The 72,089-nt window shown below is 31.6% G+C and overlaps 2 protein-coding genes and 1 pseudogene across 2 annotated transcripts in view; all 3 read left to right on the forward strand.

Moving 5' to 3' along the window:
- The first annotated feature begins 11,727 nt into the window (after positions 1–11,727).
- On the forward strand, positions 11,728–25,266 carry LOC134727532 (hemicentin-1-like). Its single transcript, XM_063591912.1, has 12 exons — positions 11,728–11,752; positions 14,313–14,498; positions 14,755–14,922; positions 15,485–15,775; positions 16,523–16,807; positions 17,468–17,749; positions 19,008–19,286; positions 20,724–21,014; positions 22,525–22,632; positions 23,137–23,436; positions 24,207–24,329; positions 25,235–25,266. The coding sequence occupies exons 1-12, from the start codon at positions 11,728–11,730 to the stop codon at positions 25,264–25,266; spliced, it is 2,370 nt and encodes a 789-aa protein (XP_063447982.1).
- A 21,632-nt stretch (positions 25,267–46,898) lies between these two features.
- On the forward strand, positions 46,899–53,610 carry LOC134681797 (metalloproteinase inhibitor 3-like; annotated as a pseudogene).
- An 11,510-nt stretch (positions 53,611–65,120) lies between these two features.
- Positions 65,121–72,089, forward strand: part of LOC134727533 (uncharacterized) — a 7,102-nt gene continuing 133 nt past the window's right edge. The window contains exons 1-4 of the mRNA XM_063591913.1: positions 65,121–65,195; positions 68,682–68,784; positions 69,409–69,548; positions 72,049–72,089. The exon at positions 72,049–72,089 is cut by the window's right edge and continues 133 nt beyond it. Coding sequence (XP_063447983.1) covers positions 65,121–65,195; positions 68,682–68,784; positions 69,409–69,548; positions 72,049–72,089 — 359 coding nt within the window. The remainder of the gene's footprint in view (positions 65,196–68,681; positions 68,785–69,408; positions 69,549–72,048) is intronic.

Below are 72,089 nucleotides of genomic sequence, written 5' to 3' on the forward strand. Positions count from 1 at the left end.
TCTTCATTTATACCCATTACTACACTCTTTTTATTACATGATAGTTTTCAATTTATGAATACTCGTGTATATGTAATCAATCGATATTTAAACCATCACCACTTCTCCGTCGTGAATTTAAGATTTATGAGTCCTTCTGTAGCCATGTGTATTACGAAAATGTGTAATAAAATCAAAACAGCAATGACACAATAGAGATTTGCCATATTGTGCATATATAATACAAAGGAAACATCGTTCAGAAGATCGGGACTTTGTGGCAAATATATTAAAATCTACAGACTGGAATAAAGAGATTTTTAATATAAAATTTTAAACATAGTTTACACACTTTTTAATGTGCTAGCGTTTATTGTTAACAAAAAGTCATTAACAACTACAAGGGGTACAATCAAAATCGCGTGATGGATATACACACATCGGAAGTAACAGGCGAGCAGACCGCTAGAAAGGTAAGTAGTCGTATTAACTCGTTTATAGATATAGGAAGATGTGGTGTGAGTGCCAATGAGACAACTCTCCGTCCAAATAACAATTTAAAAATTAAACCATTATAGGTTAAAGTACGGCCTTCAACACGGAGCCTTGGCTCACACCGAACAACAAGCTATAAAGGGCCCCAAAATTACTAGTGTAAAACCATTCAAACGGGAAAACCAACGGTCTAATCTATATAAACAAAACGAGAAACGAGAAACACGTATATATTACATAAACAAACGACAACTACTGTACATCAGATTCCTGACTTAGGACAGGTGCAAACATTTGCAGCGGGATTAAACGTTTTAATGGGCCCAAACCTTCTCCCTTTTTCTGAAACAATAGCATAACATCACAACATATAAAAACATACGATAAAATATCAATTAGCAGACTTAACTCAATCAAAAAACGTATGATTACACAAAGAATTATGTCAATAAAATTTAATAAATAAGGTAGTGCACCGAATGTCGGATACTATCTAGTTTTGAAATACACCATTATCCTTGCTAGGAAGCGTGCAGTTAATGCTAACACTTCGACACAGTTCCAAAATTTCACTAGATATCTGTGTCGAAGTGTTTGCAATAGGTGCACGCTTTCTAGCAAAAACAATAGTGTATTTTAAAACTACATACTATCCGATACTCGGTGGGCCAGCTTATTAATCAAAATTTAATTGATATAAACAAGAAAATGCAACTACTAGCCTTTCAAGCGGCGAGTTCGACTGTAACTTCCGGTGTGTGTATATCCATCACGTGATTTTGATTGTACCCCTTGAACTATTCAAAAACAAAACTTGTATTAAGTCCGAGATTAAGTCACTAAAGTCGAGCGCACCCTAGAATATGTACTTTACTACATATTTGAAAAAAGGATTGCCTGCTACATTTTAATTTCTAAGTTTAGTTTAATGGTATTAGTAATCAATTCGACTCATATGATGTTGATGATTCAATTCCATTTTATTAGCAAATCTAAAGTAAGTGTATAAATATTATTAACGTTACCTTTATTTGTTTTAAATTTCAACTTCACGCCTGGGTAGTTCTAGTGATTTAAATATCAAATTTCAAAACATATACAAGTATATAGATTGACACGGAAATCACGTGATTGTTATGTGTGTGATAATGTCAACTTCTGTTGTCGTCCGTGCAATGATTATGTTTTCATAATTGTATAATAAGTACTGAAATGAATAGAAACATCACCTTTAGCGCAATAAATATAATTAAGTCCAGATTTTGACATACAATACAAGAAGCAAGTATATGTTAACAGAACTAATACATAAATTCAACAATAATTCAACATACATTATTTATACATCAGAAATGAAAGAGATAAAAAATATACATTGCAGTTTCCTTCTCTCCCAATCTCTTTTCCCGTTTCCTTTTCTCCCAATCTCTTTTCCCGTTTCCTTTTCTCCAAATCTCTTTTCCCGTTTCTCGATTACTAGTACTATTTTTACAGCACGTAAATAATTACTTGAATAATAACCCATATCTACGTTTGGATACGTCAGCGTATCAGATACGGATACGATACGTCTTTAAATGTCCCTCTTCTATTTGGACGTGTATTACATGAACACTTTTTGTTTATAGTATCAATCGGGCATTGCAATTTGGTGAGTTGATAGGGATTTTATCTTTTGATATTAGATTTGATTTTTAATTACTTATTTCCTGTCTTACTTTTATTGAAAAATACACGTCAGTATCATCCTTTCTTTACTTTAGCAAATACTATTCACGTCCATATATTGAAGAAAACATTTTTTGACCGAATATTTTGCTTCATAAAGGGTGCGGTGTGTTCTATGTTTGAGTATATTAACTATTTACTTTTCAACGCCATCCCCCAAATGTTTTCATTGGCGGATCGAGGGGGTCCGGGGGTTGGACCCTCCCTTTTTTGGCCGATCAATGAATTTGAAAGGGGACATATAGCTGGAAACCCCGTCCCCCCGGCCCTGTCCTGTGTAAGGAACACCCCTTAAAAAATGGCTGTATCCGCCCCTGGTTTTTGTGTAAATAAGCACTATTAACGGTATTCGGAAAATCAGGAATCTTGCAAAACATTAATTTGTCATCAGCTTGACCTGATAACTGTTTTCTCATACAATTTGGGATCAAAATATTTATTTTAGGAGAAAACCCTCCACTATTGGAGTTAAATGTCCAATCCCTTAGTATTCTGATATGAATAGTATTTACCTGGAAATGTTTGAAAATCGATATTGATGGTATCGTAAATATTTTGTTCATACAAAAGACAGGAAATAAGTCGGTGAATCTAAAGGTTCAAATTTAATTGAAAGTTAAAGTGTTCATGAACTCACTGATCATGCACGAGTGATTCTATTCATAAAAAGTGTCCGTGTAACAACTAAAAAGCGTTCTTGTCTAAAAAGTGTCCGTGTAAAACCCGTTAATATACTATTTTTCTATATAGCTCTGCGAGGGGCAAAGTCGTACAATACGTTTTGTAACTGTAGGAATTTAGTAAATTTGATACATTTAGTGTAACTAAGTCTTCAGTTTTTTATATAGTGTAGATTTAAGTTGTGAACTTTGGTTGTCTTTTTGTCATCTTTCTATTGGTTTTCTTTTGTAATTGTCAGTTTTTCATCGGCATATTAGCTGGCGTATCACCTTGGTATCCACAGTTTGTCTTTTGTGCTTTTTATTTATGAATTTCAAAAAAAATATGTTTTTTGTGTGAGTGTGTTAATGTGAATCTCCACTTGTTTTCGGTTGTTTATATTTGTTTTGGCTTTTAGAATAAAAAAGAATGTTTTTAATTTCTAGAATTACAGGACTTATTAAGGTCATGATAAATAGGATAGAATATAAGAGTTTAGAATAGAATAAAATAAAATAGAATAAAAGAATAGAATAGAATAGAATAGAATGGAATTGAATAGAATATAATGGAATAGAATGGGTTCCAATCTGCTCCATCACCCTCTCAGCTATGTGTTATTTAATTTATTATACTGAATGTCCTATCATTATTGGCTTTTACAGATTACTTTTATTTTAAAAGTATTTTCTATGACGTCACGTTCTTAACAACGTTACAGGCATTAGAAAAAAAAAGTCAAGAAAGACGTTTTATTTTATCTATTTTAACAGTCGATAATAATAGCATCTGAGCCAAAACATAGAACTTAAGCATTGTATTTAATTCTTGATGTAAATTCAATTCATTGTTCTTTGAATTATCGATTTCTGATTTGTCTAGACAAGAGGATAACATTAAAAAAAAATTGTCACCCGCTCAGCCATGTGATAGAGTAAGTTGACACCCTCGTTTTAGCCAATCAAAATATTGCATTTTAACGTAAAGTATAATAAAATAGAATAGAATGGAATAGAATGAAATATAATGGAATAGAATGTAATAGAATGGAATAGAATGGAATGGTATGAATGGAATAGAATATAATGGTATGAATGTAATAGAATGGAATGGAATGGAATGTGATGGAATAGAATACAATGAAATAAAATGAAATAAAAAGAAATAATATATAATAGAATGGAATAGAAAAGAGAAGAGAAGAGAAGATAAGAATAGAATAGTATACATGTATATCTATATACCAGTACTGGTCAGAATAAGAGCCATTGAAACAAATGATAAAACTACTATAGATGCATTCGCTATTAAATTGTTTATATTTATATATTATCAGACCAGAACTCTTTAATTCAAAGTATTTGCCAATATAACATTCTTTTTCTAAGAAAAAACAATACATATTCTTGCGTCAAGAACCATACAAATCTGTTATATGTGCATATGCTTGCGGCGGTAAATAATTCGAAAGTTTACATTCTATGACTTTTTTTTCAGCCGCAGCAACAACAAATAAGAAGGTAAACGTTTTGCTATTCTTATATTTTTGCATTTGATTCAAATTCGATGTGAATTATTGATTTTACAAGATATTGATTGATGAAAACAGAAGTTAACTGCCATCGAAATAACATCAAAACACAGATAGCATGTTAAATTATAATACAAGAACTAATAACCAAAATGATATATGACCTACATGTGTATGAAATACGACGTCAAACACAGGCTATAATTGTATACTATTATCATAACTTCTTGTGTAGAATTTAAAGTTTAGTTTGATGGCCATTATCACTGTACTAGTATACATATTTTTAGGGGCCAGCTGAAGGAGACTACGTGTGAATTATCGCTACATTGAAGTTTTGTTGGTGGCCTTCGTCTGCTCTATGATCGGGTTGTTGTCGCTTTGACATATTCACCATTTCCTTTCTCAATTTTATTCAATAGTGGTACAAACACCTAAACGAAATTTTATTCTGATCAGATGACAATTCAATTGATTGATTATTGAAATACCATATATATCTAGCGTCAGCGTCCTGATTTTGTTCTTTGTCTTAATATTATGTTTGATGAAAAAACACATTTCAGCCTATAAAATGCAATACCTCAAAAGAATGTGGATTCAACCAATGCTGTGCCGAACGTCAAACACTAAAAGGAAGGAAAAAGAGATCCACGGACTATATCGGGACTTGTAAACCTTTTGGCATAGAGAAATCAGGTACATGGACAACTTTCACACTCCCTCTCTCTCTCTCTCTCTCTCTCTCTCTCTCTCTCTCTCTCTCTCTCTCTCTCTCTCTCTCTCTCTCTCTCTCTCTCTCTCTCTCTCTCTCTCTCTCTCTCTCAGTTCATAAAAAAAGTAAACAATAAGAAAATCATTTTTTCGAGACATCAAGTATTTTCTTAATCCAGCCATAATTACCTTAGCCGTATTTGACATATTTTCTTGGAATTTTGAGTCCTCAATACTCTTCTTCTTTGTACTTCTTTTGTTTTATACCTATTTTGTTCTGAGCGTCACTGATAAGTCTTATGTAGACGACACGTGTGTCTGGCGTATTAAACATCATAAGTCTGTTACATTAGATTAACATGATAGACTACTTTCCAAAACTAAATCTACTCATTTATATATTATCAAGGACGTTATATTTTGTAGAATGTCTCGTGAGAAATCAAAATGCCACTTTTAGAGCCGGGTTCCTTATTTGGTGTCCATGTAGCAAACCATTTGATTGTATTGGATTAGGGTTTAATAATCCACCGTATGGTGAAGTGGGTAAGCAATTTTGGAACATTTTTATATTGGGACAAGTTATGTTTATGTTCCATTTGGTTGAAAATGTGAAATATTCTTGTGATACTTTCCTGTATTTTAGAAGTTGAATGTTAGATGATTGGATTAATACCTCAAAACTGCTTTTCTGCTTTCAACGATATACATTTATATGACGAGACCAAATTAAAACACGTGAGACTTCTTTCGATTTCCAGTCAGGATATACAGTCAGGATCAACCAAACATGATGAAGAGACCACTTGTATGAACAAGCTGCTGTGTTATACAATTAAAACCATTGGTTTAAGAACATGCATTGAAATATCACCTGTCTGTTTAGATCTAGTTTTCCGTATAGTGGTCCCGTTATGTAGATTGTACTATGACTCGGTGTAATACAACTTTTAGCACTTTTGTACTAAGTTTGAATGACGTAATACAATATGGGTTTTTTTTAAGGAAAAGACAATGGTGAGCGTAAACATATTCTTCAATATTAACCCAAATAGATGAAATAGTCTTACACAAACGATATGTTGTAATCTGTATCTCAATTTGTACCTAAATAAGGGTAAAAACGGTCAAATTCACACACATTTCATCAGCATTTGTCTTTTTCACTTTTTTAAAGAAGATACACTCAATCCTATCAAACTTAATTGGCCGTATGGTGATTTATAGTTGTTAATGTTTGTGTCATTTTGGTCTTTTGTGGAATGTTGTCTCATTGGCAATCATACCACATCTTCTTTTTTATATTCAATATAATTATATTATAATTTAACAGGTGCAAGATCTTGCTAGTACTTATGCTTGCCAAACAAAAGCAACATACACACTACATGAATATAATTAAAAACACACAAGAACAAAGTTTTCAACACAAAGAAATAACAAAATGCTACACGGGCATTTCTTGGACCTATTACAGGATGCATTGATGTTATAATGACAGAATTTATAGTTAGTTTGGTGAGAAAAGAAAACAGAATTCTGAATATCTTTGGTTTAATATGCATTTAGTCCAACGTCAGTGATACAGACTATTTAGAGCCTCTACTGGTATATAGATTAGACTGTTGGTTTTCCCGTTAAAATGGTTTTACAGTAGTAAATTGTGTGCCCCTTTATAGCTTGTTGTTCGATGTGAGCCAAGGCTCCGTGTTGAAGGCCGTACCTTGACTTATAATGGTTTACTTTTATACATTGTCAATTTGGGGAAGAGTTGTCACATTGGCACTCATATCCCATCTTATTTTATATAAAAACGCATTATCAAAACAACATCTTGATTTCTTATTAAATGTGAATAGATTTATTCAACAAAATAGCCTGAATAACAAGCCGGTACTCCATGACTGTGAATTAATTAAGTAAGTATCTTTTAATCGAACAATGGTCTTCATGCAATCCATTTCCACAAATTATATTGCAATATTGTTTTAAGCTGACCAAAGTCATGCGTACAACCAGACCGTATTTGTTTTATTTCTATTAAAGAGATATTTCAGATAACATGGACGCTGTACAAAGACAAACAACGATCTTATTTGAATCAATCATATTAACTATACACTATAATACTACGCTCAATTTTGAAGGCAGAACGGTGACCTATAGTTGTTTTATATTGTGTGATTTGGTTTCTTGTTGAGAGATGTCTCATTTGTAATCATACCACATCTTATTTATATAATTATGCATGATTGGCGTTTCAGTGGTGTATGCTATATTGTGTTGCTAAATCTTGATTATGTTTTTATATTGTAGGGGTATGCAGATATAGATTTAAAGATAGGCTGAATGATCGTCTTTGTTTAAAAGATGGTCAATGCTAATGAACATTACTTATTAAATAACTTATTACGTATTTAATTATTTCGTTAAAATGTTTTTCGTGCACAGTATATAGTGCATGCTGTTAATACAATGGTTTGTCGTATTCCTATACTTTTGTTGCACTTTGCATCAATTTTTATCAACATATCAATTTAGTATTGCACCTGTTAAATACCTTTATATTTTTGGTCATTTCCAAAAACAATTATATGTATTTCTGTCCAATCAAATTGTCCAAATTCTTTAAAAAATAAACTACGAATGAAAGAATAAATCGAAAGAAAAGTTGAATAGCCGTGTAATCGTCTGTTTACTTTTAAACATAAAGCTTGACGATACACCATCCTTTTGATCTTTTGAGATCATTTTGTAACTAAGCAAAATTATGAATCATTGACGCACTAACATACAGTTAAACATTCAAATATATAGGTTTAAAACAAACTGACAACGCTATGGCTAAAAAAGAAAAAAGACAAATGAGTTACTTTTATAATTCGTGACTTGGAATTCTCTAATTGGCACTCGTACAATATCTTGTATATCTAAATAATAGTTCACAAGACACAACGTAGAAAACTGAAAGCAAAACAACACAAACCCCATTAAAAACTGAGGGATTGTCACAGGTGTTCTGGAAGGGTTAGCAGATCCTTCTCCACATCTGCTTCATTTTTTAACTGTTTGATAGTTGTCTCAATTGCAATCATGCCTTTTATGTATTTCCTTATTTTACATTATTTGATGTATGGTTTACATTTGTCCCCTTGTAAAATTAAAAATGTGAAACGGAGTTTGAATTCAGGGTAATCAGGTTTCACTAGCATCTATTTTTTAGAGTCATGCTGCAGTTAAGTCTGCTTGTAACTGTGAAGAATTTTAAAATAACCAGCCTAATCAGGTCATGTCAACACATGAATGCGGAGCTTATGAATTTCTTTTGGTTTCAGAATTACCCTGTTTGAACACACAATGTCAACTCTTTCAAACAAACTTTTCTTTTTATCAGGAGTCATATATACTTGACCTCGTAACCGTTTGACCACTCGGCAGATTGATATTAATTTTACTTCTTGAATTGGCATGTAATACCATCACAATACGTTAAGTAAACAATAATCAATCACCCATACTGGTTAATTCACATTCGTAATACCGATTTTGGATTATATTTTCCTATGTTTATCGTTCTAAATAGTTTACCATAGAAGTCTAGATAACTGTGATTTTGATTGTATTAGCTATTACATTTACATTTTCTGAGTAAACACCTACGTAGCAAATATATCCTTTTCTTTTATTGGTCACGGTCTGCACTGTTTTCCTCGTTTATGACTTAGTTTGTAACGTTTGGAATATATATACTATTTTATGAATATTTCACTCATATTTCCTCCTACGTGACACAAAAAACAATACAGGCATATCATGTACCGGAAAATTCACATATGAAAGATAGGTTTAAGTTGGTATTTTTTTTAAGGTTAGTTCATTTATATGTTTCGAGGTTATGTGTTACGACCATTTTTAGTAACTAGTATACATTGTTATTTTGAAGTCAGCTGACGCCCGTTTACAAGTGCAGGATTGTCTCACTGTGTTGAAGTCCAATTGGTGTAGTTGGGCATGTTTACATTTTTTGTCAGGTTTATGTCTCTATTTACCGTTTCCATATTCCTTTTTTTGTGCCTAGTATGCAAATAACGAAAACCAAGGTTAAAAAAAAGTAAATAGCTCCTGAATGGAAGTTTAAAAAAACAGAAAGATAAAGACAAATACATTATTTAACAGACTACACATATAACGAAAATAAGAACCTGCAATTATTCCACATCTCTTTAATCATGTTCATGTTTCTTCTCATTTATATTAAGTGCTTCACTAGGTTTATCCATCTCAGGTCAATCAATGACACACTTGCATTACGAAGCATTCAACATCTTAAACATAACACTATAAGTAGAGTTACAAAAAGGACAATTATTCAAAATCTACCATTTTATATCAAAACATTTGACTTGTAATTGCTGAATTTGTTTGATATACCTTCATGCAAAGATATGAAATTGAAGAATAACTTGCACCCTTTTTCTACACAAGAAAATGCCTGTACCAAGTGAGGAATATGACGGTTGTTGTCCATTAGTTTGATATGTTTATCTTTTGGTTTTGTCATTTGATAAGGGACTTTCCGTTTGAATTTTCCTCGGAGTTCAGTTTTTTATGAGATTTTACTTTTTGCCGATGATATCGATTGATGAAAATAAATCTTAGATATGAAACCACAGAATAGGGTGGTCGAGTTGACAGAGTGAGAAGAGATTGGTTAACAGAATATCATGTATAACAAGTTAATCTTCTGATGAATAAAAGTATTCGTCCTATATCTTAAAAGATCAAAAGGATGATGTATCGTCAAACTTTATGTTTAAAAGTAAACAGCCAATTACACTTTTCTTTCGATTTATTCTTTCATTTGAAGTTTTTATCTTTAAAGTATTCGGACAATTTGATTGGGCAGAAATACATAAAATTGTTTTTGAAAATGACAAAAAAATATCAAGGTATTTGACAGGTGCAATACTTAAATGAACTATAAACAAATATTACGTTCAACGGTTGAGCTTGTGCAAAAATTGTGATGTTCAATTCAATTTTTCAAGAATTATTTGTGTCCCGTGTTATTTTTTTTACAGAGCAAACCAATGTGCCAGACAATTATTAGTAAAATAAACGTAAACTTTAAGATGTTTCGTTTTGATTAAGACTGCTATGTTTTACATTGCGGTGTGTTTAATTTATTATCAGTTGGTTTATTGTCATTGAGATTTGTTTATTTGTTCGTGTCTTGTCTAGTTTGTTGAACAGATATTAGTTATTCAATAAAAATGTTAACCACAAAAAGAAACAAAATTTTGCCCGCCTCAATTTATTGAAAAAAGTTTTTATTCACCTATACGATCATCAGAAAACAAATATACTAAAAGAATATGATTGGTTTAAAGTAAAATGGGTATATACCACAAGTTAAATGGATGTTTAAGAAAGTGTGATTGAATCCAGATCCAAGTTATAACTCTTTCAACCTCAATAGGTCAATACAAGTCACAAGATTTTCTATAACTTTCAAGTTGAATGGAAAAAAAGTGAAATCAGAAAAATACTGACTATTCTTTTCGACCCTTTTCTGTATTTAACCAGATGTGAAGCATTGTGATTTGTTGGTATAACACCTACAATGTATATACATTCTTTAATTATATTACTGACTAAAAAACATAATTACAGATTCCCCATTTATGATCAGCATGGTCATAAATTACACATTCAGAAAGTAGTAACAGTACATAAACTTAAGGGGATATTTTAATATAATTTTATATAAAAAAAAATGATCATGCTGATCACCAATTGAGAAACTTTAAGTGTGTTGTTCTAGCCATATGTAGTTAGTTATACAAGTAAAGAATTTATACCAAATTATAGTGTGTCACATACGAAAAACTTTAAAAAAAATATTCCATTGAAATGAAATTGTAGGAAAGTTAACATTTATGTCATTACTAAAACAAAATATGAGTCATCAAGAAACACATCGGATGTTTAAATGCACAATTTTATTTATTTATTTGTTATGACATGGTTACGTTCGCTTTTTAAACAGGTGAAAATCTGATCTGTTGACCTTCAATGATGGTTATTATTTTATATGCATTAAATGTTAAGTAAATCAAACCTTTATGTTCATGAAATGCTGTGACCAGTGCATAAAAGATTATGACTTTATTCCTAGACCATGAAGACAAATAAATAAAAAAATTAAACAATAAAACAAAAAATACAATGGACAAAATGTTAACAGGTTAAAAAAATCAAATTTAAATCTGTTTAAAATCTTATATCTATAAAAAATTAATTATAATTCTAGTTTAAATACTCTTTTTGTTGTTTTTTTTTTGTTTTTTTTTTTTCTTCTTACCAGGAAACATAAGAATATCGTAATACATGCAAGTATGCGACCGTGAATTGCGTCACAATTAATATAAATGTGGCCAACTATGCAAATACGATACTCAATATTTTTTAACAAGTATTTTATTGTTATTTTCGGTGAAATATAAACGTCCTCGTATTCTATTTAAACAACACACGTAAGTGTAAATTCCAGGTTTCGATATAAAAAAAATCAACGGGAGAAATCAGAAATGAATATTTTTAAACAAATATCAGTAATAATGTGTTTTTACTACAGCATAACAGGTAAGTGTGTGACATATACATCATCGGGTTTTTATATAATTATAGAATACGAAAAAAATTATCAAATCCTTATTTGAATTCGGTGAGTACAAAATGTAAATTTGAACATGCACCTCTCAATTTTTATAGTTCTACACTTCCCTATTTTATATTATAAAAAAAGAACTACATGTAAAAATACAACTTTATACTTGCAATATCTACAATGTCTATTTTCATACTTATGCGATATAAATTTTAGACAAAAACTGTTTAGTGTTGTCATATGTCAGCTGTATATAGTACGAGGCTATAAAAAAAGGGGAAATGCTGTTCATGTATGATTAATAGGACACCCTATTGAATAATACATATCTTTACTTTTCACATCAAATTAATCCTTGTTACTATATTACAACCCCCGCCCCCGGATTACTGGGGAACAGAAATATGGTCACTTGGTCTTCTCCCGACCGGCAGTAAAACGCTTGCTGATGTGGGGCGTCCGTTTGGGTTGCGGGATGTATCAAGTTTGCAGTCACGTCCGGTCAGAATGTGGACGTTTAATCCGATGCCTCGTGCAACGCTCTTTGCATGTTAAGAATCCTTGCAACAACTCTTTGAGGGGTCTGTTGGTGGCCTGTTGCAAGACACAATTTCTGTCCCTATTCAATATAATCTCATTTTCCACTGGCAGTTCTAATTTCCCCGAACATCATCCTGAATGGCCTCTTTAACGACTAGACCTACCTATTGTATTTATTGTGAACTTGTTCTCGTCCTGAATATGCATGACATGTTTGCAACTGGACGTTTAGTAACTAGCAATCAATCAATGATGGCCAAAAAGATATATGTCTATGATTGTTGATTATAGATGTTGTTAAAACGTTTTCTGTTTCATTGGTGTTTTTTTTTGTTTTGTAATTTGTACAACTTTATATGAAATTATTTAAAAATGAAAAAGACAAATGTTTCTATTGGTATTATATTCATGCGTCCAAAATCATATTTTATTGCCGCCAAAATAGTTTATGTAAAATTTTAAGTTTTTATTACTTTCTTAATTCTTAAATTGTATATCTTTCGTTGAAAGTTGAATATTTATGTTGTCACTTCATTCGTCAAAAATGAATTGTTCATATTTTATGATTGATTAAGGCAATAATAGTATACCGCTGTTCAAAAGTCATGAATCGAATGAAATAAAAACAAATAAAGGTTCCACATTAAAACTGATAGCAACACATCAACTATAAAAGGAATGCAACGGAACAAACAGACACACTGACAAACATAGAAACGATATAATTGATATTAACTGTGATATTCTTGACATGGTACAGGACATTAAATGAAAAAATGTAAGCATGACACGGGTTTCTGATTAGTTAACCTCTCGCTTATATGGCAATGTTAAAGACATATTGCGACGGGAAAACATCACAAACAAACAAAAGAACATTTAGCACAGAAAAAAATACAATAAATAGCAAAATCATAATATACGTTACAATATGTTAATCACAAAATAACAACGATCATTTTCCTTTAACAACAGCTCAAGACACAGTGACGTCATTTTTGTGACGGATATATAATCTTCAATTTAACACAATTATTTTCACAACACTAGTCCATTCTAACGGCAAACACGCGATTAACAACTATAGTTGATGTGAACCTTGTAATACATTCACAGGACTTCAAATATTTGAGTTGATTTAAAAAAAAAACATTTATAAGTAAGCAATGCCTGTTGTTTTCAAATTTTATGTATCCTTATTTGTGCTTCTTTGATAAATATTTGTTTCTTTTTTGTTCTGGTCGATATTGTCACACAGTGATGATTGCGGTATCCCTATTTTAACGGTTTGACCTGTTGAGTCTGTTTTTGTCGCGCATCGTTTTAGATATGTCGGAGTTTGATGCAGCCTAAAACTAACGGCACTAATGGACACCGAATTTCTATTAAATAGTTCAGATACAATTTCGAACGAAGAAAACATTAGTTTATTTCTTATGGTACAAAGGTTCATTATCAAAACTAAAAGGTTTACAAACTAATGACTCACACAATAAACCTGTAAGCATTTCGTCTTATCAGTTGCATTTTTTCTTTACTTTTCAGTTCATTATGTAACTCAACTGACAATATCAATATTCTTATTATGTAACAGAGCATGTAGTTTTGATTTATTTGTGTATAATGTATTTAATTTACCAAGGAAACATATTAATATAAGCAATTGTTGCTTGTTTCTGGATCCTTATTGTGTATGTGTTTATAATTTATACTTGTATTTACCATAATAAAAATATTGTTTACACTAAATTGGTGCAATTTAAATATAATTTTGTAAAGTAAATGACGTTTACATGTTTTATCAACAAATGAAATGCGCTCAGCTAAATAAATAATTTAGTTCATTTAATATTCATACTTTCTTATTAGTATCCTTCTTTATACAAACACAGGTACAAACAAATTAAAGAATTTTAAATAATATTTTTATGAAAGCACATTTAGATTTTCTCCAACACCCCAATATTCAGACATTTATTTTTATCTCAATTGCAGAAAATTTCACTGAAAGTGCTGATGTTGTTATGTACCCACCTTCACCAGCATACGCTGATCTCGGTCAACCTCTAACATTGATGTGCAAGACAAATATAACTGATCTATGGAAAAGTACTTCAATTTACGACGAAACAAATTCTAATGGAGTCCCTAATGTCTTATATTTTGAAAAAGCGGTTGATGGTACATGCCGCATATCAATTTCAAATCCAAATGTATACAATACTACTTGTGATTTAGCTATCGGAGAATTTAATTTGACTTTACTGTCCGTAGAGCAAAAATACCATATGATGTTCATAAGATGTAGTGTAAAATTTTCCAACGGAGCATCAAAGGTATTTGAGAATGCAACCACAGTGATATCCATTATAGGTCAGTTTTTTTTACTGAGTTAAGTATTATCTATGTCTATCAACATTAAATCTTCTTTTTGAAGATTGGTTACTAGCTGAGAAAGAAAGGAAAGTGAGACATAAAGATAGATTTTGTGTGCATGCAAGAGAGAGAGAGGGAGATAGAAAGAATGGATATTTTACATACAAATCTGTATTATTTAAGTCATCACTCTTTATATACAATTTAACATATATTGTAGAAAAAAATGGTATAATTGTACCCTTTGATAAACTGTAATTGATACATTTGTTATCCATTACATTTGAAGAGGTGTCTTAGCCATGTGATATTACTTTCGTTATCAACTGCTCCCGGGTATTATCACATGTTTTTTTTTTCTGGAGCGTAATGATATTTTGACGTTATGTCTCGGGAAACTTTGTTACATACACTTCAATTGACGTTTGGAGGGGGAAAACTAGTAAAGAAGGATTAATAAAAACGATATAAAGAGACAGGAAAATATTATTAAAAAAAGGACAAAACAAATATTCCAATAAATATATATTTTTTAAATCTTGAAAAAGGTTCACATGTTTATATCTTTTGGTTCAAACAAATTATGTTGATTATTAATTATAAAAGTACATTCTATATATACATTCACAAAATGGATTCAGAAACAAGTGCTTATATGTTAATCTATCATCTGCCTTTTGTCAAGTTCACATCATAATTCAGATTTGTCAGGATGATAAGTATTATTTATCTCATCAGGCAGTTTATTTCATTCAAAGCTACTACAAATCAATTGAAAGTGTCTTTTTCAGAGGTTCCGTCGTCTAATACAATTCTTATCACGGCGAATCCTACAGGACCAATTAATTCTGGAGATACATTACATGTGACTTGCTCTTTATCTGGTGGGAATCCATTAGCAATTCTTACTTGGAATTGTAGTGGGACTGCTATCAACAAATCTTCAGAAAAATCCGCTTTTCTGGATATCGCATTAACAGTTGGACAACAGGACGATGGAACAATCTGTACATGTTTTGCCAGCCATCGTATTGCGTCGTACAACGCTACAGCGGAAAAGGTTATTAGCCTAAAAGTGTATTGTAAGTTAATTAAACAGAAATTGAACAGTTTGACTATGGCTTAATCCTTTACCCTTCTTAATTTGAATAGTTAAACCAAATTAAGCATTGAAAAAAGCACTTTTGATCTGATTGAATACAGGAAGAAATATCGATTTACTCTACAATTTGACTACCTGTCTACACCAAAATTTGAATATACATGACAGAGTTTACTGTTTTCAATCAGCATACATTGTACTTTACAGTCTAATTCTATAAAAATTAAAAGAAGATATGGGATATTATTTAAAAATGAGACATCAATTAAGCGATGACAAAAACGACAAAAACATTTTCACAGCTAATATAAGGTTTCGACACATGTTCGTATATGTTCATACTTCGTAAAAGGGTTGATGTATCCCCATGTCAAAAGTGTTTAATCCTCCTTTACTTATTGGAGATCATGTGTTGTTCATCAGTAGTTTTCGTTTCTGTATATCGATGTTCTGGGAAAAGTTGAGTTCTGATGGTTGGTGAAGTCAGTCGTGCTATCTAATATGTAACGCCGTTCTATTGTTTTTAATTTTATATACAATTCCACAATAGAAAGGTTCTATACAAATGTTAAGGCTCGTAATTGTTCCTCGTCTAATTATATAATAAATTGAGCGACTCTTTTGGATTGTTTAAAGCATCACAAACATGTACAATATAATATATTTGATCAACATAAAATATGAATTAACATATGCATGTTTGTCTGAAAACAAATATATATTCTAGTTCATCCCGAGGTTACACCGACAATTACACAAGTTCCAGAGGGAAATATCGATACTGGAGACCTTGTTCTTCTGAATTGTACTCTGAACGGAGGAAACCCTGTTGTCACTTTATCATGGAACTGTAGTGGTAACAATCACGTGACAATTTCAGGGAACACCGTAGTTAATACAATTGAATTCAATGTTAACAGCTCTTACCATAATACAGTATGTACTTGTCTAGCGTCACAAGATACAATCGATAGTTATTCTGATAGTGCCAGTCATATGTTGAACGTTATCTGTGAGTATAATATACATAATAAATCGTTCCTACATTATTAAAAAGATTATTTTAATGCACAGTAAACCTATTGCAAATTCGGTAAAACAAACCTGTTTTAGAACCTTAATTATACGAAAGTAAAACTCCGCAAGGAGATATATTACACATGTAGAAAATCTTTGAAATAAACAGGAAGAATATTATCGGTAAAAATACATCCGCTAAACTGGGGAAAATGTGCTTTATTTAAATGAAAAATCTTTAAATAACATTATTGACCGTAACATCTTCCTGTTAACCTTTTTGAATAGTTTTCATAAGTATGTAGTTCACTGATGCAAACATGTATTTTTCTGGAGATCAGGAAAACGCACTCTAATTTTTGAGGATGAATTCGCACTTCAGATACTTCAATTTTTTTATTTTTTTTTAGGAAAAGAAAAACCGCAATAAAACTCTATTCTTGACAAATGAGAATCACTAAAGATTAAAACAATGCTTTGCTTTTTTTCATTGGCAGGCTATGCGTCTCATGATACTAATTGCTTTACCATCAAACCTATCCATTCTAATTCGAAATGTCAAAACATGGTTATTGAAAACAATCGGTAAATATATAAATCAAAACTTATCACCAGATAACATGATTATTTTTCAACGCGTCAATTTTTTTTTAAGATCCACCAGAAAGTAATCCTACAATACATCAAGCGACACCTGGTCCAGTTGATTCAGGGAGCTCCGTATCACTGATCTACTCACTTTCCGGAGGCAATCCCTTGGCTTCCCTTACCTGGGATTGTAAAGGGATTACACAAAATTCATCTTCTAACACTAAAACGGAGTATATTGTCACATTCACAGTCAACAAAACCTTTAATGGAAGAGTTTGCACCTGCTTTGCTACACATCCTATTGATTCGTACAGACCGAATGTACAACATCAGTTGGCTGTGTATTGTAAGTAAAGAAACCTTATATAAATATTATTTGAGTGTAATTATTTCATTTTATAATTTATGTCATGTATCCTGCTGACTTAATGGTCTAAAAATCCATCTGAGTATTTTGTCAATTTCTAGATGAAAGTCAATTATAAATTAGACCAAGGTGTATGTGTTGTATTTTTTGTCTTAACATCGATGAGATAGATGCGACCATCATATTAACTTAACTAATTATTAAGTGAGAAAACAAATAAAGTTGAGGAATACTGATAAGCTTCTTATTTGTCTTCATACGAAGTTCTTGTATGAAGTCAATCTCATATGAATTAATAAAAGAAAAGGGTCACAGTCGGTACCCATTGGAATGTCCATTGTTTTCTGAAAAACACGTCCTCCAAAGTTAACGTAACACAAAAGAATGTTGTCAATTAAGTAATCGATCATCTTGATAATGTCAGTTTTAGAGTTATTTTTTGTTTAAGGCAGCAAAGTAAGATTTATCGCTCCCATAGACATGATACTTGTATCTTTGTTGGTCCTTCTTATTTATTATTCAAGCATGACCAACTCTTTGGATATGTCTTTAGGTTTGGAAATTGGAATTCCTGTGTAAAGTGTATAAAAGTCAAATGTTGTAATACTATTGCAAGAAGAAAAAGTATTGTGTTATATGTAGTTTAAAATATTTTTATTTTATAGTATCAATACCTTAATTAGTCAAGCAACCTCTAGTAACGGTTCTAAATAATTTGTACTAATTTAATACCTATTTTGATAACATACATCTACCAGCCCTTTAACTCTCTTACCCAGACTGTGCACACCGAAAGACTAGATTTGTTACCCCCGCCAGTAGGGGAAACCGATTTTTGGAATGACCCGAATCACTAAGGTTACAAATTTATCCCTGTTTACACTTTACTCTGTTTTCAATTATTTATTTAAGAGATTTGTTAAATCGTTTCCACCTGTTGTTATTATAAGAAAAAGAACAAACAATCATATTCTGATAAATGCATAAAACATGCTGTACGAAAACTACAGATAACAATAAGTGATTCACGCCAGTGAATTATCGATCTTGAAGTATTCAACTAAATAATGGTATTTTTAAAAGAACAAAAATGAAATACAAACAGATGATCACATGAATTATTTTCGCGTTGTTTTAGTGGCATGATGTCGTATCTCCAAAATGACCTACTTTTCGAAACAATTAGCAAACTACACTTTACTCCATTTTCTTTTATTTTCACTATTGTCTTTTCCAGATGCGCCTGGTGAACCAGCTTTACGTTTAGGAGAAGAATTTCCGTGGTTTGAAGGGAACACAGTAATAGTTAATTGTTTAGCTGATGTTGGGAACCCGGAGCCAGTTTACAAATGGATGATAGGCAAACAGACACAGATGCAAAACAATTCCCGTCTACAAATCGAACCACTGTCTAAGACACACAATGACCAGGAAATTAAGTGCTCTGTCAATAACGATTTCACGTTAAGAAACAACATCATATTGCAACCAGCATTTTTGAAACTTAACGTTGAATGTAAGTAGAACCATTGTGTATCACGGTCTTTACAGTTTCTGGAGTCTGGAGTATTCAACAAAAAATACAGACAACACTACCAACAGTACTCTATACATAGTTCTTAGAGTTTTGTTATATGAACAAAAAACTTTAGACCAGTTAAATTCAATACTGACTTTCAAGTCATGATCAAGCATGATATCCGCGAAGTTTCATTGTAAATGTTGCTCTCGTCTTCTGAAACTATTTAATTGTAATAACAAGTAAAATGCCTTTCAATCCTTTATTTTGCTCATTAAACAACTCATCACACGCAACAAACATATCACAATAATTGTAGATTATCCGGAGATTGAATTCGACAGGTTTCCAGTATATGTAGTCGAAGGCGAAAATACAACAATTATCTGTAACACACGTGGCAATCCGATACCATATGCTCAATGGGTTATAAATGGTATAGAAATGACCCAGCTACAGCAAAACCAGTCGGTATTATATCTAACCGATATCGATCGACTGGATCAGAAAAGAAATTATTCTTGCAAAGCCACGTCCAACAGTATAAAATATGACATATTGACATCAAAAAGAGATTTGAGTATAGTTGTGTTCTGTGAGTATGCAATATATTTTTGTTAATTATTACAATAGGTTTACTTTGAATTACCGGGTGTGAAATATGTGCTGAATATCTCGTATGCAATGTGTATATGGATATGGTGAAAATGAATGTATTTGTCGATCGTAAGAGCTTACCATTATTGTGGTTTGGTTATGTAATATTACCTCTTGAAACAAAGTTCTGGATTTTTAATTGATTCGACAAATTCAAATATTAAATAATGATTCGACCACATTACATTAGCATAAATTTAAAAATAAAAATAAACCAACGAGCACCATCTTTTTTGTTTCTTTAGTCTACAGGTTACTGTTTGATGGTCTACGTGAAGCAACGATTTTCACCTCAAAAATTAAAATCCTCAAGCATTTATTAGCTGACTTCTTTACTATATGGCAACTATTTCAGATCTGTGAGTTGAAAATTCAAATTAGCAAAACCATTAATTTGTATTCATTGCAAGACCTTTGAATATATATTTACTTAATTTTGGCAATTGGTTATGGTTATTTGTTCTAAAAAATGTACGCATACAATCAAAATTAAATTGGTCAAAAGAAGATTAAAGCCCTACACATTTGAAAAATAAGATTGGTTATGATTGCTAACGAGACAAATATTCATCAGAGTAAAAATCGAACTCACGACAGACCCTCTCACACTTGTATTCCATAACTATTCAATATAACGACGTTCAAGAAACCTGCACGAAACATGGTTTTTACGGGGTTTTTATTATTAAACTATGACAATGTATAAGTCAGACTTTGCAACAATCGACCAGTAAAACAGTTTATACAGTAGAAACAAGCAGTTGTGCAATTTTTCAGATAACACCAGTGTAACTGAAGTGGATATTTTAAATGGTTTAACATTTCCTGAAAATGTAACAGCTATATTGCGATGTCAGGTAACTGGAAATCCACTACCGAATGTTACTTGGTATTTCATATCAGATGAAACAAAACAAATTCTGCAGAGAGAAGACCGGATTGTCGTAAGCAGTTATATTATTAACACAACTAGTTGTCTGCATACAGGAACATACGAATGTGCAACTGAAAATACAGTAAATGGATTGAAAATAACCGATAGTAAACAGACTGACCTGAAAGTTACTTGTAAGTACATTAAGACTTTAATGTTATACTTAATATGGTATCCGGTGACACACATAATTTAAGATACTATATATTTATAGTAAAAAAATAAAAAAAATGTGGATTATTTTACAGTTATCCTTCATTGATGATTTCATTCAGACAAGTATTTGACATCCTAAATTTTACGTTAAAATTGTACTTAACGCGCGGAAATCACTATGTGATCTGTGTTAACTCATCGAACCTTTAAACAAACTTATAAGTAAGGGTTATCGTACCAAAGCGGGATGTATAGAGACACACTCAACGTTATTGTTATCTCTAAAGAAGTCACTCCTCATTATCCTACTACCAGTCGATACATTTATTGTTGGCATTGCACAAGTCATGTCTTCTCTGACTGATCATGACGTTTAAATACTAAATCCCTGGGATGTGTTTTAGTTGATTTAAGTCTCTGATGAATGATTTTTTATCATTATTGTTTTGACTTTTAACTAGCTGTCAGTAACTGCGAGTACTCTCAAATCGTACTTTCTTGTTAATTAGACCTGTTGATACTATTTGTTTTGTTTTTTTCTTATATGATATTAATATGGATCTTGTCTATATACACCAGCTTTGATTATTTTTAGTATCTACTAATTTTCACTTCTTCGTTCTAAGAACATAAAAATTATCCTCCTTAAATCTGTATCTAGCTCTAATTGTATAGATTTAGTGTTGATATTCACTCCATATGTCTTGTATCAAGTGTTAAATTATGTTATTTATATTACAGGACTTTCTTTGTAGTCCTTATTGGGTTGTATATACACAGAAGTAGTATACATAAATGACAAAGTTATTTTTCATTTACCTGTATATATCATGTATATTATAAAGCCATTTTTTTCAAAAGTGGTGATATTCTATGGGTAGGTTAATATTTCGCGGTGGTGTCTTGTCATGGCTTTGTTTGGACAGGTGTGTTTGCTTTTGGCCTTGAATGTGTGTCCCTAATAATTCTATTAACTATGCATTTGCTTTCAGGTATCGCAGATCAAATTTATGCGTTCATAGTGTGTTAATTAAGTCTTCCAATTGTTGTAATGTTATACTATTGTTGTAGAAAAAGAGAGAAGGTGTTGTATCATTAACAAGTCTAATCCCGCTGCAAATGTTTGCACCGGTCCTAAGTAAGGAATCTGATGTACATTAGTTATCGTTTGTTTATGTAATTTATACATGTTTCTCGGTTCACGTTTTTTTTATATAGATTAGACCGTTTGTTTTCCTGTTTGGATTGCACGTACCGGTCTTACACTAGTAGTTTTTGGCCCCGTTATAGCTTGTTGTTCGGTGTGATAAAAGGCTTCGTGATTCAGACTGTATATTGATCTATAATGGTTTACTTTAATAGATTGTTATTTGAACGGAGAGTTGTCTCATTGGCACTCATACCACATCTTCCTATATCTTAGTAGTAGAAATTGAATATTTTATAACACGTTATATAAGCAAAAATGTTATGCTGATTTTATTTCAGGTTCGCCACGTTTAGATAATCGGTACAGAGAAATTCCAGCAACAGTTACCACTGAAATTGGCAATGATTTGAATCTAACCGTATTTCTTGTTGCTAATCCACCACCCAGTATTCGTTGGGTCTTTGGCAAAACCATTAGCTCAACAAACGTCACACGGACAGTCAGCGCTTTCACTTCGACCATGTACATTTCAAATATCAAAAGCTCGGATTTTGGCATATATACAATGCACGCCAATAATGCCAATGGGGATTTATTCATTCAGGTATCCGTGATCGAAAAAGGTAACACCATTTATTCATGTTGCAATAGATCTTCCAATATACTCTATGTTCCTTTCATTTTTCAATGTATGTGGGTTTTATTTTTTTATTTTTATTCGGCAAGCAAAAAAAGAAAACTATTGACAAAACTAATTGTAATGTGGGTTTCTGTACATATTAATCAAAGAAAATATGTGAAATGATTGCAAATAAAACAAGCGAGAAAAACAGTTAATTCAAATTAATCAAAATTGGTTTATATAGAATAGTCTTGTATACAAAAATGTCTTAAACATGTCTAGGTTATTTGTTATATTTTGGATATAATTTGTTTTATTCATGTTTAAGGAATTCCAACACCGCCTGTACATATTAATATTATTTGTAAGACAAAGTCTCTACACGTGTTATGGGTGTCTGAATTCAATGGAGGACGGGAACAAACATTCTTTGTTGAGTATTGGATATCATTACAGCTAAACAACAAATCTAGATCGGGAGCAGTAATGGATTTAGGTGAATCAACGACTATCAAATATGACGTTAAAGGATTATTGCCAAGAACAAATTACAGCGTTCGCATCTTAGCATCGAATGCAAATGGTATATCTGTATCAGAAAAGGTTGAGTGCATAACTGATTTGGAAAGTAAGTTGGTCTTAGATATGTTAATACTATTGGTCTTAGGATCAGAGACGTGTAATTGAATTGCTACAGTTTTCGATGCTAGGACCAACGAATTTGAAATAGTTTTTTAAAGACGTAAAGCTTTTTATGTATTACTTTGAATCAAATTTTGCCAAAAACCATGCTCGAAAAAAAACTGGTAAAGAAATAGGTTAAACAACTTGCTCATCATTTCTTGAGAAAAGATTTCGTCTAAGCTCCGTTCACTCTCAAAAGTGGCGCTAGAGATTACAGCTATTGAATTCGTTCGTTTAAAGAATAGTGCATGTTAGCATGTACGTGTGCTATAATTAACTGCAAAATTACGGTAGTTGACCGAAAACAAGATCACTACCACATTTCATAAAACTGAAAAAAAAGATTATACTGATTACACAATAATATAAATAATCTGTAGAGTTTAATGTATACATTGTAGTGCTATTTGTTTTTTGTTGTTGTTGTTAATGTTGTTCATTTAACATGGTATACGCTTTTACTTATAGAATACCGAGAGAATGTAAATAGATATGTGTGGGTTCCATTGATTTGAAAATGAAATAGACTAAATACTATATGGTCGTAATACTAGTACTCATATGTTCTGACTCATTAATTACCAAACGTTAACGTATGGTTCAAATATATATGCATATGGTCCACATTTTGATATGGTCTGAAACTTACACTCAAGTAAGTATGCAATGTTTTGGTTACATCAATTCGTTTAAATGAATTTTATTCTACTATAGTATTTACAGTAAAGATCAACACCATACAACTGGAAGGAAACAATGATACAGTGTATGCTGGTATTGCAATGCTTACAGGAGGAGTAATTTTAAGTGTAGTTATCGCTTTAGCATTCCTTATCCGTAGGTATTATTGGATAACTTGGAAAAGTTATCAGATCATATTGCAATGTTATATGTCGTTACTTGGATAATTTGGTAATTATTTCAAATCCTAGTTATGGTTTGTGTTAATGATAAAAAATTGTCTGACAATTGAAAAATTAAAATCATAGTATTAAAAAATAAATGAGATTTATCAATTAAATAATCTAATGTACACGTATGTACATGTTCTCTAGAATTTCAATTTGCGAGACTTGCTTTACCTTCAACAGGTGTACTATGATATCTAGTGAATAAGGGGTATCAAAAGCTTTTCGAGTTTAAATGTCATCTTCAGAAGATATCAAAAGGCTTATAAAAAATGCCAGTCCTGCAATTGCCGACACCTGTCTTGCGTTTTTTACTACAAATGACCTACCAATGACGTTTGACTCTTTAAGTTAATAGGATGATTGTGGAACAATGTATTGAAAAAATAAAATCTTACAGATATGCAAAAAATGTTACTGCTTTACATGCATTTATAGGCCATGTCATTCCAATCTAGGCCAAAATGTCAAAATCGCAAATGGCACACAATCTAAATTATTTAGATAAAACGATTAGTAGTGTTATCGTCAGACCAAGACAAGTTATGAGTCTCAAGTGTTTTAACACGCAGACACATCGTATTCGTTATTTTGTCCGTAATAAGACAGATGTTCTTATGATAACTCAAGCAGAGCATTTTTTGAATGTTTGGGCTCAATCAGTTAATGGGTTAGAACGGATTAATCGTACACTGTTTCCCATTAACTGGCCAATAAAAATGTGTTGTGTTAAAATTATCTGATGATTAGTAACACTTAATAACTTTTCTTCACAAATAATTTACGGGAGAAAGATATTTATTTGCAGTTCTTATTATTTTGATATTTTTTCAGGTTTTAGAAGAAACTCAAAACAATCTGTGTAAGTATTTAAGATGTATATACTTATTGTAAACATTTGACATGTCTGGTTTTCAGTTTATATTCTCGTTTCATTAAACAAAATGTCTTTAATAATTAATTTTAAATTAACGCTTCTCACTGAACTGCTTTCATCAGGAAGGCTCGAATACAAAACAAAATAAAAAAGAAAGTTGAGAATATGTTTTACGTGTTTTACTTACTGAATTATTCGTGTTCATCGATTTTAGTATTAATCACTGTGTCTAAACCACACCGGCAAAATTCGTTCGGACTCGATGGTATCTAAAATCCGGCCCAATGACGGAACATTAATAGACAGAAGAAAGATAGGATTCTCCTTATTTTCTTATTTTTTTTATGAAATCGAAGAATATAAATACATATACAACTATTTTCTATTGTGATATGCAATATTTTATACAACCGTTTTATATTAACGGAAAAATAAGTCAAAATGCACGTCAAAATGACGAATTGAGTGAACCTTGCCTCGAAATTATTTAATTTCTCGTTAAATTGTTCACATTGTACGGAAAGAAAGGTACGGGAAGATAGATATTGACACGGAGATTGCAAATTTAGTTATTATGAGCATCTCAATAATTGTAACTCTGTGTATGGAACGAAAGAAATGGGTCATGTCAAAATGGAACTGGCCGGTTTCGTCAATGTATACAACCCGGTTTCGTCATAGATTTCAAAATGCATAACCCGGTTTGGTCAAATAAAAAAAAATCATAATCGCATTACATTATAATTGATTATTTAACTTCAGCGTTCAAAAGGAGTTTTTTGAGTCGTTCGAAAACAAGTTCGTTCACCGGACAGCGGCTTATTATTTATATGAGTCTCAGATTCAAATAAATAATAAGCAAATTCCTACTCTTATAGAACACAAATATTTTAATTTTTACTTTGCATTCCGAAATTTTTTAACAGCATATTGAGATTAAAGCTCTCTAAATATGCGTTTTCTATATGAGTTATGGGAAAATATGTTGAACATGTTTAAACTTGAAATTAAGGTTTACGGTTTTAAAAATCGAAACACACAATTGATATGTGATTTTCTCGCACAAAAGAATGGACACCTTTGTAAATAATCTAATCATTCCATGTATGTAATCTTTTCTACCATCGTTAAAAGTAAGTCTTCTTAAAGATAAACGTTGATAATAAGACAAAGGCCGTTAGTTTTCTCGTTTGAATTGTTTTACAAATGTCTTAGCGGGGCCTTTTATAGCTGACTATGCGGTATGGGCTTTGCTCATTGTTGAAGACCGTACGGTGACCTATAGTTGTTAATGTTTGTGTCATTTTGGTCTTTTGTGGATAGCTGTCTCATTGGCAATCATACTACATATTCTTTTTTATATATAAATGTATATGCATGCATAATCGACATAGAAAATGAATGCAGGATTACAACTACCATGCATTAAAATAAAATTTATTTATCACTAATTGTAACTATACTGCTATGTACAAATTAGTATAATAGTCTCAGGTCATCGATAAAATTCAATAATCATGAATTATTTTGTTAACATTATTAAAAAAACGAGTCTGTACTGTCGCCATTCTGTTATGATGATCGTACACTGACGTGGGCGTATTTCGAACAACTTTTACATACCGCCGAGCGTAGCGAGTCGAACAATATTTTGATTATTTTTTGGTTTACAAAATCGTTAAAAATAGGAATCAATATAGTTTTGGCAACCAAAGGTGGGGTCGTGGCGTGCAACCTATACGTCATCTAGATTCGCCACTTATCTTGTAAAGTGTATACCGAATTAAAATATTGTAAGAAATGAGAAAACAGGGACACCCGGGAAATCGGATTATGTGATTGGATTATGTTTATTTTAATAAATGCCGAATATCAAGTTCTTTTTATCGATTTCTATACATTTTTCTCAAATATATATAAAATTTATATAGGAAGATGATAAGGCAGACACATATGCAAATAAATCGACTTGGCCGATTTCCTAATAAAACTTATTGACCTTTAATTACGATTTTTTTTTTCATTTCTTTGCGTTTTTACACGCCCGTCCCAATTTTGACAGGATGTAATATTGTATACACCCGTCTGTCCGTCCGTCCTTCCATCGTCCGTTCCTCCATCTATCAGTCATTCGGTCCGTCCGTCCGTCCGTTCGTCCGTCTAGCTATCCGTCTATCTTTCTGTCCAGCGTAAACATGTCGCACAGTAACTTGAGAACAGCTTATCTAGTTTTCATGAAACTTAACAAAGTTATTTCTTGAAATGGTCAAACGATTTGTAAACCTTTTAGTGAAAATCAAATTAAATCTTTTTGAGTTACAGAACTTTGTAAGTAAAACAGGAGTGTGGTTTTTTTTAACATGTCGCGCCATATCTCAAAATGATTTATCATTATTGCATCAAACTTTACACACTTCTTAGTAATATAAATCTTAACTTCTGCATACTTTAAGGTGATGTTTTATATTTTGTTTTTAAGCGTTAATTAGGGTTTCTTTGTAAAAACAAAAAAGAGGGGTCACATACTGCGATGTATCTCAAAACCTATATAAAAAATATCATAATGTTAATGTTAAAAAAATAATTAGATATCAGTGTTTGCTATTGAGTATTTATATTCCATTTAAAATTAGTTTAAAGATCAGTGAAAAAACGGATACGACTTTCATTAGGAAAATGTGTAGTACTATAATTACCTATGTAAATAAATGTAAACACGCCAAGTTTACTTTATAATACATATATATTTAAATTCTTTCGAAAGACAATGTTCGGATCCGTGTTAACGTTGCTTTTCATAAATTGTTGGTTTTAAAAAAATATAAAAAAACCGGGTGATATATAAAGACGAAACCGGGTGATTGTGTAGAAACAACAAAGACGAAACCGGTGTATTTTAATTTGACATGACCCATTTCTTTCGTTCCATACACAGAAATACAAGTATTGAGATGTTCATAATGACTAGTTTTGCCATCTCTGTGTCAGTATCTATCTTCCCGTACCTTTCTTTCCGTACAATGTGAACAATTTAACGAGAAATTAAACAATTTCGAGGCAAGGTTCACTCAATTCGTCATTTTGACATGCATTTTGACTTATTTCTCCGTTAATATAGAACGGTTGTAGAAAATATTGCATCATACAATAGAAAATAGTTGTATGTGTATATGTATTCTTCGATATCATTAAAAAAATAAGAAAATAAGGAGAAACCTATCTTTCTTCTTTCTATTGATGTTCCGTCATTGTGCCGGATGTTAGATACCATCGAGTCCGATCAAATATTGCCGGTGTGGTTTAGACACAGTGTTAATGTGTCAGTCGACAATTTCATTTACATGTGTTCATCGAAAACAAAATGTAAGTTTATAATAACAAAATAAAACAAAAATACTGAACTCCGAGGAAATTCAAAACGGAGAGTCCCTAATCAAATGAAAAAAACAAAAGCATAAACACATCAAACGAATAAATAACAACTTTCATATTCCTGACTTAATGCAGATATTGTCTGATGTAGACACCTGTAACTAGGAGTTGATGTCATTAAACTTTGGTTAATGCTCGGAGCACAAAAATCGTGCTCAAAACATGAAATCCCTCATTTTGATTTGATGATTTTCGAGTACAGTACAAAAAAATGACGTGTAGTTTTATGACCGCGAGACCAGGTCTCCCATTTCTCAAATAAAATTAAGTGTGTTTTTTGTTCTTTAAAAGTATGTCGAAAAAGTCTATATTCCATTACATACAATTATTTAAAGATTGAATGATGCGTAAAAGTATTTCGTTTTGTTCTACCCAGAAAAAATAGCAATGTCAATACTACAAATCAGCATAGTAATGGTTCCTTAGAGTTATATGTACAAAGTAAGTTATATTCGCATTTTTGTCGATTTGATACTGTAAACCTAGTTTATTTCGCGGATACTTTATTTCGCGTTTAGTCCTTTCGGGTTCATTTCGAGGCAATTGCAAGTCGCGATTTTCTAATTAACTTAATGTAGTTAAATAGGGGAAGATCCAAGTTTGACATATTCGCGACGATTTAAATTCGCGTTATTTTTCTTCTCGCGATTGTCGCGAAAATAAATCGCTTGCAAAAATTAGTTGGTTTACAGTATTTACTACTTGTTCTTGATTTAATATCTATTATGACCACCAGAGTTTAGCAATACTATTGATTAAACCATAAAAGGTAAAATTACAAAATACCGGGGGAAATTGAAAACGGAAAGTCCGTAAACAAATGGCAAAATAAAAAGCTCAAACACATCAAACGAATGGATAACAACTGTCATATTCCTAACATAGAATGTCGTATGATAAAAGGGTTAGTTAAACCTAGTTTTATAGCTAGCTAAACTTCTCATTTGTAAAGCAGAACAGAAATAAGACTGCAATACTTTGAAATTTAATATAAAGGCTCTGGTGTGAAAAAAGATCATGTTAAACTTACCATATAGATGTACTTCGAACGATAACGGAATTTGAAAAAAAATATATATAACAAAATTTTTCGACAAATTATGTTTACAGATGCCGTTAAGGAGAGAACAACAGAAAGGTAAATGAAAATTTGTCTAACAATTTATATTTGTTTAAAATATATCATTTTTACAATATTACTTTTTTTTAAATATGAGAGCATGTAGTAAAAATACACTTCAAAGGTATAAAGTGTTATAAAAAATTAAAAATACAATCCTCTTTCGTTAATTGCAGCATTGAACTGTTCTGTATTATAACTATTTTGATTTAAGCGTCACTGACGAGTCTTATAAAGACGAAACGTGCGTCTGGCGTATTAAATTATAATCCTGGTACCTTTGATAACCTACTAACTATAACTAACTTAAAGTATAGAAAAGCACAACTTCTGCAATGGAAATACATAAGACTGTTTCAGTTTGCAAGTTAAAAAGATCGTAAAACTATCTTTTTTTTATATCTTTTTTTAAATGAAAGGCAAAACCCACAACTGGGATATTCAAACTTATATTTTGAAAATAAACCTGTTTTCATATGGGGGGGGGGGGGTCTCAATAGCTTGCTGTTCGGTATGAGTCAAAGATCAGAGTTGAAGACCTATAATGGTTTACTTTTACAAATTGTGACATGGACGGATTATTGTCTTATTGGTACTCATACCACATCGTGTTATATCTATTGACAATTCATAATACAAAAGAAGAACAACTATACACATAACACATCATCGACCACTAAAGACTAAGCAACACAATCCCATCAACACAGATGGTCTGAAGTGCACCTGCTTATAATAACTTTTGCATGATAATGCCCCCAAAATGTGTAATATTAAAAAAAATCTTAATCAACAAAAGTGTTTTAAATTTAGAATGAGTGATCATGAGTATGTAAGTCTCCGCCAGGACAATGGTGCTACTGACCAAGGTATGTAGTTCTTAAAAGACTGAGAAATATTAAAGATGAAATATTACCAAAACATCTAAGATTTCATATTTGTGCTATCAAACCGGAAAACTATCTCAAATTATCTTTCAATTTTTTTAAGCAATGTTTGCATTACACAATGCCCTCTTCGTGTAATTAATTAAATGCTACAGCAGTTTATCGCTGTGCAATAATCGTAACAATTAAGGAAAATCAAATCTGCATTAAAAGAACGTGCAATCAATGATTGCATGAGACAATTTCGGAAAAATATGTTTTACATCAAACAAATGATTATCATAGACAACACGTTTCGCGATCAAAATTCATTTATCAAAAACAGTTACTGTTGAATATGCAGGTTTTATTACATGGGTAGTTCACATACCGTATATCTAAAATAAGACAAATTAAAGAAAGGCACAAGTACAAAATGTAGAATTATTCGTCGTATGTCTTGATACATTTGAATTTATTAGAGGATTACAAGAACACAATTTGAATAAATGAAAAGAAAGATATAGCAGTGACCACGTCCAAAAGTTAATGGTCAAGCTACCAACAATATATTAACAAGGAAATCTTAGAGATCCTTAAGAATCCTTTAAGAATGAAAATTAGTATGCAACACAGTAGTCTTTGTAATATATTTGGCGACAAATAAAAGTGATGATCAAGATCGGGGAGAGGTGAATAGAATGGTGTTTTCAACAATGCCTTAGTAATAAAAAACCCAGCTTGGTATTGAATTGCTTAGTGACTTTTTTGTTCAAATGTTAATGATTGTAGAATATGTAAACGGACCGGAAATAAGCAGGTATGTTTATTTTTCACTGTAGTTTTACGAATATTTTTTTTTAAAATGCTTGTGAAATGATAGATTCCATGCTGTCTTGAAATATAAGTAGCATAAGTATTAAACTTTACAAAAATACTGAATTCTAAGGCAAATTTATATTTTGAGATATCCATCAAATCTGACAAAAAAAAATATATATTAATGTCTCATTTCTTAAAATTAAACAATGACAACAACATATAATAGATTGTTAATTAGAATTTTTATAAAATATTACACTGTTAATGTGAATATGAACTTAACGACCCTATTTGCAAAGTCTTTGAAAAGAAGGGCGGTATAAATCGTAAAACGAGGTAAGTGACTAATTAAAATTTAATAAATGTGATATTGATAGTAAAGAGGGGAACAGATACCAGCGGGAAAATCAAACTCATAAATCGAAAATAAAATTACCACGTCTGGCTTACAATGAAAGAAGACAAACAGACAAACAATAGAACACATGACACAACATAGAAAACTAAAAAAAAAGCACTATCCACACGAAAAACCAGGGGTGATCTCAGATGCTCCGGAAGGGTAAGCAAATCATGCGCCACATGATAGAAACGAGTAGGATGACTCGTCTTCAAAAAGGAATACAAACAACGACTGAAATCATTTTATTTCATGGTAACATGTGATTTTTACACAAAATATTCCTGATTTTAAGGGAGCAACTGTCCTTTCCTATCACATATTGCAGTTTTACATGGGAGAATTAAGAGATTATTAGTATTCTATTTTTGATTTTACTTTTTAAATCTCGATGTTCCTTTGGCACCATGTTCGCTAAGCTCGTGTATGTTGTAACGTTTTGGATTTCAATATAGATTACTGGTAAATTCTCAAGTCTGGGATTTCGTAAACACACAATTCTTTAAACCTTTACTAAATTTGTCAACTGATATAAGAATTTGGTTTTGAAATATAAATGTACCTGTACAGTAGAAAACTTATTTCAAACAGAATATCACATTCTCTTTTAATGAGACATTACGGAGTAATTAGATCTTTAAACACAAATATATTGCTATTAATACTGATTTTGTTATTAGTAGATTAAAATCAAACTGAATAGCATATTTATATACATCTGTACATTCATGGCTTTGCAATCTGTCGATACCTGTATCATCATATTGCACACTTACTTGTTCCATTACGTGTATGATGTCTTTAAACTAAATCCGTTAGATGTTTGATGTGTACTGATTGTGTTTTTAGTCGTAAATGCATGATTTGTTATTAGTTGTTATTGAATCTGAATTAACTGTCAGAAACTGTCAGTTCTCTCATACTTGTAATTATGGTCTTTATATTGTGTGGATGTATAAATTCCCGTTTATGTGTTTGTGTTTGTTTTATTTCTTGTGGTTATCTTTCTAATGAGTTTAACCTTTTGCAACTTACTTCTATAAGTTGTTCTTATGTTGAACTGATTCACCGCTATCATGGATAAGGGGAGGGTGGGCGCCTTCAAACAAGTTTTCCCCACCCATTATGTATAACTATCTTTTTAGTCACGAACTTATAATTCAGTGTTTCTCGTTTGTTGCTGTGTGATTAAATGTTTGTTTTCTATTTATTATTGTGTACAAAGATTAGGCTATAAGTTTTCTGATTTTAATTGTAATGTTGCTATTTTCTATAGTTGAGTTTGCTGTTTTGGCTATGATCATTTGTAAAGGCCGTACGATGACTTATAGTCTTTATGTTCTGTGTCATTTCGTTTTTGGGAAGAGTTTTCTCATTGACAATATCATACCACATCTTTTTTTTATAGAGATAACAGTTGGAGAGACGGACAAAAATATGAAGAATTGACGGTACAAAGAACAGGTACATATACTAAATATTTCTTCTTACCTGGATTAATTAAACTAATAATTGACGAAATGCATTATGGCCCAAAAAGTCAAGCAAACATCATAATTATGTCTTTACGGTCGCCGTCTCAAGTGGTATGACAAATCTAACTGACTGGAAACACGTTTTCTGTCGACGAACTAAACGTGCCTCTGTTTTGGTTCATGCGATTGATATTTATTATATTGATCGATTCCAGCTTGATTTTTATCGTTCTAATTTAAAAAAAAAAAACTTATTAAATTCCATACCAAAGACAATGCACTATACCAAGACCTAGTATTCCTATTCATAGCATACAAGTATTTGGCCAAGCTTAAAAGAACCGAAGCAAAACAAAGTCTTGAGTATGCGGTGTAACCCAATACGTGACCGCATTCAAAACCGTATCTACATGTTTCAGACAGAACACTTCAAACCCATTGCACCAATCGATGATTTAGAGAGCGATGTGATCATTTCAAGAATGATCCGTTACTTTTTACATTTTAACTTGGATTTCAAGATAAAACAAATCATATGGTAAAAAGTAAACTAAAGCATAATTGCCTGTAGAAAACAAGACAATAAACCACTGCTGCGAAAAATATTGACAGAGTAACACAAACCGTTCTAAAAGTAAAACCTAGGGGTCAACTAATGATCTACTGTAGTGTAACCACAAGCAATTTTTCAAACGAGATATATCCGTCTGTTTGCTTCAATTAAAATTGATGATACTTTAGTCGGTTTTAAAGTAATATAAAAAAAATGCAATGCATTAATAATATATAAATGTGTCCCGTTCCAAACCCATTGTATAAAAAAAATGTAATCAACGTGTGGTTGCCTGTGATCTCAAAAGATTATTGGATGGTTTTAAGGGTCATGACCTTTTTAGCTAACTGGATTAATCAAAATGTGCTAACTTGTTAATGAAATTGACAACTTCGTGTTATGTGAAAAGCACTCGAAGGGGATTTCCGGTAAACAAAAAAGAAAATGTTTTTCTTTTAATCATTAGAGAAACAGATTATTACATAGTTACTCGTGGACTATCGGATTTATCCAATATCAATTGTTAAATTATCAATTTAAAAGTCCTCGCCAAGGCTCGGACTTTAAATGAGATAATTCAACTATCTCGATTGGATTAATCCGATAATCCACTCGTATCAATGTAATTATGTATATTTACATCTATTTACGTGTATAGTCAATTTGTGTATTTTTATAAATGAGGATGTTTACAGTTATAATAGGTTTAAGCATATATTCAAAACAAAAATATTCTGTATTACAACTATATATATTGCGATAAGCATTCCATTATCTTTTTTTCTTTCTATTGATCATTATAACTAAAGAACCAGAAGCAGAATATACTGGCTGCGAACAGAGGTAAGTTTTATTTTATAGATACCCTAAATGAGTTGAGTCTTACATACTGAAGAGATAAAAATTGTCTTAAATTAAACCAAAAAACGAATTGTTGGCGTAGTATAGGTTAAATATCCGTATTATATCTATACGCCAATGTATATGTAAGTTAAAGTAACAAAGGAATACCCCAAAGTAACATTAATTAAAAACTCAACAACAACAAAAAACAGTGTTCGACGATGTCTCTTTTCTTGAAAGTTTCATCGGTTAATCTTGCATTTTATGCGGTAACTGCCTAATATGTATTCAGGCTAATGGTAACTTTATACACATTTCATCTGTTCCAATATGGGATGCATTCATTATAATTTAAGTCATGATAGACATGACTATCTGTTGATATACCAGAGAAATCGTCTGAACTGAAAACCTACAAATTTGTGCCTATTCCGTACGTGATGTTTTGTCTAATTGTTGATTTGCATAATTATAAGGTTTAACATGCAAATCAGGAGACACTTAGCTGCTCGACATAAAATGTACACCGTATCACTTCGTAATGAGTTTTTTTTTTATTTCCATAGCTTTCAATCTTGGCTAGTATATCAATATAGGAATAATGAGTTTTTGAACATGTTTGGCATAATTGCTGCTGCTTATTTGTCACTATTTTATCTTTTAATTTTATAGAGAATATTATAATACATGTATTTTGAAACCAGGCAGTACTAAAGGTAATATACTTATTCTTAAACCTAACGAAACTATCTTAAAATACAATATATAGTCTTCACAACACACATACTTGTTTAAGTTAGGAAATGGACTTATTTGTGAAAATGAGCAGGCACTAGCCGTTGCTTGTTAAACTCTTTGTGAGATCCCAAACATCAGATCTTTTTAGATGATATATTGTCATAATATTGCACCAAAAATATAAATGACACACACTCAACAGATGATAGACAACACTTGAATTTAAAAACGTCTAGTTCCATCGAGCTATATTCAGCTGGTTCAATTGTCTACACCTGTACCGAACTGAGGCATTTGAGTTCTGCATTGTTCTTTGCAGAATAAACCTTAATATGTTTTATTGATCGCACAATCTTTCCAAACCATATTGAATATACAATGATTTTCAATGTAACATGTCTTAATTGGTTTAAAGTTGTGTTGTCTATCAGCTCACCGACATTACTGTATCAAGTGATTGAGACGAAATCAATGGATTTACTTATAAAAAAAATCGTAATGAGTGACTATAACAGTTTTCAGTCTATTCGATATACCCTAAAAAATGAGGTGCTCACTTTAAATAACCTACATATTATGCACGTCCTCACCTCAAAATCCATGCTTCTTTACCAAGGTGACAATTGGTAAACTTCTGTTTTCTAAACACGACCATTACTTAGCTGCTAGATTTTCACATTAACACTAACCGAGAATGATAAAATCGTGCACAGAAGACTACGTTTATGGTATATATATGCATGTATTGGTTCAAGAATCCATTTAAATTATTATTTACACATTTACTCGTTTTATATTACCTTTATGATCTTATTTTATAATAATTCATACAACGTAAAAAAAAACAATTTTGAATTATAATTAACACCTGCCTTAAGAGCAACACAAAGGGAACAAGGTTTGTTAATGAAATTGCTTTACTGAATAGTAAATCTACTGATGTACGTCATGTCAACAACATGCACACATTTTTTACATTAAAAGTATGTTTCTTGCTTCTGGTTTTGGTTTTATCAATATCGATGTTCTAAGAAATCTTCAAATATACTAGGCGTATTATCGTCTAAGCCATACCCTCTTTTTGTCCATATAGACACATCAATATTTGTCTCGAATATAGTTAAGTGTGTACTTCGATTTGAATGGAATAGAGAGTCCATGGGACCTCATAATTACAGATAACTTATTAATTTTAAGATATATTTTTACCTGCATTGTTGTCAATATAATCGTGGTTTATGTGACTGTCGTACTAGAGAGATGTTTACCTAAGAAAAATACGACAGGCTTAATTCACCATTTTCTATGGCATATTATTGAAGGTAAATAGTTAGGTGAGGAAAATGTATATTGCGTTGACTTAGAGTTATCTCTTTTATTTCAGGCGACCAAACAGACAGGTAAATAATATAAAACAATAAACAAAAACAACAAAGAAGCAAATTAAAACGAACCCCATAAAACAAATGGTGATCTCAAATGCTCATGTAGATAACACAGATCCTGTTTAAATGTTCCCCTTGTATTTGAAAGTTGACACACTAGGTAATAGGTTTTATTCGGTAGGTCACATTGCAGTAAAGAAGGACATATACGTGATCGTCAAATGAGCTTACTGTCATTACTTTTTAAGTGAATATTTTACATATGATATATAACGGTCAACTAACATATGATAACGTCTGTACAAGTTAAGGAGGGATGATTATAGCTTTGCCACCTGGAACTCTTCGTTTAATATTATTCTATTAAGCACTACTCGAATACAAAGGTAATCATGATAAAAAATTCACAATAGTGTATAAAGTTTCAACTTGGATATACAAACTTTGAATACTGTGGATTCATTTATTTTTGTGAGTATCAATTTTCGTGGATTACGAAAAACTTGCATAATCGTGGATATATAATTTCGTGGTTTTGCAAAAGTCCACATATAAGCCTATAGAAAAAAATATATTCGTTGAACATTTAATTTCGTGGTTCACATATACCCACGAAAGCCACGAAAATTGGTATCCAACGAATTATACTGAATTCACAGTATGCACGTATACTGGTATAACGTTTTAACTAGGAGATACAAACTTTGAATATGCAGGTTCACATTTGTAAACAGTAATCATCCTTGTTGTCGTAAAAGTTCTTCAAACCCGACCCTTATTGTCGATTTCTAGATGCAATTCATGATATGAGAAATAATTGAATGATTATGTTGTATATAAAGGCAGTGGTAGTATACCGCTGTTCAAATTCGTTATCGATCATGAGAAAACAAAGTAAAATTGAGGGAAGCACATCAACTATACTTTAAGAGAAAAACAATGGAACAACAGAAACACCGAACTACAAAATACAGTGAAACGGACTATTTTATTTCAACTGTCATATTCCTGACTTAGTACAAGACATTTTAAGAGAAATAATGGATTGAAACTGGTTTAATGGTTAGTCAAACCACTTTGATGGACATGTTAAAAGCTTCTGCTAAAGCTTCGTGACAGATATCTAGTTCAAACGAACGCACGAGCACAGAGACATACAAACAAATATGTAAAGCACATAACAACATGTAAACCGCAGAATAACAACGGATATCTCCCATGAATAACAACTGCACAGGACTCCACAAAGTGTGCGTCAATTGAATGGAGCACAAAAAGAGGCGTATATATTATCACAGGAAATGTGTATCCTATTTTCAAGTTCAATAGGATAGATCAGTTCAACCTAGTAACGAACCTTTAATGTGTGTTCATGCTGATGTTATTCGTAGAGACAAGACGTCCATACTTCCTTATCGGTATAACATGACTTCACTTCTCCAAACATATGTATGTTATATTAAACTCAAAAACAGAATAATCGAATCAGCAAGTCTCTCTTTTAGAATTTTTATGATTGTGGTTTTTTTTAATTTTTTTAGCAGCATACATGTTTATGGTAATACTAGGAGAGAGTACGAGAATACAGATATTAAAGACAATGGTATGTTGAAATGTTGTAACACGAAAAAAGTAACGAAAACTCCCGTTCAATATAAGAAGAATTGTGAATAATTACACTACATGTACACCAAAAGATACAAAGGCAACACTAGTAAACCGGAGTTACAAAGTCAAAAGTCGATTCAGAGAAAACAAACCTGGTTAAAAACTAAAACAGAACGACAAACATTAACTTTTAGAAGAAAACGAAGGAAAAAAGGAAAAAAAAACTATTTGATAATAACTGCCATACTCTTGACTTTGTACAAGACATTTTAATAAAAAAAAAACAATAAAAAGCGGTAGGTTGAATCTGATTTTATGACCACGCGAACCTCCCGCATAAAAAATCATACAAGACTAAGAAAGTTCAGATATTTTTCAACAGACTGTCATCATCCCTATGGGAACAAACTGTGCCCCTCTACTTGCTGACTTGTTTCTTTATTATTATGAGGCTGACTTCATGCAGGAACTTCTTCGGAAGAAAGATAAGAAGTTAGCAATATCCTTTAACTCTACTTTCCGCAATATAGATGACGTTCTTTCACTAAACAATTAAAAATTTGGTGACTATGTGGAACGCATCTATCCCATCGAGTCGGCTTCATATCTTGACTTACATCTAGAAATTGACAATGAGGATCGGTTGAAGACAAAACTTTTCGACAAAAGAGATGATTTCAGCTTTCCAGTTGTGAACTTTCCATTTCTAAGTAGCAACATTCCAGTAGCACCTGCATACGGGGTATATATCTCCCAATTGATACGATATTCCCGTGCTTGCATTTCCTATCATGATTTTCTTGATAGAGGGTTACTGCTTACAAGGAAGCTATTAAACCAAGAGTTCAAATGGTGAAGTTGAAATCATCCCTTCGTAAATTTTACGGACGCCATCACGAGTTGGTTGACCGTTTTGGAATAACCGTTTCACAAATGATATCGGATATGTTCCTTACGTGGTAACTAAAATCCCCTTCCCTTTCATGAATTTGACCTACCGAAATAGACTATTTACCGGATTTGTAATCACATAAGCAACACGACGGGTGCCGCATGGTAGCAGGATCTGCTTACCCTTCCGGAGAGCCTGATATCACCCCTAGTTTTTGTGGGGTTCGTGTTGTTTTTTCTTTAGTTTTCTATGTTGTGTCATGTGTACTATTGTTTTTTCTGTTTGTCTTTTTAATCTTTAGCAATGGCGTTGTCAGTTTGTTTTAGATTTATGAGTTTGACTGTCCCTTTGGTATCTTTTGTCCCTCTTCAGAGGCTCCTGACTTGGAACTGCCGCAAACATACGACAGGGTTAATCATGTTTTTTTATGTTTGAACCCTCACCCTATACCTCTAGTCAATGTAAAAAAGAAAACGCAGAACAATACGCACAGTAATTCAGTTCACGAGAAGTCCGAATCCGATGTCATAAGAGGTAACAAAAGAAAATAAACAAAATAACAATTATACATTTATAACCACAGACTACTAGCAGTTACTGACATGCCAGATCCAGACCTCAATTAAACTGATTGAAAGATTATGTTTTCATTATATGGATATCAGGCACAATCCCTCCGTTCAGGGGTTTATCATTATACCATCATAACATATATAAAAAGAACATTACCCGTGTCATGCCAACACGTGTTTAATTCCGATGCAAAGACCCTATTAGTGAATTTATATTAAAGCCAAAATATGCAATCTTTAAAGACCTGACAACAGTATCGTAACTATACCCCTACTTCATAAGGTTGTTTAAAGGTTTTGTTAGCTTCTGATGTGAGTACTGACATTTTTGTGCTTTGTAAAGAATATAACCATAAAATATTGGATGTGAAATACCTAAACTTATAAAAAGTTATGTTACTATTCAAAGTTTGTAAACAATTTTGAAAACAACCTTATAAATTGGAATGGTGAATTTAAATGTTGTCTTTCACAAACATATCCGTACTTTCCTTCGTGTGTTATTGTGGAAAACAATACATGATTAAAATTCTACTCTTTACATCTGCTGCTTCTGAAAGGCTGCTGTTGATATAATTTTGTCATTGGTCAAGCAAGTGTCAATCTTGAGTTATGCTAGAATTTATTGCATAGATGCAGATAAGGCTTGAAAATTGTTAGCGTGCGAATCGCACGGGTCAATAAAATAAATACGTGTTAAAAATTGTGTTTTCATGATTTAAATTTGTTTTTCTTATATTTATTTTCAGACCTCAAAAATAGCAAGAAAAGAGATGAATATGAAAACACAAACATAAAAACCTCGAAATAACTTTTCAGACTATAGATCTCAATGTTTGACATCATAATTACAAACTGATGAATATCTTTGTAAACAGCTCAATATAAATCAATTACTGATAGACTTTTGTAAATTTGTTTCATACGGAGCCCTGCTAGGGACATGCAAAGAAAAAAAAATATATTGTGCGCACAACTTAAATAAATTGTGCGCACAAAATAATATAGTGTGCGCACAATTTAAATATATTGTGCGCACAACTTAAATATATTGTGCGCACAACTTAAATATATTGTGCGCACAACTTAAATTTATTGTGCGCACAAAATAAATATATTGTGCGAACAAATTAAATTTATCGTGCGCACGAAATCCTTTGACCTTGTACATGGTACGGGTCTTCAATGTCTCCTTTTTGTAGTGACAGAATGGAGTAATGCATAAGGTTTCTTTTGAAATGGGACTAGAATACATGGAAATATTCATCACTGCATTTGTATCAACTCCTGACAGGAATACTAAAGAAGTTACGTTTATTTCGTCTGACACTTGGTTTACCAACAAATGCGTTGGAAGCCTCCACTTTATATCAGAGTGTATTGGAACGATTTGAACCAGACTTGGCAAAAGAGCGAGGAAACTATCAAATTTATGTAGACATTTGATACTATGGTTTTACCTGTTTTTTTTGTAACAAATATAAGAAAAGTACTTTTTGCACTGATGCATTATACTTTATGTCTAATAATCTCAATATTTTGTTTATGTTGATTGACTCTGAGTCTCAAGACTGACATGTAACTCAATTCACGACTTTGATTTTGTTACCCTGTTTGACGATAGAGATGGTCGTTATATTTAAAAGTCTTTACATCCGTTCATCCGTCTGTCTCTGTTTATTGTAAATGTTTTGGTTATAGTTTATGATGAAGTTTTAGTGTCACCAAATTCAATGAAGTATGTGGTTTCTTAAAAGGTATCATTGTAAAAGCGTAGAGTAATTCAAATCCACTGAAAACTGAATACACGTACACGTTATTTTGTTGTTGTTGGTTTTTATTTTATTAAAGATGAATATGTTTGATCATGATTACGTACGGTTCTCACCCAAGATGTACTGTTCGTTATTGAAATATGACGGTGTGTTCAGTCTAAGAAATTCACCAGGAAGTGTGATCAAATAAAGATAAAACTGGGTACATATAAAGCAGAAGAATCAATATGAGTGCCAATGAGACAGCTCTCCACCCAAGTCATAATTTATTAAAAGACTTTAAGTTAACAATCATTGGTTATATTACAGTCATTATCACGGAGCGTTGGCTCACACCAAACAGCAAACTATACGGCCCAAAATGACTATAACAAAACGATAAACAGATATGAACCACACCAATAAACAACAATCACTGAATAACAAGCTCCCGACATAGAACAGTATTCTTATTATGATTTAAATTTTTGAGCGTTGTATACAAATGTTTCAGGTCAAGTTATAGTTTCATTCTGATTAATAGAAGAGGACAAGAGGTCACTTATAGTATCTATTTTTGATCGATTTCATTATAAAATTTTACAGTATGCTGTTCGTACTCATATGAAATTGAAATGTTACGAAACAATTTAGGAACAGTCAATGAAATTCCTCAGTTAAATATTTTGAAAAACAATTATGATTCATTTTTTCCAAATATGGCCCGTTTTGGGGTATCATTTATTCAAAACCTTGTGGCCCGATTGATCTCCATCGATCGAAAGAGACAACTACATAATATATATACAATGCTCATACAAATACGGGTTATATTCTTCTCATATATTTTTATGATGGTATGATACTATACCCCTAACGGGAAGGATTGTGCTTGATATTCATATGATTAAGACATAATCTTTCAATCAGTTTAATTGATGTGTTGAGCTGGCATATCAGTAACTGCTAGTAGTCCTTGTGTTTTAGTGTATCATTTTCATTTTGTTAAGTTTCATTTGTTACCTATTCTGACAACGGACACGGGCTTCTTTACTGTCAGTATTGCTGTGTGTGTGTTTTTTTTAATCTGCATTGGCTAGAGGTATAAAAGGAGGGTTGAGATCTCACAAAACATGTTTAACTCCGCCGCATTTTTGTGCGTGCCCAAGGTCAGGAGCCACTGGCATTTGTTGGTCTTGTAGGATTTTTAATTTTAGTTTCTTGTATATACTTTGGATAGATAAAGGAAGAGGTGGTATGAGTGCAAATGAGACAACTCTCCATCTATAAGTCACAATTTATAAAAGTAAACCATTATAGGTCAAGGTACGGTCTTCAACACATAGCATAGGCTCACAACATACAGAAAGCTATAAAGGGTCCCCAAAATTACTAGTGTAAAACCTTCAAACGGGAAAACCAACGGTCTAATCTATATAAAAAACGAGAAACGAGGAAACAACTGTTAAGTTTAGTATGACGTCCATTATCACAGAACTAGTTCATATTTTTATTTATAGGCCAGCTGAAGCACGCTTTTGGGTGCGGGATTTTTCTTGCTGTATTGAAGAACCAAATGTATCTGAGAAACACACCTTATATGATTTGCGCGCCTTATAATTGTTTTGTACATTAAATGAAGTTTAACTATACCTTTATCATCGTATCTGAAAAACAGACCAATTCTGAGATATTTAACATTAACCAATAAACCATGAAAACAAAGTCAAGGTCAGATGATACCGACCAGCCAAATATATATACATAACAATCATTCCATCAAAAAAATATTGTTAATTTATTCCTTATAGTATCTGAAAAAAAAATACCAAACAAGAATCAAATTACATGGACCAATGAACCATGAATATAAAATCAAGGTCAGATTAATATAATTGCAAGATAGACAATTTCACCATACAAACATTCTATACCCCAAATATATGTCTAACTAAATACTTATAGTATCAGAGAAATACACCAAAACACAAACATTTCACTCTACTGGACCACTTAACCCTAAAAATGGAGTATGCCAAAGTCAGATGACACCTGTGAAGTGAACATTTAGCCATTAAAATCGTTCAATACAACCAAATATAGAAGAACTATTGAATTTGGTAACTGAGATTTTGTCTAAACCACGAACACTTTACATGTAAAATGAGGTCATGGTCAAGTGAAAACTGTTTTCCGAATTTTGGGAGCACACCATATTATTTGAGTGCGCACAGTATATTATATTGTGCGCACAATATATTTAAGTTATGCGCACAATATGTTTAAGTTGTGCGCACACTATATTTAAGTTGTGCGCACACTATATTTAAGTTATGCGCACAATATGTTTAAGTTGTGCGCACACTATATTTAAGTTGTGCGCACACTATATTTAAGTTGTGCGCACACTATATTTAAGTTGTGCGCACAATATATTATGTTGTGCGCACAATATATTTAAGTTGTGCGCACAATATATTATTTTGTGCACACAATATATTTAAGTTGTGCGCACAATATATTATCTAGTGCGCACAATATATTTTTTTTTTCTTTGTATGTCCCTAGCGGGGCTCCGTAGTTTCTCAGAGAATGGAATGTTTTTGATAGATTAATTGGTTAAGTACAAAAATGTATATACTTTACATTTAATATGTTATGTGTTATAAATGAAAATGCTGTATTTACTATACTAAAATAGAATTCAATGACTAGATGAATAATATTGACAACTCACCACACTATTCTCCCTCACTTTCTTTATCTTTCTCTTTCTCTCTCTGGTACAATCTATTTTACTTTCTCTATTCCTCAGTGTGTTGAAATAAAAGGGGTCTTAGAGAATGGGGAACACTTTTTATTTTTATCATGGTGTAAATATATTTACTCGATTGAATCGCGGTACATTTAATTTACACACTGTATTGATCAACTAGCATAACTATAGTATATCTCAATTGAAATTGTATACCTATAACATATACAAGATGGAGGTTATCTAAAAGAGATACAGCAAAAACATATTAAGAAATATACGCATTTTTATTTTCAGAAAATCGGTCCAAAGTCAAAAGATGGCAAATATAAGTTAGCACCTACTAATAATCAGGTATCAATCTGCCTAGCTGAAAAGGCACTATGCAAAAGAGAAGGGAAACATGTGAAACTTCATGATGGTAGAGTAAAAATATCATCAGTAATCTGAATCTAAATTGCAGATTAAATACGCATGGCACATATTTATCTGACTTTGAGATCGGTTTGTAAATGCGAATTTTTATTAAAAGTTGATGAGAATTTTAAAAAGTCTAGTTTTAATTGATGAATCTATGGTTTTCAATGTAAGGTTGTACCAGAAACGAGCCGTTTATGTTTAGCATTAATTTCATAACTTTTGGCATGTTGCCAATTTTACAGCTTGCTATACGGCATGTGTTTTGTTTAATGTCGGATGCAACACATTCTCACATACATTTATTTGCTTATCTCCACAACATTTGATATCTGTTAAACACATTGGTAATCATAGCACATTTTCTTATTTTGATATAAACATATCAAACTAATAACAGATTTAATTTTCTCACAAATAAAATCAAATACAATTTGGTTTGGAATGATAAAACACTTTTTGATAAAAAAAAAAACTGTTGAAAGATTTTAAGATATTTTAAGACAATAAGTGAACGATTTCCTCACACATACAATTAAACTCTAGCAATTGTTAAAACATTTGTATATAAAGCTGTTGATAAAGTATACAATATTTGGAGACAATAAGTTAACGATTTTCTCACAAATACATTCAAACACTAGCAATTGTTAATACATTTCAATATTGTGATAAAAACTGTGAATAACATGTTAAAAAAATTTGAAGAGAATATTTGAACTATTTACTCACACATACACTCAAACACTAGCAATTATCTATAAATTTTGAAAACAAGCTGTGGATTTAGCAAATGTTTAGTAAAAGATATTTGAAGAAAATAAGTGAACGATTTATTCGCACATACACTCAAACACTAGCATTAATTTATACATTTTGAAAAAAAGCTGTGGATTTAGCTAATGTTTAGTAAAAGATATTTGACGAAAATAAGTGAACGATTTATTCACACATAAACTTAAACACTAGCAATCAATTTTACATTTTGATAATAACCGTAATAAGCTGTGAATTCAGTATAAGATATTTGAAAACAATAAATGAACGATTTACTCACACATGAACTTAAACAACAGCATTTATTCGTACATTTCAATAATGATAATAATACACTGTAGATTCAGTATAAGATATAAAAAGACTTGTGTTGAAACATATTTTGAGTTTTAGTCTTTCTGTCCCAGTTAAACAGTTAAATTGCTTTTAAGAATTTGCTTCCGATTCAGGAGACAACAATAATTTGTCCAAATTACGAGGATTGCCCACTCACACTATCGTTTTCTATGTTGTATGGACCGTGAACTTTTGATCAAAACTCCAATTTGCCATTACAACTAGAAAGATCATATTATAGGTAACATGTTAACTAAGTTTTAAGTTGATTGAATTTCAATTTCATCAACATCTACCTTGACAACAAAATTTAACACGAATCTCGCACTATCATTTCCTATGTTCAGTGGACTGTGAAATTGGGTTAAATATTTAATTTAGGTATAAATCAGAAAGATTAAATCATACGGAACATGTGTACTAAGTTTAAAGTTGATTGACTAAACTTTTACTGAAAGCGAGACAGATGGACAGACGCACGAACGGACGAACAGACGGAAAACACAATACCCCTCTACTACCGTAGGTAGGGCATCACAATGAAAGTTAGATTAGTTATTAAAATACACTGGTGCTTTGTTTTCTCCAACTGATTAAATTTTATACTCCCATTTGTGCGAAATTTTTCAAGATCTTAGATTGTCGATTGCCAAACTGTAACAAGAAATTATAGGTTAAGTTGTTCTGGTAATTAACTTTAATCAATACACATACTTTGGTACAACTAATAATCTAGGTGAAAGACACGTAATATTTACGCCTTTGAAGTTAGATAAATAAATATTTCAGTGTATCTTTTTAACTACATTAAAGTGTCAAATAGATAACGATTAACGCATTTTCATTAGCGTATGTTTTGTTTGGAAATACATTTTATAAGCTTATGTTTTGTTTGACGATACGTTTCATTATCTTATGTTTTGTTCGGAAACATATGGCATTTCTATTTTAGTGTCTTCTGTGCGAATTACCCAATACATTATCCCTTGATTTATTTCCAATATTGAAATACTAGTATGTAACGTTTGAGTTGCTTTATATTAATTCAATTGGGAAACATCAGTATGATGATTAAAAAAGTACTACAATTGATAATTGTTCTAACATGGATGACAACTAGTGTACACAGTTGTTCATGTGGTCAAGAGCACCCTCAAGATGCATTTTGCTCAGCTGATTATGGTAAGTGTTATGACATGTGCTTTAAGGGCAATGATTATTATTTGTTTGTTTCGAACTAATTTGCATTTTCGTTCAATGTTAGTTTAGGCTAATTTTAAATGAATGAAATATTTGTACACAAATGAATTAAAAAAAAAATGAATTATTTGGACCGGTATCATTTCAACTATATTATGTCGTCACAAACAAATTATACTTTCCCTCATAAGAACATCCAATGTGTTTTTGAAATATTTATGTTATCAACGATTTGCGTTTTTGAGACATGATAACAAGATCATGGTTATTATCTTTAGATTTCAAATACTGTGGTGCTTATTCGTGTGTTAATTTTGTATTGACAGTTTAAGGCAAAGTGTACTTTTCGCACGTTACATATTTTATTTTGGAGGAATATTATGTACCTTAAAATGTGTTTCCCAGTAATTTTTACTAAAAAGTCGACTCATCTTTTTTAATGTCCTTTAGATATTTATCGCTCAGTTTTCTTTAACAAGACATGCAACCATTATTTAAGAACTGATTCATGGACGCCATATATTAATTGGAAGTTTACACATGGCCTGGGTCGTGATATTTGAAATACATTCTGAGCGAAAGCAAGGGATACAATTATAACGAATATCACGGCCCATGCTATGTATAAATTTTGAACAAATCTATGGCTTCCATGAATTATTTCGATTCTGAAAGGGCAAATACAGTCATTATATAACTGAAGCGAGGATGGGTATACAACGAATGCGGTGTTATGGGGCCGTTTTTTACTGCCTGTTTTAGCATGTTTATCTTTTGTCTTAAAAAATCATGATAACTTATAAAATTAGTAGGTTTAGCTAACGAAGTCCTTATATTTGAATATAATTACATTTAATGTATGTTTCATTATAATACTTTATTTTGATTGGCTAACTGCACATCACATGTTATTCCTCAAGCAATTGCATCACTCAATAAAACTTTTCATTCATGATTACACGTGGTCCCACAATAAAGTGCACAGGTGAATTGAATAAAAAAGTTATAACATTCGTGTTTTCATGATCATATATAAACAATGTAATTGGTTTAACGTAAATAAGCTATAATTAAAATTGTTTGTTAAACCCTATCTGTGATTAATGTAAGATAACTCTGATCAATTTTCCAAATCAATCTTTCATTAGGGGGATATAATATGTTTCGATGATGGAAGTGTTTAACGACCTTGACTGGATATACACCCCTCGCACGGCCGTTCTGTCCATTTATAGTCTTTAAAAAAAAATCTTTATGTTGTTATAGATTAATTTTAATCATAACAAAACAAATAAATGAAATTATATTCATAATTTTTTTTATAAACCAAAAAAAATGCTAAAATTTAGTACATTTATTAAGTTTTGCAGCAATTTAAAATTGACTAAAATAACTAGACGTAAAGATTGAATTATGACCAGTTCAAGGTAGACAATCAACAATAATACATCGCTCAAGGTAAATAATTATCTTTATTTACATAACAACTAATTTCAACTGTAAAAACAAATAACAAAACATTGTCCAATTTAAAACAGAAGTGTACGAGTTGTCCTACGCTTCAGATTTGACATTCACTAAACATGCATGCTGAAATTGTCATGTTTGATTTTGTAACACATTCATACACATTCTAGTGTTGAAATCGACAATTGTCATGTATTTACCGGATTTGTTCTCACATTAGCAACACGACGGGTGCCACATGTGGATCAGGATCTGATTACCCTTCCGGAGCATCTGATATCACCCCTAGTTTCTGGTGGGGTTCGTGTTGCTTTTTCTTTATTGTTCTATCAATTGTTTGACTGTTCCCCTGGTTTCTTCATTCCCTCAATTGTCATCGTAGAAAAATAAATTTGAATTGACATCGATAAGTTAGAGGCTACCAATGACTGGCGAATTGAAAGTATGACGAACATCATTCAATAGAACAATTGATATAAAGGCTCCAGTCTCCGAACAGACAACATTAATTTGTGATAGGCAAAAACGTGATTGTTTTGTTATCCATTAAAAAAAAGCACCATTTGTACATACATTAAACTAGTCATTTTTTTATTTCGAAATTTGTTCGAAATTTTTAAGAAATCGAAAGTTTTTCTAGTACATTTTGCTAGAATACGTCTGTGCATTTCAAAGTCAGTGTTTGCCAATGACTGTCTAGCATACACATGAATACTGAACTACAAAGCTGGTCATCTCAGGGTGATTTTTTTTTTCAGTGATTACAATGTAATTAATAATTTTCCAACATCTTGTTTTATTCCAATGTAATCAATGTTCTATACCGACATCAAATCAATTTACATGTTAAGTATAGTTTATCGTTTAAAATTAAATGACGAAAAAGCTTGATAAATCAAACAACTACAGCTGTTGATGTCCTGATGACCTCCGATAAACAAATAGTGCAATGTGTAAAGACATCAATGCACTGTTTTCAAAAACGTTCTGTTTCTGTTGTATTACCAAAGGAAACTTGCAATATTTGATGGTGTTGACTTAAAAGACATCGTATTTCCAATTTGTTGTATTTTTAAAACTATCTTAGTATTACACTGTTTAATTGATTTAGGAACATTCTGCAGAATATCTTGACACGTCAGTTGAAGAAACGTCATGTATGGTATTTATGTATGACTCGCTCGTGTATGTAACAACGTTTTAGATTTTAAAGAAAGAAATTTATATATTACTGAAAAATTATTTCACCAGGGTTTTCGATATCACAAACTACATGTAGTCTAAACATTTACTAAATTTTATCATGGGTACAAGTACAGCATTCGTAAATATAACTTAACATGCAGACTTCTTATATGTTCAGGTATTTCACATCCAATCTCTTATGTTAATATATTTTACAAAGCACAAACATGTCAGTATTCACCTTAGAAGTTAAGTAAACATTTAAACAGACTTACCTAGAAGGGATATAGTTACGATACTGTTGTCAGGTAATCAAAGATTGCATATTTTGGCTTTAATATTGATTCACTTATAGGGTCTTTGCATCGGAAATAAACACATTTATTTAAAACCCAGTTTTTGGCATGACATGAGTTATGTTCTTTTCATATATTTCATGATGGTACAATACTGAACCTCTAACAGGGGGAATCGTGCCTTATATTCATATGACGACGACATAATCTTTTAATCAGTTTGGTTTAGGTCTGGAGCTGGCATATCAGTAACTGTTAGTAGTCTGCTGTAATTAATGTATTATTATTATTTTGTTTACTTTCTTTTTTTACCTCTTCTGATATCGGACGCAGGCTTCTCCTGTACTTAATTTTACTTTGCGTATTGTTATGCGTTTACTTTTCTACATTGGCTAGAGGTATATGGGAGGATTGAGACCTCAAAAACATATTTAACCCCGCCACATTTTTGCGCCTTTTCCAAGTCAGGAGCCTCTGGACTATGATTATTAATTTGAGTTTCTTTTGTATAATTTGGAGTTAACTATGACGTCCATAATCAATGAACTAGTATATATGTATTTGTTTAGGGGCCAGCTAAAGGACGCCTTCGGTGCGGGAGGTTCTCGCTACATCGAAGACCAATTGGTGGCCTTCGGCTGTTGCCTCTTCTATGATTGGGTTGTTGTTTCTTCTATGGTTGGGTTGTTGTCTCTTCTATGGTGGGGTTGTTGTCTCTTTGACACATGTCCCATTTTCATTCTCAATTGTATGCATGTATATGACTATTTTATAATCTTATGTACTGTTTTACAAAAACAACGTTTTGTTAACAACGTTTTTTATTCTCTTTCAGTTTAATATGGCAAAGCTATCAAGGAGAAACTTATACCAGGCCGACCAGATGATGTTCACAATAATTTTGCGACTTGGAATTATACATTTGAAATAATTTTCAAAATGAAAGTAAGTATCAGCATTTAGATGATTTTCAAAATTCAAACTTATTTGAATTGTAAATAGAATATAAAAAAAGAAGATGTGGTATGTTTGCCAATGAAATAGCCCTCACTAACTGCCTTTCAAAAGTTATTTTTTGTGTTGATTTTGATTTTGTTTGGTCTTTTGTTTGTACTTTACTCAAAGTATCTAGAAATTTGCGTTTCAATTGCTCTATCATGGACAACACATTTAAGTTTGTGTTTAGCATATAATCCAAAGTAATGGTGGTTATTTAACAGTATATACTACGAATGTTTGCCCTTGAAAAATATGAGAAAAATATCGAATTCCGAGGAGATTTAGAACTAAAAGTCCCTTATCAAATGGTAAATTCAAAATTTCAAACATATCAAATGAATCATTTTTTAAATAGTCTGTCCTTTTACATGTAAATTCAAAATATCTTCACTAAATTAAATATACATTATGCTATGCATTTCCAATACAGGGAGTGACCGAAAGAGTTGGACACTTTGTAGTTATAGAGACTGCCGGAAATGGTGCACGCTGTGGGGTGCGCTTTACTGTCGGACAGTCTTATATCTTAATGGGTAAATATATATAACATGTATAACATGGAACAATATCAATTATCATAAACTTGTCCATATTGCCGTATAACATTGACGTTAATAGGAAATAATGACGAAAATCTTCCAAATTGGTGGATGGAATATGTAAATCGGTACATAGAGGCAATAGTTGAATACCTGTGTTCAAAAATGATATAGAGGAAAAAACACATCCGGACCACAAAGGGTTATCCATTCTTTTTCAAACATAATGATATTTCGTATATTTGGAAAATCAGCAAATATTTGTTTGCTCTTTTCAGGAAATAAAATTGATGGAATAAAAGAGATAGGCTCCTGTGATTTTATTAGTCAACTCAGCAATATCTCATCATATCAGACGTTTTACATGTTTACACGATTTCGTTATTCGTACAATTATAATTGTAGAAGGGGATGTGTAAGTATAATAAAACTAGGTTTTATCTTTTCCCAAGTATATTTCTAAGAATATCATAAGTAACATGAGTAGGAAGTGACCGTGTGGCGACCGTGAATTTTGTCATTCATTGTTAAAATCTTTTACTACTAGTCTACTGAGCTAGGCTGCATTTTCCTTTCCATATTTTTGTAAGTTCCTTAATTGTAACTTTATACAAAATAAGTTTTAAGCTTCCGAAGTAAAAAAGACTTCATGTCTCTTTATCATATGTCATACCTTCATTTATATTATAACTAAGATAACTTGTATTTCAAATCTATAACATTTTCTACATAATTTATTAACAATATTTTGACCATTATTCAACAATATTTTGGCCATCTAAGAAATTAATTTTTTTAAATGGAGTTATGTTCTATTCAATGAATAAATTAGCTAACTTGTTTTTGATTTTAACTATATCTGTTTTAAATCTCGATCATCACTGATAAAAAGTACACACTCGAATAAAAATTCCAATAAAAGGATTCAGAACTGTTGTCATTGCTCGGACTTATTTATTAATGCTTCGCATTTTCTTTATTTAAGCAGAGGTATTTAAATTTATTAAATGAAAACAATATTCATTTTTGTTTTGTAAAATTGTCTGCTATACATCATGTAAATTGATGACCACAAACTAAGTATATTGAACATAAACCATAAGTCTGTGTGTTTAAATTGTTTATATATTTTTCTTTTACACAACTAAAAAGTGTTTAACACACAGATATTTAAAACATAATATCGTGGATTGCTATGAATAACCAAACCAACGACGATTAAAATAACAATGTTATATGGGTCGTACTAAATACTGTAGCAATTAACTATTTCAAACCTTATTAAACCCTTTTCATTATGTCTCCCGACATTGAAAATAGGATTAAAGTTTCAAAGTACTGTATACACAAACTATTCAGTGACACTAAAATGTGACTGGAAAACACTTTCTATTCCGAACATCGTCGTGATCACACGGATAACACGTAAATAGAGGAACAGACGGTATTATTCAACAATCATATCATGTTGTATATCTAAGGTATATACATATATATATCAGCCTGAACATATATTATAGAACGGCAGTAACAAACACTTCTTCTCTTTCAGAAAATTGGTCCCGATTCAGAAGGTTGTAGATTTCTGGAGGAAAATACAAATTTTGCGACTGACAAATGCCTTGCTACAAAAGCACTGTGTCAAAGAAAAGGACGGCGGTGCCGCTGGGTTAATCATGAAACCTGCTACCCTTATGTTGTTATGCACACTTTTCATGAATGACTGAATGCAAATGAAAATCATTAGCTTTCAGATCCACGAGTTTATTAAAAATGTTTGACAGTGAAGTTAGGCTCAGTTTTAAAATGTAACTTGTTATTATTGAAATTTGGATATAAATATTTTTTTAGATTTATATATGTGATTTATTTAGATATGTATTTTTGGCCAGTTGTTGATCACATTAAACAGTTCTTAATTTATTGTAATAGGTGACATTGTAACAAATGATGATACTAAATTGTTAAGCATTTTGTTCATATGATGCGAAATGGTAAACACCTTTTATGGTACGAAATGTTACAAATTGCATTCAATATGGTACAAATATGTTTCTTATGGTACGAAATGGTTCATGTTCAAGGTACAAAAGGGCAAATGCATGGTACAAAATAGTAATTTGAGTGCGAAAGGGGTTTTGGTACGAACAAACTGGATAACGATATAGTTTAAAACAATATACTTTTTTTTTATTTCTATGAAAAGGTGCTATGGCTTTCTTTTTCGACTGATTTGTATAGTTCGTCCTTATGTTGTACTGTTATACCATTGTCCCAGGTTAGAGGAGGGTTGGGATCCCGTTAACATGTCTAACCCCACCACTTTCTATATGTAGTGCATGTCTCAAGACAGAAGCCTGTAATTCAGTGGTTGTCGTTTGTTTATATGTAACACATTTCTTATCGTTTATTTTTGTACATAAATATGGCCCTTAGTTTTCTCGTCTGTTTTACCTTTTATAGCCGACTGTGTGGTATAGGCTTTACTCATTATTAAAAACCGTACGGTGCCCTATAGTTGTTAATTTCTGTGTCATTTTGGTCTTTTCTGGAGAGTTGACTCATTGGCAATCATACTACAGCTTCTTTTTTTATATATATATAATAACAATATCGTCAAACGTATTAAGCCATGTAAGCCAAAAACAAAAAAAGCCAGTGACATATGGTTTAACAGATGACATCCAAAAACATAAGTTATCAAAGGTACTACGCTTATAATTTAATACTCAAGAACCACGGTTTGTCTACACAAAACTCACCAGTGACGTTCAGATAAAAAAAAGTTAGAAAGCCAAACAGGTATATAGTTAAAGAGCATTACGGACCAGCAAGGCTGCCAAAATTTCAGGCTATTCACCTTGGCCTGTTGTCAAATATCAGTTGACCCCAAAATCAATGTGTATCTTTGTCTTACCATCTGAAATCATCATGCAAAATTGTCACTTATCATATTCCGTATGGTCCAAAACAAAATGTTCATCTCTAGACACCAGCATATCGGAACGTTATTTTTCATGTTATTTGTCAACTTTAATTCTGGCACAACTAGGATAACATAGTTAGTCATCTTACTGTACATTTCTATTTAATATTTAATAAAGAAATGTGGTATGATTGCTTATGAGACAACTCTGCACCAGTTACCAAATGACAAAATTACACTTTGGCCTACTACTCAGCATATCGTCATGAAATAAGGCCAAAAAGTAGAATATAGCAGTCAATATTGTGTAATGATCTTAATCACTAAAAAACAAACAACTGTGTCTACACATAAATCAAAATGACACACAAAAGACAGAGGACATAAGCAAAAATAAAAGGCAAGAATACAAAAAGAAATACTATAGCACCATAACACAATGGCGGAATGTTTAATTATATACTGAGACACACAAACAAACCCGCTTTAAATGAACTTAAAAATGAAGGTTTAAAATGTACAACGAGAAATAAAAAGAACACTATAACGCATATCCGATATGACAGTATAGTAACTTCCTAGAATCTTTACTTCAAGAATATAAGGTTTTATTTGTGAAGACTAAACGCATTATTTATCAACAAGGTTTTTGTTTATCTTTGGATGATTGTTTTTGGTAAAATGTCGTTCATTTAGATAACTCTGTTTCATCACATTTATGTGCAAACACGGATAACGTTGTATACGGCTAAGTAGAAGCTGTAAGCTCTAGAATAACAAATGATTTGGCAATGTTTATCCAATATGCAGGTGAGGTTGGTAAATTGTTAAAGTTTTTTTTATGATTTTTAAACTAGAATTGTCTCGTTTTCATTAATCTTGGTACTGAGATGACCGTTAATATCAATTTCGAGGTATCAATCTAAAATGAGTCACATGAAGTTATTCCTGTTATTTCTTTAATCGCTAGGTCTGGAGAATATATTAATCAAGTTAATGACACCCGAACAGAAAAAATGAGACAGAAATCATATACTCTGACTTCTTTGATCTTTTTGTTTTTGACAAGTCTCAAGAACGTATATGAAAAGAACAACATATTGGCAAAAACGACGCGCAGTTTGTTTTGCATAAGTGCTGACAATTTGTTGAAAGGGTCTACCTCTAATTCCACAAACATGTTGTAATCGAGGAACTTAATCAAACTGATCCCTTTTCTTCGGTGTTTCATGATTTACATTTTTTCATTATTGACAAAGTATGAAAAGTGGTATCCTTAAACCATAAATTTATAAAATATGCTAGCATTTTTAAATAAAAGAGCAAAATAAAAATGGATTACTTCTTTACGACGATTTTTCAATTTGACATGGGAAACGGTAGTTCATAAGGTTAAAGAAACAAAGCTTTAAATAGAGGTGTAATACCACCACTGACTTTCCCCTATTAGTCTTTGTGAAATTGACACTTTTTGAAAACATGTACAGTATTCACCTTAATTTCAACCAAAGAAATACTTTGCATGTATAAAGTTTAATCCTTCCAAATGATACAGTGAAAATTTCACACTACATTTCATTGCATATAAGAAAGTACCCATCACTGGAAGTAAACAACCAGATTTTAACACTGTTATTTACTGGTTACCTGCTTGGGTAACTATGTAACCTTAGCTTTCCAAAATATTTTATAAGACCATCAAATCGAAAAGGAATGATGCTTTCAGACACCCAACATACGTGTTTATAACTCAGAAAAATTTAAGTGCATTAAAATGCAGGGTTAATTTTCTACAACTGTCAAATTCAAGGGAATATTTTTTAAGAACCTACTTTCGTATGCAACCGGATGTGACGTACCATGATTTGGTGGTATTACAACTAGAACTAATTTTAGAGAAAGATCGAGATTCAAACTGATCAAGAATTTCTTAAGGTATTTGTAGAAACAACATTTGTTTAATACCACTACGTGAGTAAACAGTTTTAATTTTTTTTTTAAAATACCATCTATCACCGCAGACAGATTTTTTGTTACTATAATAATCAATTCATTTGTATCCTATGCATATAAATAAACGCATCATAGAACCCAGGATTAAAATTTGATATTTACGCCAGACACGTTTCGTCTACAAAAGACTCACCAGTGACGCTCGAATAAAAACTATTCAAAGGGCCAAATAAAGTACGAAGTTGAAGAGCATTGAAGATAGAAAATTTCTAAACGGTTTGCAAAATACAGCTAAAGTAATATATTCTTGGGGTTGAAAGGCCTTAGTAATTAAAAAATTCAATGGTTTGTTGACAGTTCATTTATTATCATGTACATATCAATGATAACTCAAGTCAACACAGATATGCTGACTACTGGGCTTATGATACATTCGGGGAATAAATCTCCACCAGCAGTGGCTTCGACCCAGTGGTTGTAAATAAACTCATCATAGATACCAGGATTAAAATTTTATATATACGCCAGACGCGCGTTGTGAATGGTTACAATATTTAACGAGGTTAACTGGTTTTGAATTCAAAATGTAAAGTCAAGGTAATTATTGTTTGAATTAATCTCTGAACATATCTATTTGTCCCTGATTGATGGATGGGGTGATATCATGTGTTTATTTTTTTTTTCTCATGAATTATTTACATTTTGCTCATGCAAAACTTGGTCCATTATCTGATACAATATGAGAGAGTATTTCATTTCTAGCAAAAAACTTGTCTCATAATACTATTGTATTAGTTGCTGTAATCGATTTCATATCGACCCCCCCCCCCCCCCCTTCTCCATCCACCATTATGAATATAAAAAAGAAGATGTGGTATAATTGCCAATGAGACAACTATCCACAAAACACCAAAATGACACAAACATTAACAACTACAGGTCATCGTACGGCCTTCAACATGTTCAACAATGAGCAAAGCCCATACCGCATCGTCAGCTATACAAGGCCCCGATAAGACAATGTAAAACAATTCAAATAAGAAAATAACGGCCTTATTTATGTAAATAAATGAACAACATTCTGTTTATAAACAGTCCGGCGTAGTCAATATAGACTCTTTGTCGTGGAGTTTCGGGCCACTTTTATGGGTGTTAACGTGTAAGTGTTTGTGCTTGCTAATTTGTCTGGTATTCAATGCAGCTTTTGACAAAATATACAATGACCCTGTCTATACCATGCTACCTGACATGTCCCACGGCTAACCCCTTCATTATTTTCCAATACTGACTGTCTTATATGCAGTAAATCTAGAATTCCGTTCCTTAATACAATCGGAGTAATGACTCTTATTCCCAACAGAATGCAACCATGAATAAAAGTTAATTTATATCTCAAGTTAGTAGGACTTCATTAACGAAGCGTCTCTTATTTCCCATCCGTTCATTGCCTGGTACATGTACCATACTGATGAAATACCGTTTCTGTTCGTAAAAGTAGCATAACGCTGTTAATTAACGGGAATTTAAGTTGCGACATAATAATTGCTGTTAAAGGCTGGTGATCAGTGATGAAAGAAAACTTCCTTCCATACAGAAAGGTGTAAAATTTATTCACTTCCCACACTATTCCAAGCACTCCCTTTTTGATGTGTGCATAGTTCGTTTCGATTATATTTATTCAGACTTCTCGATGCGAAAGGAAATGATCTTTCCAATCCACCCGGCATAACGCGAGGTTACACTGCCTCAAGTCCGAATGGCAACGCTTCACACGCTACACGGACTGGTAATTCGGGTATTCAGTTTGATCAACACTTGGTTTGACATAATAAGCCCCTTTGCCTTTAGTAGGCCTTCTAACAATTTTCTGTCCAATTCAATATTCGCTCATTGCAAGCAGCTGATTTAATTCCAAAAGGGGGTCTAAACATTGCAACACAGGACAGTTATCATGTTAGAACTTATTATGCGGCATGTGTTTTGTTTATTGTCGGAGGATATACATTGCCATATACATATACATATATTTGCTAATATCTACGAGTTTTGAAATATGTTGCACACATTGACAATCATAACACATTTATTCTTGATATTATAAACATATAAAAAAAAGTAAAAATCGTAACAGATTTTTCACAAATAAAATCAAACACAATTGTTTTTGAATGATAAAATACATTTTGATAAATAAAAAAAAACCTGTTTAAGATTATAAGATACTTGAGACAATAGGTGAACGATTATCTCATACATACACTCACACTCTAGCAATTATAAATACATTTGTATATAAAGCTGTTGATCACGAATAAGACATTTGAAGCTTAAAAGGCCGTGTTCACACAAAACCCCATGTACAGTAAACATGTTAACTATAACTTTAATGTAATGTACACTGGTTTCACATTCAATGTGTTCATATCTCATCACTTTGTTTAGGTACCTTTACATAACGTTTGTTTACACTTGTAAACTAAATGACGTTTAAATGTTCATTCCGTAGAACAAAATGCAAAATTTTCGGACAAGTTTTCTATTAGTTAGGGAACGACCGTTTTACTTAAAAAAAGGGGGAATAGATTTTGATCCCAATTTGATAAAACAAAATATAGTGGTCATACTGATGATAAAAAAAATCTGAATCCACAGTTTCCCCATACATTAGAGTGTAAAATATTGAAAACAAATATTTGATTGCTAAAAAACACATAAAACAATTCTGACTCAGAAAAAACCATACCCCCCTCTTCCACCGACGCCCCTTTTGAAGTTAAGTGGTTGCTCCTTTATGAAAGCCATTCGTGATTTGCATTAGTTTAATAACATTAATGGTACCAATTTTCTTGCACCTGATGCGCATTTCGACAATACATGTCTCTTCAGTGAAGCTCGTGGCCAAAATATTTGAAATCCAAAGCTTATATAAAAGATGAAGAGCTATAATCCAAAAGGTCCAAAAAGTATAGCAAAATCCGTGAAAGGAATCAGAGCTTTTCATGAGGGATATACATTCCTTAATTTATAATAAATCCTATCATTTTGTAACAGCAAATGTTAGTAACACAAAACATCCGTATTTTCATGCCAGTGCCGATGTACTGGCTACTGGGCTGGCGATACCCTCGGGGACTAATAGTTCACCAGCAGAGGCATTTAAATATACTAAAGGGCTGCAGCAGCGTGGTTACAGACATAGGAAAATGATTGAGGTGTAAAGGATCCCTACATTTCTATGTTTTCTGTTTGTTTCAAATGGTAGTTCTTCTTGAAGGATTATTTGGCAAAGGGAGGGAGGGGTTAATGTTTATTTAATTCATTTCTTAAAGTATTCTAATGAATCTGAGATACTAGACCCTCAACAAATGATCAATACAATTCATCTCACATTTTTTTGAGTTATAAAATTGAGAATGGAAATGGGGAATGTGTCAAAGAGACAACAACCCGACCAAATAAAAAAAACAACAGCAGAAGGTCACCAACAGGTCTTCAATGTAGCGAGAAATTCCCGCACCCGGAGGCGTCCTTCAGCTGGCCCCTAAACAAATATATACTAGTTCAGTATATATTAGCAATGCAATTATGAGTGAATCGTTGTTTGAGTAAAGACCAGTGACAAATGAATTAGATGTTCGGCAATGCATATGCTTTGAGTCTGGATAAGTGCTTTAAATAGCTACTAAAAGTTATTATTTATAACAAAAAAATATATAAATATATAAAGTTCAGACAAATATTTCTTTATTAAAAATTGTTATAAATATCCATTGTATTCAAAAATCGTTTCTTCCTTTTAAAATATACATGGTAAAATTAAAGTTCTTAAATCCTAGTTTTGTGTTCACTCAACCTACACAAGGCCTACATTGATTATCGGCTGCATGTATACAAAACATGACTAAAAGCACATTTAAACATTAAGATTTATCATAGAAACTTATTATGTTTCATTTATGTGTGAGTTACATTAACACAACACCGAGTTTAGGTCAATGAGAACACGGCCTTAGTTAACGATTTTCTCACACATACACTAACACACTAGCAATTGCTAATACATTTTGATAGTTTGGCAAAAGCTATGGATTGATAATAACATGTATAAGATATTTGAAGAGAATAATTGAACGATTTTATCACACACACTCAAACACTAGTAGTTATTTATTACATTTTGAAAAAAAGCTGTTGATTTAGTAAAAAATATTTGAAGACACTAATTAGTTGACGATTTACTAACGCTTCAACTTTAACACCAGCAATTGTTCGTACATTTTGAAAATAATCGTAATAAGCTGTGAATTCAGTATAAGATATTTGAAGACAATAAGTTAACGATTTACTCACACATGAACTTAAACAACATAATTCGTACATGTTAATAATAATAGTAATACACTGTAGATGCAGTATAAGATATTTAAAGACAATAAGATAACGATTTACTCACACATGAACTTAAACAACATAATTCGTACATGTTAATAATAATAGTAATACACTGTAGATGCAGTATATTATATTTAAAGACAATAAATTAACGATTTACTCACACATGAACTTAAACACCGGCAAGTATTCGTACATTTTGATAATGATTGTAAAAAGCTGTGAATTAAGTTTAAGATATTTAAAGACCTGTGTTGAAACAGATTTTCAGTTTTAGTCTTTTTGAACTAATATACAGTAAACTTGCTGTCTAAGAATTTAATTCCAATTCAGGAGACAACAATAATCTGTGCATAGTACACGGATGACCCACTCGCACTATCATTTTCTATGTTCAATTGACCGTGAAATTTTGATCAAAATTTCAATTTGGCATTGAAATAAAAAATATCATATCATAGGTAATATGTGTACTAAGTTTCAGTTGATTTGAATTCAATTTCATCAAAATCTACCTTAACCAAACACTTAAAACTGAATCCCGCACTATCATTTCCTATGTTCAGTGAACCGTGAAATTGGGGTCAAATATCTAATTGGGAATAAATTAGAAGGATCAAATCATAGGGAACATGTGAACTAAGTTTAAAGTTGATCGACTAAAGACTTTTACTCCAAGCGAGGTAGACGGACGGACGAACAGACGGAAAACACAATACCCCTCTACTACCGTAGGTGGGGCATCAAAATGAAGGTTATATTAGTCATTGAAAAACACTTGTGCTTTGTCTTCTGTAACTGATCAAAGTTTATACTCCCATTTGTGCGAACTATTTTCAAGATCTTCCATTGTCGATTACCAACCTGTAACAAAAAATCTATAGGTTAAGTGTTTCTAATTATTAACTTTAACCGATAAACATACTTTGGTACAACTAATAATCTAGGTGAAAGACACGTAATATTTACGCCTATAAAATTAAATAAATATTTGATTTTATTTTCTTAACAACATTAAAGAGTCAAATAGATAACGATTAGTTCATTGTTATTGGCTTATGTTTTGTTTGGAAATATATTTTATAAGCTTATATTTTGTTTGACCATACGTTTTATTATCTTATGTTTTGTTCGGAAACATATGGTATTTCTATTTTAGTTTCTTCTGTGCGAATTACACGATCAATTTTCCCTTGATTTATTTCCAATATTGAAATATGTAAGTTTTCATTTGTTTCATATGATGAGACACATCGGTGGGATGATAAAAAAAATACTACAATTGATAATTGTTCTAACATGGATGACAAATAGTGTACACAGTTGTTCATGTGTTAGGCAGCACCCTCAAGATGCAGTTTGCTCTGCTGATTTTGGTAAGTGTTATGACATATACATTAAGAGCAATGATTAAACTATTTTGTGGCGAACATGATTTGCACTTCTTTGCCATTTTACAAAAACAAATGTTTTAGTTCAAAATTTCAATGTAAAAAATGGTTTGTATGTGCAATATCACTTTCCCTTTAAAAGAATCATTTCAACCGAAATATTTAAAAAAAAAATGAATAATCTAATTTTGGATGCAACGCGTCTTCTGATTGGCTGACATCGTTTTGTTTATCAGCCCATATACATAATTAAGTGATGTGACCGTGACGTCATCAACGGTTTGCAGAGTTTACTCCGGTTTAAAATGGAATTTAGAATTAAGTTTACTTAAAAAACTGTCATATTTTTTTTGGTCGATTCGAAATAACATAACAAAAACGTAGTGCACACTTAAGGTGGTACCTAACACTACAGGGAGATAAATCTGTACAATCAGCTCAACGTTTTAATGACGTTGTGTTCATAAGGGAATATTTAGCTTCTCAATTATCAAAAAGGGTGTTTGTCAAACTGCTATATAACCAGTGTATTTTTTCTGATTAAACGGTTGGTTCAAATTTTTTGAAATTCTTATATCTTTGTCAAAGGGTCAAAGTTAATACTTTGTCAAAATTTTAAGAAAATTAAACGAACCAAATTAATTTAGTTAAAGTGTTAGGTACCACCTTAAGAATAAACCGCTACGCGGGTTGTTTAGTGTGCACCACATTTTTTTTTTATGTTATTTCGAATAAACAGAAAACATATTGCAGTCAGTCCTTGAATATACAATAAAAACACTTTTTTAAATAATGTGATGCCTATTCATTTATTATTTTTCATTGTCAAAGATGTTATCCTCTTAAGCTAATGTGTCAGAAACATGAAAGCAAATGACTTAAAATGAACACTGATAATCCCGAAATTTAAAAAAAAACATGTGAGAAGAAAACATGGGGAAATAAGAACAAATCTTAATTAAAAATCACAAATGTATCATTCAAACGCAATTATACGTTATGAATTACTGATAAACCTACAACATTTTTTAAAATAAGCATGGTAAAATAAAAGCAAATTCTTATACGATTAGCATATCACGAGAAACGTTGATATGATTGGTCGATGAGACTTCCGGAAGTTGATTTTGACGTTGTTTGTTTTTCGAAAGACGACGTTGACTGAACTTCTTTCCGTAACCAAGGTAAACAAGATGATTTTTTGAAGGTTATTTTTTATCAAATATAGCAAACTTCATTGAGTACATATTTTAGGGTTAATCAACATATATATATATACGTAAGGTCTATTAAATGACACAAATATACAATGTACGTGTGCTGGAAGCTATGAGTGTGCACAAATATATTCCTCATTTCAAATTTTAAAGAACTACAAGGATTTCACGACTTTTTAAAAGATATGTGTTGGTCTATTAACTGGACCAAGTCACTCACAAGCATATCATAAAAGTCTTTTTGGAATAAATAAGTCTCGGACTTTTTAAAAAAAAGGAATGTAAAGCCTTTTACGCACACACACACACACACACACCCACACTTTGTATCGTTATCGGTTAGTTACAGGCAACCAATGACTGGCGAATCGGAAATATGACGGATATCAATCAACACACTTGCTAATATAAAGGCTTCTGTTTACGATGGAATGGAAGAACAAGGAGAAAGGCTAAACCCTGATTGTCTCGTTATTTATTCCAAAACCTCCTCGCCCTAATACAAAAACCAAAAAAAAATGTGAGCTTTAATTATTATCGCAATCTGTAGGATATTTATAATTTATTTAGTATTTTTATTGTCGCTTCAAAGTCGAATTTCACAGGTGCTTGATAATGACCTCGACTATTAACACATTCAACTCAAATAATGATTGTTGTTAGGTTTTGTTATTATGTCATAAGACATATTTTATTGCAGTGCTGTAGATTTCAAAATGTTTTGCCAACATCACGTTTTATCACAATGTTCTTAGCTAACTTCAAACGAATTAAAGTGATATAAAAAGAAGATTTGGTATGATTGCCAATGACACAAATGCTCACAAGAGACCAAAATGACACAGAAATTTACAATTATAGATCACCGTACGGCCTTTAACAATGAGAAAAATCTATATATGCAAGGATTATCGTTTGAAATTAAATAACAAAAAACTGTATAAAAAACATACAGCTGTCATGGTCTTTGTGAACACGAAACTCAAATATCAACACCTTGCTATGAGGTCTAAAGTTTAGAAACACCAATACTCTGTTGTCCAAAATGGTCTGTATCTGAAGTCTATTGAAGGTTAGCCTAAGAAGAAAAAAATGCAAAAAGCTTTATAATTTCGAGGGTGTTTACTTAAAAAAAGACGTCGTACTTCAAATTTTGTATTTACAAAATCATCTTAATCATTTGTTAATCTATTTATCATTTTATTGATAAAAGAAAATTTTGAAGAAATACTGGACGAGTCAATGCAAGAAATGTCATTTGTGATTTTAATATGACATTTTCCGATATAAACTTAGGACTGGTATAAGAAACAGAAACATTCTACTTAATCTATACATTTTACATAAACCAAACTGTAATATAATTCTCTCTTTTTGTCTGTTTCCTGTTTACATGTATGCTTATGTAGTAATTCATCTATTGTATTGTTTATAAAAAACATCGTGTGGTTTACCATATCGTATGCTCTTTTAGCATTTTACGGCAAAGTTATCAAGTATGACCTTATACTAGATCCACCACCATGGCTATACATGTATATTCAAGATGATTTATCCAATAACTTTGCGACCTGGAATTATACATTTCAAATTATTTTCAAAATGAAGGTAAGTATAAAAAAAGTTATCATTTTTTTTTAAATACATATTTAAATGAATGTCAATATTTAAACGTATTGAAAGTTTACATGAAATATAAATATAAGAAATGGATTTTCAATTGCCAATGATACAACTCTCAACAAGTCCAACTAACTTAGACATAAACAGCTTCAGGTCCAGCAGTATATGTTATAGATAATGCATATTTTAAGGTTTTTCTTGTCGTAGAACACACCGAGGGATGTCAGGATTGATCAAATGAAAGACCGACCGGAGGGAGGTCTTTCTTTGAACAATCCTGACACCCCGAGGTGTGTTCTACGACTAGAAAAACCTTAAAATATGCATTATCTGACTTATATACCGTCAAAAAATATTAATTTTATGAGATTTGTAAAATTTAGTATCTTTTTTTACCGACAACACTAAAGTGGGATATTCCTTTCTAATGCGTTCATGTTTAAATACGCCCTGCGGCTCATTTAAAATGTGAAATAAAACTCACTAAATAATTAAGATATAAACCTTTTAAAAATTGTTATCCATACACAATAAAAATATTACTGTAACTGCATGAAGTAAGCCACAAATGTATTGTTACCATCCGATAACGGTGTATGACAAATACAAGACAAATTGTAAGTTATTTATTGTACCATTTAGCTTATGGAAAAGGGGGAGGGGTATGTTTTTTTTTCTATTTTTATTCAATTTCTATCGCGGAGAAATTGTTATTTATTTAACCGGTTTATTTGAATCGAATGAAACGAAGACGAATATAAATACATGAAGGTCATAGTATGATTTCCTATTCAGTGTGTATCGTTCTGAACATGCATGAAATATTTGCCACTGGACGTTAAGCAAGCAACCAAAAATCAATCAACCTATTCAGTCTGACTCAATAAGATTTTCAAAATCTTACACACGAATATGTTAAATCTGGATTTATTTTATGAAAGTCTACATTAAAATTCATCTGACATATGTGATAATGTTTCTTTATTGTAGCGATAAATCAACAAAACTTCATGTTATTTGTTTTTAAAATTAAATTGCGGGACTACAATGACGGTTTCTTTTACATCTATCATTGGTTGAACTTAGAAAATAAATTTCAAAATCGGCAACAAAAAACTATTAGACGAATAAATGTTTGAAGTAAATCATATATTGCATGTTTATCAAGGAAAATAATGACCTTACACAGGTCATTATTTTATGCCTTGGAGCATATACCATTGAAACATGGTATCGTCCGGGTTGATTCCGAAAAAGAATGACCTGACGTTCTGAAAGAAAATAACTCCTTATAGGTATATAACAGTATGTCATTACCGCAAATACTTCAAACAGAGGAAATCACTCGATATATTGCTTGTAAATATATATATAAACACATTGTAATGATATATTTTAGGTTATTGGATCGTTTTTGTGTTTGATGTTGATTTTGCTTGTGTTTGAACTCTGATAAAAAAAATAAAAAAGATAATAACCTAAATATGGTTTTCAATTGCTTTATCATGGCTTGCAAATTTAAGTTAGTGTTTTATGGGTATGAGCCATAGCATTGATAGTGTATGAAGAATTCCTCTACAATTTAAGATATACATGTCAACAACTGGTTTTAAAATTAATGTGTTTATTTTCGATGCAAAAAAAACCCTAAGAGTTAATCAAACTAGGCCAGCTTTATTGATAAGACAACAGTATCATACATATATCCATCCTAAATACGTCTGTTTAAAATGGTTCAATGCTTTTATCACAAATAAAGAGATAAATGAAAAAGGAACAAATTGATATCCGATTTATATAATTCCAAGACCGTCCGTTTGCATCAGAAGCGACGAAGCAGCGCATCTATTTTGGACGGGCAAATATCCACTTTTTGATATGGAACGAGCTCTGACGTCCTATGGCCCAAGCTTGTCTGGTAAAACAGTCGTTTGACGTCAGAGTTATCTCGATCTAGGATAAATATATCTAAATAAAAAGTCCAATATTTCAGATAATGCATGTATTATTTAATATTCACAACCACTTTCATGTTTGACAACAATCTGTATGTGAAAGGCTAATGATTGTAACTATGGGACGGTAGTTAAGTAAGTAACGTCATAAAACAATTACAAAAGGGAGATAAACGTGTCAATGTAAAATATGGAAAGCAAATTGAAACACTATTGAAATCATAAGTTTTGGCTTAAATTTGGTTATAAAATATTGTTCCTTTAAGGATTTTCTAATGTCACATTCTGAATTTATATATACCTTATCCGTAAATATGGCTTTTACACTTTTATTTAGATATACATATATACGCATTTTAACTTTTTAAATGCCGTTTTAAGTAAGTGTATTTTCTTCCTTATGAGATTAAAAAGTAAAGTTGTGTAAAGAGTAGAAAAAGCGAAATCTTGATCAATGTATGATACTCCAAAGGATTATTGATTGCACTTTTTTCAGACCTTTTTCATATTTTTTGCACTATTAATACCACGTTTTTATTGCGCCAAGTAATTTGAATATTTGAGTAGTGAAAGATGGCTGAAGACAAACTAAATCCATGTTTGTAAGGTGCAACTATGGAAGCCAGTACATAGTTTAAACTTTCATTGTATTTGGTTCTGCTTTTTGAGTCAGTTTGAATGTTGCTGAGTTTGTGATTTTTTTTTGCAGATTCTCAATGTAAAATTTATGTTATATACGAATGATAGTAATGACAGCTTTATCAGCAGGGATACACAAATATTCCTTGACGAGTTCTTTTAGCTTAGGTTTGATAAGAGATAAGATATAACGGTTGCTTTAAAAAAAACAAAATTTGTTTGATAAGAAGATCGACTATAAGATTGAGACAATGATGAATGTATAATAGAGACAATAAAATGATCAAAGTGCGAAAAAAAACCCATACAAATAACATTAATATGTCTCCGCTAGCGGGCTTCAGCTGTCCTCTAAAACAATGTGTACTAGTTCAAATAGAAATAGGCGTTACACCAAACTTCCAAACATTTAAAATAAAATAAAAAACTTACAGAGGCTATGCTGTTACTGAATCAAGAAAATAAATCTAAAGATGCATTTGCTTTTAGAATACTATGAAATGATCAGATAAGAAATGTCTCATCTTTTGAAATCCTAAATAATGTCATATTTTCAATTATTTCAATTTGCATCAGAAAAAATGAAATTGAAATATTTTCTAAAGAGCTTTAGAAAGTACTTGCTTGAACCAGGCATGAAGCATTTTGCCATATCTGCAACAATTTCAATTGATTAATCAAAAGGATATCACTGGATGATATACTAACAAAATCTAATTTATAGTAAATACCAAGTAAATTCTGAACGAATGTCAATCAAAGTGAAGTGTGAACTAAAGCAATTTGTAAAAACTAAGAACGATAGACAGTTTCAATCTCACCTTGATAATAGTCTTTCGAATTACATGTATATACAATGCTATGTATTTTACAATAGGGAATCACCGAAAGAGTTGGACACGATGTTGTTGTAGAGACAGCAGGAAATAGTGGAGCCTGTGGTGTACGCTTTACTGTCGGAAAGTCTTATATCGTAACGGGTAAATGCACTGTATAATACATAATGAATTGTTACACACTTGTACATAATATACTGCTTCATGTTTATAGCTATAACGTGGTCTTATACAATATATAATTGAACTAACTATAGTGTGTTACGATACCAAGGAGACGATCAAGAAATTAAAAGATCAAAGAAAACAAGAGGACAGAAAAAATCGAACAAGATTAGGGTGTAAAAGCTGATTGATGAACAACACATGTAACAGTTTATATTTGTGAAATCCGCTACTTGTTTTCCCTTGATACTTTATACTTATTATCTGTTTTCTCTTTTCAAAATACATACATTTTGAACCTCACTGCCAATGAACAAATGTGTGAATGACCATCTTTAATTTTCACGTGAATGGTATACTCATACCCACAAAAGCAACGATATATATCAAATCACTGTGTAAATAACAGTTTACCAAATTTAGTTTTCAAACAATTGTATTAAAAAAAGTATAGATAAGCCAAAGGAGAAAGCTCTATTAAAAAGACTGAACGCTACTGCTCATAAGATTATACAGTGATAGTAGAAGTAGATATTCCTTTTGATTAAAAAAAGACATATTTTAACATTTAAAAAATCATAATAATTTCTTTTACTTTTTAAGGAAGAAAAAGATCCGATGGAATGAAAGAAACTGATTCCTGCAGTTTTATAAGTCAACTGAACAATCTGTCACCATATCAATCGTTTTACCTGTTTACAAGAGGTTCCTTTTCGTACAATAGAAACTGTAGAAGAGGATGCGTAAGTATTAAGTTTGATCTTCTCTTCTATACACCACGATACATTGTATATATAATATGGGATTAATAGGCATGTTTTATTTCAAAACATGATAAAACATTTATATGGTTTGATACTGACTCCCTAAGGATCCACAGAAGGTTAGTGCAATCAATTGGTGAGGCCGTATTTCAAATTGAGACTTGAATGGAAAGTTTTCTCATTGGCACTCTTACTGCATTAAGTATCTTTGTTTCTGTTTCATTATAGCATTAACTATACTGAACTAAGCTGAAGCTAGTTTTTTATTTACATCTTTATTTTTATCATATTTCATATCTTAATTTTTATTTTTACTAAGATAATTTGTATCATATTTCAAAAAATGTTCTAGATAATTTATTAAAAGGCGCATTAGCTTTAAAATGCGTGTTAATCGATATGACTCAAATACCCAAATTCGATTTATATCAATGTACATTTTTCCAATTATAAAAAAAGTATAAACTAAACAATTTACAGGACATGGACTCGATAATATTTAGCTTAGTCCAGACGCCATATAATTAACTATCGAGTTGACCTCCGTAGCCCGCCGATAGTCGTATAAGCGATATAAACATTATAAGTCATATGGTTCTCTACTGACCCCCTACGGATCCATAGAGTGTTAATATAATGCATAGGCGGTGAGGCCGTAGGTCGAATAACCTATTGATTTTATTTACCCTTTGTATGATCCGAAGGGGGGCAGTAGTAACCGTATATTGAAGTTATCGCACGTTTGAAATTTTCTTCTGCGTTTTGTTAAAAAATAACAATGAACTACAACAACATCAATAAATGACGTCACCATTGACAGAAAACGTGACGTCATGACCCCCTATGATATGTACTTCCCCAACGGATCCATTGCGGGTCACCACGCGACGGCTTTAAACCAATCAAAATGTGATAATTTACCCGCAGTGTGATAATAATATCGTTTTTTCATGTATAATAATGACTTTTTTTGTTGATCGACCCAGTCAGTCAAATGATTTACATTTGTGAAAATTTTAGTGTTGACATTTTTTTCCTTTTGATAACCGGACATCGATACATGTGTACATGTACATGTACATATATAGCTAAGGGGTTTAAATTGAAGGTCACATGAATACGGTTTATGTGATGTTGAAATGTTCACTTCCGAGTGGAGTAATTTATCATCAATTTTTCTTGGCTGATTTTGAAAAAAATAACCAAACACGCTGCTCAATGTGAATCTTATTTCACTAGTTCAGTTTTATGAAAAATCTTGCTCACTCTGGACAATCTAGGATATTAAACTTAATGAATGAATATATGTTCTGTGCATTGAATATCTTAGCACACAATTGATAAATAATACACACACGAATAAACAAATTATATTACAGGAACATTATCGCCGTCTTCTCTATTTCTAAAGAAAGAGACCAATATCATTTAGACGCACCTCCTCAAAAGCCATACAAAGTCGGAATGATTTGTGATATGACGTATACAGACGGTATTGTGTCGTTTCTAAATTTGTATTTTTTTCAGCCAAAACCGCAATTTTGTTAAGAAAATTTCCAGATTCGGAGACTACTATCGATCCGTGTCTTAGACATACTTTATAACGCGTGGTCAGTCGATAAACTGCCCAAGAAATTTGAAACTCTTGCATTCAACACTTACCCATTCGGACCACAATTTCACAAGAATCTTTTAGTAAATGACATTAAACAATAACAAAACAACAATGCAACGCAATAAAATCAAAGCTTTAGGTGGAGTTGCATTGACTGCTTTGTATTATGTGAAGGGATTAGAAATGTTGTCATTGCGCTTATTTATTTTGAATGGCTTCGTATCTTCTAAGTTGAGCAGAGGAATTTACATTAATTAAATGAAAACAATATACGATCATTTTGCTTTGTAAAACTGTCTGCTATACATCATGTACATTGATGACCAACAAACATATATTTTGAACATATGAAAATCAAATGTACCTTACAGCTGTGTCTGTTTAAGCTGTTAAGATATTTAAGATCTACATTTTCAATTAATGTTCGTGTCACAAATATAACACCAGTGCGATTATAACCAAATCATATTATCATGAATACATTGAGCAATCAAACCAACAACGGTTAAAAGTACGAAATAACGAACAAAAATTGAAATTGAAATAGAGGAATTGTTAAATACAAAAGATATGAAGAAAGTCATTTGATTATATTAGTATTTATTACTAAAGAATTTAAGCAACTGAAGCATTAAAACATACTAAAACCAATTACATTATGTCTTAAGGTTTTAACAAATGGAAGCAAGTACCAAAGGACTGTCTCAAAAACTATTCAGTGACACCACAATGTGACTGCGATTCAATATCTATCGTTCTGAACACAGATATAACACGCGAATAGCAGACCAAGCATACACGTTTGAAAACATCTTTAAGTTACAGAACGACAGTAATATTCAAATAAACGCTTTCTACTTTCAGAAAATTGGTCCAGAGTCAAAAGGTTGTGGATATCAGAAGGA

The sequence above is a fragment of the Mytilus trossulus genome, chromosome 8 (genome assembly GCF_036588685.1).
Source record: "Mytilus trossulus isolate FHL-02 chromosome 8, PNRI_Mtr1.1.1.hap1, whole genome shotgun sequence".
Classification (NCBI taxonomy): Eukaryota; Metazoa; Mollusca; class Bivalvia; order Mytilida; family Mytilidae; genus Mytilus; species Mytilus trossulus.

Coding starts and splice junctions, on each gene's coding strand:
- LOC134727532 (XM_063591912.1), top strand. CDS start 11,728: ATGTGTTTTTACTACAGCATAACAG. Junction 14,923..15,484: donor ATATATTGTAGAAAAAAATG/GTATAATTGTAC, acceptor TGTCTTTTTCAG/AGGTTCCGTCGTCTAATACA. Junction 23,437..24,206: donor GTGCATAACTGATTTGGAAA/GTAAGTTGGTCT, acceptor ATTCTACTATAG/TATTTACAGTAAAGATCAAC.